The sequence below is a fragment of the Loxodonta africana genome, chromosome X (genome assembly GCF_030014295.1).
Source record: "Loxodonta africana isolate mLoxAfr1 chromosome X, mLoxAfr1.hap2, whole genome shotgun sequence".
Lineage (NCBI taxonomy): Eukaryota > Metazoa > Chordata > Mammalia > Proboscidea > Elephantidae > Loxodonta > Loxodonta africana.
In genome coordinates this window covers 121,486,630-121,557,955 of record NC_087369.1, presented here as the reverse complement: position 1 = coordinate 121,557,955, position 71,326 = coordinate 121,486,630, and the positions used below count along the sequence as shown (strand labels likewise).

Sequence of the window (71,326 nt, the reverse complement as noted above, 5' to 3'; positions counted from 1 at the left end):
TTCAAGGAATTTGGTTGATTGGAAAAAAATAAGCTTAATGTACAAAAATTCAGACCCTGATCAAAGAGTCCTTCATAAACAGTTCTAATTAAAGTAGAAATTTGGTTGGATGGGCATCTAAAGAGGCCTAATAGTTTGAATTCATTTGTATGTAGGAAAAGGAGCACTTCTACAGAATACAGAGTGTTAAATGACATTACTGGTGTTTTCCCCCACTTTGGTTTAGTACACTGAATCTCCAGATGTGGAAAAGGAAGTGAAGAGACTGCTGTGTTCAGATGCTGAAGCTGTCAGTGCCCGTATCCTTTTATACCAAACATTTTCTGTTTACTCTGTTCCAGCCTGCATGCACTTGATGACAAGCCCTTGCTTCTGGTATTTGTGTACCATTTTGATGTATAGAACTTAAGATTTTTGGAAGTATTACTTGCTAGCTTTTTTTTTTTAACTCATAATGCTGAAAGTTTAGTTGTGTAATTCAATATAAGGCACTTCTCCAAACCGGGAATCCAGATATAAATGGCCTTAAGTTGGACTAAATTGCCTCTTCCCTTTCAACGGTGGTTTCTCTTTTCCTTCTCCTTTTTCTTTAACCACCCCTCCTTTCAGGATGGGAAGTCATTGCTGATGGTGAAACCGGGGAAATAGAAAGCCAAGGCACCGTTCCAAGCTTTGAGTTTTCCTCAGGAATGACTGGCCACAAGCGGGGTCCTTTCTTATCAGGTATGTTACTAAAGGCAAAGCAGGAGCTGCAGAGAGGGCATGTATTGACTAAGTGTAAGATCGTTCTCCATGGACTCACAGGCCAATCACAGAAAAAGGATGTCTTTGTTTTTCTTCCCTCAGTGTTTGGGGCGGTTTTCAACTGGCGTTCTAATCTGCCATCCATCCCTGGTATTCTGACCTCCGGTGGGCCCTTGGATTCTCTAAATGTCTTGATCATTAAATACATGCAAAGAATGTTGCAGTGTTTCATATTCTCTGCCCTTGTTTTGTGAAGGGAATAATCTTCTTTAAGAAAAAATGATTTATAAAAGGCACTGGCTGCCCGGTGAATTTGAGGGTAAGGAATATAATTATAGTTGTAGTGGGAAACATTTCAAAAGCTTCAGATAGTTTCACCTTCCTCTTGTTTAAAACCAGCAGAATATGAAGTTCTTCGAGAGCTGTTCCCTGATTATAGCAGTGATGATGATGATGACGACGATGATGAGAAGCAGGAGGAGGAAGAGGAGGAACCTGAAGAGTATGATGAGGAGGAAGAGGAGAAAGACGACAGTGAGGATGAGGACGAGGAAGAAGAAGAGGGAGAGGAGGAGAACAAGCAGGGAGAGGAGGAGAACAAGCAGGGAGAGGAGGAGAACAAGCAGGGAGAGGAGGAGAACAAGCAGAGAGAGGAGGAGAACAAGCAGGGAGAGGAGGAGAACAAGGAGGAAGAGGATTCTGAAGAGGATCTGAAAAGGGAGCTACAGGCCAAGTTCACTGAACTAGGCCATTATGAGGCAAAGGAAGCAAAAAGTTTAATAGGTAAGTCAGAGGGAAAAAAGGGGATGGGGCAGGGTGGGTGGCAGTGCTAAAGGTTAACTCTAAACACACATTAGATGCAGGGTTAAGTTTGAGAAGTTATTCCTCAGATGTGTGGTGGAGTTTTAGTTGATTTGGGTCCAGGTCTGCTATTTTAGGCAATATTTAGGTACATAAAGTTTCTATCTCCGTTAGTCATGGAACTTCAGAAGCAGATTTGTGACATGGAGAAGACGCTCAAACAGACTCGGGGCAGAATAAAAAGACAAGTGAGTCTTATCAATAAAGTGGAACACTCAGCACTCAGGGTAAGTTCTTGTTGGCTGATTCAAAGAAATTCTGATATCTTACTTCCCAGATCCCATCTTTTGTTTCCACTCATGTCATCTCTGTGCATTATCTTTTTCATTCATGAACCTGAACAACCTCTTAGAGACTCAGTAAAAGATAGCCTTGTTTCCTTTTACCTGAGTGATTTTAATCTTACGTAAGCATTTTTAGGAAGGTACCAGGTGACTTGAGATAATAATAGCCAATATTTATTGAGCATTTACTATGTGATGGACAAATAAAATTTTTTAAATTTTTATTGTGCTTTAAGTGAAAGTTTACAAACCAAATGAGTCCCTCATACAAAAACTTATATACACCTTGCTATATACTCCTGGTTGCTCTCCCTCTAATGAGACAGCACACTCCTTCCCTCCACTCTCTATTTTCATGTCCATTCGGCCAGCTTCTGACCCCCTCTGAGCTCTCATCTCCCCTCTAGACAAGAGATGCCAACATAGCCTCGTGTGTCTACTTGATCCAAGAAGCTCATTCCTCACCAGTATCACTTTCTGTCCCGTAGTCCAGTCCAATCCCTGTCTGAAGAGTTGGCTTTGGGAATGGTTCCTGTCTTGGGCTAACAGAAGGTCTGGGGACCATGACCTCTGGGGTCCTTCTAGTCTCAGACCGTTAAGTCTGGTCTTTTTATGAGAATTTGGGGTCTGCATCCCACTGCTCTCCTGCTCCCTCAGGGGTTCTCTGCTGTGTTCCCTGCCAGGGCAGTCACCGGTTGTAGCCGGGCACCATCTGGTTCTTCTGGTCTCAGGCTGAGGTAGTCTCTGGCTTATGTGGCCCTTTCTGTCTCTTAGAATAGCTAAGTATTTTACATATATTATCTTATTCTCACATCCCTGAAACATAGGAACTCTTAATACTTCCATTTTATAGATAAAAGAAATTGAAACTCAAAGAGGTTAAGTAACTTGCCAAGTACCATAGTAACTGGTAGAGCATAGATTGAACCTTGTTGTGTTTGTACCAAAATGTATTCAGTTGCAGTGGAAGAGAAGAAACTAAATTGATTTTAAAATTTTATAGTGCATGCTTGAATGAGAGTAACTGGCTTTATTTTTATTAATACATGTTTATAAAAGCTTCAACTAACGGAAAACGTGTGTTCAGGCCATGTTTACTTCCCTTTTCATAGTGAGGGAAAATCTGAAGCATCTGGGGAAATCCTTGCCAGATTTCATTTTCTGTAGATCTGTAGTCATTGAAGGGAACCAGTTTGACACAACTAATTTAAGGTATTGTTCTTTAGAATTACAAAATGAGATAAGAGATGTAGACATATTTTGAAAGATATATGGTATTATTATGATCATTGTTGTATGCAGTACTAGTTAGGAATGGTAATATTCTGTTCTAGAGAGGGAAATGGAGGAGCCAGCACCAAACTCTAAGCCAACTCCTAATAGGTCACCACAGCCAAAGGATTTGTGCTAAACTAGGAAAAAGTCACACGAAGACATTCTAACCATTTATTTTAGGGCAAGAAAAAAATGTATTGCAGGATGTATAAAATCAAATAGGATGGAGCTGTAGTTAGGGAGTATAGCTTTTATACTCCAGATATATATATATATTTTTAACAGCATTCTTTTGTTATGACTGACCATTTTCCTACTTAGCAAATTATTTGCCAAACTCTTTGTCTCTCTTGGTTCTCTTTTTTTATTTTTAAACTCAGTATTCATCATTTATATCATTTGTTTTCCAGACTCATTTACAGTTTGTGCTGGAGCAGCTTAAATTACAGGAAAAGGAAAAAATTGAGCAGGTGAGAAGTGTGTTTTCAAACCAACCAAAAACATTTGATACAAAGAACCCTCCCACCCTCCCCCCAATTTTGTTTCTAGCTGTTCCTCTTACTGAATTGGGCAGGAATAGAAGTGGCCCAATCTAAACAAGGGTAGCAGGATGGAACAAGGCCGCTGTGAAAACTTACTCATTCAACAAATACTGAGTACCTATCCCAACAGCCTTATCTCCTAATTCTTAGAATATGGCTATAGTGAGCTGTATCTCTTGCCCCTACAGTGAGCTGAATTCTCTGTACACTTTTCCCAGAAGCACAAATTCCTCACAGCAGGCATATCCAATTTTAAAGTATCCTTTTGTAAGTTTGGCATCATTGCCACAGTAGTGCGCGTGCATTTTTGACAGTGGCACCATTCTTTGGAGCATTGTAAGACTAAGACCTCGTAAATGCCAAGCAACAGTTATTTTTGTTTGACATAAGTAAATTCTACATCAAGTAATGAAACTCAGGATTGCATATGAATTTTTCATGTTTTTCTGCCTTTCCCTACAGCTTATTTCCCTACAGAAACAATTAAAATATGTTCTGGAGAAGTGAGAAGGACCTTCAGCCTGGCACACGAACCTTGGATTCACCATCCAGACTGAACACCAAATCAAACTGTTTGTGTCTGTCCATTTATTTGCCTTATGTTGAATTAGTTGTATTTGCTTCTCTGAGCCTTTCAGCCAGTTATAGTGTATTCAAAGTTTGTAGTCACGTAGAAAGGGACAGGGTATAAAAACGTAGTAGACTTAAAGTCCCAACTCAATTATGGGACCTTGTTTCTCTTTATCAATTTGAGAATAACTTCTCTTGTTTCTGCTCTGTCGTGCCAGCAAAAGATTCAGTCATGCTTGGCGAAGGCAGAGAGTCTAAACTTGGAGGCTATATAGCTAGTTTGCGTGTTTTCACTTTTCCCTCTCCTGTCTGTTTTAAGTATTTTCTCCAACATAGAGAAAAAGAAGTCATTTCTACCAAGAGCTAAGACCTGCCACAGTGAATTTAAGTGCCTACCTCGCAGCAGTTAGTACTAGGTTGTGTTAACGTCTCTATTCATGTAATAGGGGCTGCTTTCCTGCTCAGGGATGATTTCTTGCTGCTGCTGTCTTTGTTCTGTTGTTGTGTTTTTGTGATTGTGGCTGATTGTTATTAGCCAGCTAAGGGGGGAGTAGTGAGGCAGAGCAGAGATGAAGAAAATTCTGAGCTGGCGTCCTTATTCGGAGCCTTCACATCCTAATCTCCACCAGAAACGGTCAGGGAAAACCAGATGGCCTGTGATGGCTGTGAACAACCGTGGTTGGTTTTTTAAAAGCTGTGTTATGAAGATGTTTTGATCTGTATTCTTTAAAGAATAAATCAGTTCTTTGTTTTAAATGGATTTCTGGCATTTCAGTAAACCATCCCTATGAAGAGAGCACTCACATCTAAAGGGAAACTCATGAGACAAACAACAGACTCCACAATTAGGAAATGACAGTAAGCTGCTGTCAGTACTGGGACATCCTTCTAGAGAGTTCTTATGGAAACTCCTCGTGAACTAAGCAAACAATCTCATTAACCACATATAGTATTGGATTTGGAGAACGAGGGTATAGGGAAGAGATAAAAATGGCATCTCCGATATTTAAACAGAATGATCCTGTAGTGGAATGAACACAAGGTTGAAATCTCGGCTCTGCCACACTTGTTGGGCAAGTTCCTACACCCTTTAGAACTTCTAGTTCCTCCTCTTAAATCAAGGGTAATAATGCCTACCACCAAGAGGGATCTGAAGGTTTTCTGAAAGTAATCCAGCTACATCCAGTTCTGGTCACAATTGAAGAAGTTGGTGCTGCTCTAGGAGTTACACTCTAGTTATCTCTGCTGCTTTTAGTCCTATTTCATGTCAAAGTTCAAAGCCAAGGGCAGAGAAGAGGAGGTCAGTGTGTGGGCAGGACCTATTGAGGCAGTATGAAGACAGAAGACATGCTGGGGGGAAATGGAGGGAAAGAAGACTAAGGGAGATAGGCATGATAAGGGCAAACAAAATGAATCCGAGATTAGGAGAGAAGTCAGAAGACAGCTTGAAAACTAAGAATATTTTTTCAGAAAACAAGAATGGAAAAGAGAATAAAGGAGAAATAAAGGAAAGGAATTGAGTGCCAGAGACAACATGAGGGTAGAAGCTGAGTTTGAAAAGAAGATAGGCCTTTCCAGATGAATGAAGAGAGGGAAATAGAGCAGAAACGGATATAAAGTACCCTGGGTACGTGGCTGGAGATACTAAGGCCAGTGAGAGTGGCACATGTGCAACAGGTGCCACCTGGGCATAAGCGAGGTAGAAGAGCCCTAGGCCAAGCCCTGCTCATTAGTGCAGCCCAAGAACAGCCAGGGCTCTGTTGAGAGACAGGGTGGTGGGGGAGACAATAGCATGGGGCAAGGGAAAACTAGCTTGTCTGCAGTGCCTTTCCATTCTCTTTGCTACCACTTCTCTCGGCAACCCAGGGTAACTGCCTCATCACTGCCTTCTAGCAACCAGAGGCTTTTTGCTGCTGTGTCTCCCCACCCCACATTCAACACACACACACTGACATCTCACAAAGTTTTCCTTTTCTGTATAGCTCGGTGATTCTCAGACTTTGCCACATTAGAGACCTGCAGTGTCCAGGATGGTATCCACTAGCTGTGTGTGGCTATTAAGCCCTTGACATATGGCCAGCCCCAGTTGAGATGAACTGTAAGTGAAACCACAAAAAGACATGTGGGATTTCAGTAGGGAAACTGTTCTGCGCCAGCGCCCAGCTGACCTTGAAATGCATCCACAGAAGCCATGTAGGCAAGGCTCAACCACAGCTGACTCAGGTCATGGCAAAATGCAATGTGGGCCTCCCAGAACATGGGCAGACAGGCAGTCTTTCTGAAGAGCTGCTACAATACCGTTTCTCATTCGCCTCCCTATCTTGAGGGAGGCTGCCATAAGGCAGGTTCTCATCCACCTCATTCTGGTGAAAAATAGGACTTTTGCCTGTCCCCACCCCTGTAGGATACAGCTGCAGGCCAGAAAACTGCTTAGCTGCAGGATGGAATTGGCTACTCAGCAACAGGGTGCCCCACTACTCACGTTGAGTGTCATCTGGACCCTTTTGTTTCAGTGTCGTCCTGTGAGAGGACGCAGTTGCTGGTTTTGCTTTTAGTATCAGTAATATGCTATGAATCTATCTGGGCTTCTTGCTGCTTTGCAAGCTGCTTTACAAGCTGAATCTGTCAGCCTACTTAACAATTTTGAAGACTTGAGGATGGAGAAGGACCGGGGAATGTTTTGATCTGTTATACATAAGGTCTCCATGAGTCGGAGCCGACTCAATGGCAGCAAACGACAGTACAAAAAATACATAGAACGTCTCAGTAATTGTTTTATAAATAAAATTTCATCTATTTTTACTTTTTTTTTATGTGGCTGCTAGAAAACTTAAAATTCACATGTGTGCCTCCAATATTTGTATCAGAGAGAAAAGAAAAACTGGTGATGAGGAAGAGCAACTGATAGGGTTTTATCTTGCCAGAAAATGGCATTTAAAAAATTATCACCATCAATTCACAAGGACATTTAAACACCAAAATATATGTATTTAGTCCTAATCTCAGAATGGAGCCCTGGTGATGCAGTGGTTAAGAGGTCACCTGCTAACCAAAAGGCTGGCAGTTCAAATCTACTAGCTACTCCTTGGAAACCCTATGGGGCAGTTCTACCCTGTCCTATAGGGTTGCTATGAGTTGGAATCGACTTGATGGCAACAGGTTGGTTCTTTTTTTCTTTAATCTCAGAATAAAGGGTAGACCTTTAAATTGAATAAATGTAACTCTATGGAAAAACTCACTCCATTGCCCTGATTTTTCTCATCTTGCTTCAGACTGGTGAAAAATCCCTCAGACTGATGAGGATGGTATTTAGGAACTATTGCTATATAGAGCTCATCCCATGAGGGGATAACTAGTTGTCTTTTGTAGGGCCTTGAGAGGCAAAATCCAGGTAACAGTGGCAGATGGGGCAAGTCGGGGTGATTTTTTTTGTCCCTTAGGTATTGGCCTCATCTGGTGGCCTATGTTTTGCACTGCTTCTGTGGCTTCTTGGCCCACCCTCTCTTCCCACTCCCAAATAAGGGAAGGATGTGGAATATCAAAGAGTATAACCAGAGGAATTGAAGTAAACAAATACAAATTTATTCTTCTCAAAGCAGAATTAAACGGAAAGGAGGAAAGCACCACAGTGAGTGGCAATCAAAGCTATCCAATTTGTTCCCAGCTCTTCCCCTTTACCCCAAACTTCTCTAGACTTGCGTGCCGCCCTTGCCACCTCCCCCAAGTCCCTTCCCTAACTCACATCCTCATGACCAGTTCTTGTCGCCATCAAGTAGCACAGCAGGCTTCAGACCAGCCTCAATACTGCCCTGGAGACAGAAAGGTCTCCTGTGGGAGCTGCTGTGGGAAGAAGTGGAAGCTCGGAGTTGGGCCCTGACCTTGAGCCTTTCCCTCTCTCACAGCCATTGGTGTTAAAAGAATAAATAGTAGCTGAAATATCTTTTGTTCCCAGGGCTGAATTCTGGCAGGGAGGCCCAGAGATAAAGCTGCAGAGCTGAGGTGCTAAATGTCCACAGCCCTAGAGCAGGGGCCCCAGTTCCTCTCCCACGGCTGTTCCTCTTCAGGCAGCTACTTTTTTGGTTATCTGTTATCTATACCGGAAACCCTGGTGGCGTAGTGGTTAAGTGCTATGGCTGCTAACCAAAGGGTTGGCAGTTCAAATCCAACAGGCACTCCTTGGAAACTCTATGGGGCAGTTTTACTCTGTCCTATTTATAGGGTCACTATGAGTCGGAATTGACTCGACGGCACTGGGTTTGGTTTGGTCATCTGTACCAAGAGAAATCTGATGGGACTCAGGGCCTAAAATCGTACCAGAGGCCATGGCTCTGCCATTGAGAATTTGAGTTCAAGGGCTGTTCTAGACTATAGCTGTATATGGAGCCCAAGTCCCAAACATACACCCCAGCCAAAACAGGAATTCCTAAAAACGAATCTGGATTGAAAACATCTCCCAGGATTGGCCTCTGCCTGGATCCAGGGTTTCTCATTACCATGGCCTGCCAGCCCAGCTCTCGGAGTGCCAGAGACTCAAAGAGGTTTATTTGGAGGGAACTATTTCCAAACTTTGAGTCTTAAAGGAAATGGGCACTTGGAAGCTGAGAGCCTTGATTCCAGCCTTCTCATTCTTGATGGAAAGGCACATGTGCTCGTGGGTAGGGCATTTCCTAGGGAGCCATACCACAGCCTGAAGTCCTCCAGCCAGTCAGCTTTCCCTAACAATTTCCCAGTCAACATGATTATACACTGCTCTAGCTGGGAGCAGACCCACCTTCATAACAGCTTTTTGGTCTCTATCGGATTCAGTCAAGAATAAATCATCTATCAGTCCTAACTGTTCACTGATACTATTTGCCAACAACCTCAGCAAACACTCACATTCTTTATCACAGATGCTAACCCCACAAGTCAGAAGGTTACCTTAGGCTACCCTACCCAGCATCCCCCTTCACCACACTTCCAGTACAGGGCAATAAACTACATAGCATCACACACAGTAGCTCTAGGAGATATGATACACAACAGATGCCTAACAACATACAACACATTGCAGTAAATCCAACTCTAACTTGGATTCACACTGTCCAAGGATCCATTTACCTCACTGTGGGCAAACTGCCCACACATGCTGCAGTGACTGTCACTGGACCCTAGAGCAATATACTCACCTCAGGTATTAAGGTAAACACAGGGCCACAAAATTTCAGTGACCCCGCATCAGTGAAAATTCAACTCTTGAGTCTATCACCTGCTGCTTTGGTTCACCTCTAGCACAAGTCCTACGTAACAAGATCTACATCTTTTCTACCATGCCTGGCCCACTGCAGTTACCGCAGGCCCTCAGCAGCCCAAGATCTTTGGGGTGGAGTAGGGGTTATGGAAAAGAGTTTCCAGGGCTTCCCTGGTAAAAGATTGTTACATAACACCTGCCCTTCTGAGGATTAGGCAGGCACATGTTTCAAAGTCCCTGAGCCCTCTGTCCTACAGCAAATGTCTCCTATCCCACTCGTGCTCACAATTTAGGCCTCTACAAATACATCCTACCCTGTCTGATGCCAAGGCTCTGTGTTCGATGCCTGCCTATCACCTGCTGGCCATATATCCAGTTGCTCAGTCCTCCCACCCAGAGACCTTATGAACCCTAAGACAGATGTTGTGATATGAAGTCTGACTCCATGGAACTGCTTCTTAGTGCCAGCCTAGGAAGAGACAATCCCAGGCTTCTGGACCCAAGTTGCTGCCCTACCTCCCCCCCAGCAGACAAATCTAGGTTCCCAGCAGTTCTACCCACTGGCCTACTACTTGATTATAACACAACACCTTACCCATTTCATACTCCCCTGACCTTGGTGGCAACCACTGCTTTCTTTAAGGCCCTGAGCCAGATCTTAGAAATTGGAAAGGGCTAAAGGATGTACTCTGTGTTTTAGCCTGGCAAAGGCTAATATGGGTCTATTTGTTCCTTCTCTTCTGCATGGGATGGGCAGAGCTTTGATGTGGTCTATCTTGGATCTGAATCATTGTTTAGAGGAGCCAAGGAAAAGACATCCAAGGTCCCAGTCTCAAGGGAATGAGATTTAGAAATAGTGAAGAGAACAAATTGACTCTTCCTGCTAGGTTCCTATGTAGCCACAGGCTTCTGCTGCTTTGGTCTTTTAAGAGCAGCCCACCCCAAACATCATGGAGAGAGACATCCTAAGGGAACAGCCCTGGATAGAGTTCCCCAAGATGCATCCACCTGTCCAACCAGAGGCTGGGGCTAGCAAAGAGCAAGGCAGAACATTAATACTTCAAGAGGTATTAGAATTTAATGTGCAAGTAATGCCAGGAGAATACTGATGTAGACATGTAGAAGAGATATGCATGTACATAAACCTAGGCAAAATAAGTCAATTGCAAGGCTCTAGGTTATAAAGCTCCTCTTTATATAAAGCTGCCTAAGTGGGCTCTGACTCTGCTCAAAGTTCCCACCCTCCTCCCCCATCTACTCTGAACAGTTTCTGGATAAAGGAAAATGGTATATATTGCCAAAGAAGAGTTAGTTTGGTTTGCAGACAGGTTTACCTTCCAGAGTTAGAAAAAACAATTTTATTCAAAGGATGGGCTCATTGTTGTTTATCTTAGGAAAGTGGCCAGCTTCTTGATTTGTGGCCAGTGGCTCCTTGGAAGGGGCCACTACTCAGGATGGCCAATTGCATTTACCATATGATTAGCTAGGGGTAATCAGCCACTTCACCTGATTCAACCTAAGAAAAAGATGGGTCACAGCCTGTGAGTAATTGGGTAGTCATATTCCTCCAGGCTAGAGAGTAGATTCCCCTTCCTCACCCAAGGAGAGCAAGGTCCTCTTCTTGAGCAAGCTACCAGTACTCCCCCAGATCTTTGATGGCAGACTCAGAAGAACAAAGGGTAACTTCAGCTGGGTTCCCAGAACAACTCTAGCTGCTCTCTCAGGGAAAAAAAAAAAAAAAAAACTAAGCCCATAAGCTTTCTTTAATGTTTCCAAATGGAAAGTGGAAGTGGAATGAACTGTTTCCCCCTTTGAGGAAGGTCTTCCAGTCACTGAGGCAGAAGGAACTGAAGATATCAGAGGAGGAAACAAGATCTAGGTAGCATCAGGATGGCTAGAGATATGACCTAGAGCTTAAGTAGTATGACACACACTGCCCCAGGCTTTTTCAGGGCATATGATTAGCTGGGGGCAATGTCTCAGGGATATTCTTTTGCCCACCGCCCCCGCCATGAATTGTGCCAGAGTAGGGCTAACCCCTGTGGATTCATTATGCTGAAATCCTGGGGCCATTAGGCTTCTCAATCTCCATAATTCCATGGGGAAGGGAAAGGGGCCCATGGGCACTGCTTAACTTTGCAAGACAACTTCTTTGTTTCCCCATGTGAATGGCCTCCAAGTGCCATTTGCCTGGGCTGCAACAGATGTGTACTTAAGGGACATGTCTCAAATTTGAGGATTAAAGGGCATATTTCTAGAGTCAGAGGAATCATGCCCCCCTCCCCCAGCTCCCCACACACCCACCTCACATATCGCCAGATCCCTGCCGCTGCCCAGAGCCCATATAACTCTGGTTGAGGAACGTGAGGCTATTGGGAACTGGAAAGGTTGCGTGAAGACTGAGGGAAGGCTTTGACCAGAACCAGGAGAGGGTTAAGGACTATAGGAGGGGGATCTGGTTCTATCAAGAGGCCAGTAGGGTGTTTGCAGTCACATCAGAGCTTCGCACACTGGGAAAGGCATGGCGGAGCTTCTCCATGATGTCCTCCAAGCACAGGCTGACATCTTGGCTTTTTGACCCCACATCATCTGAGTTGAAAAAGAGAAGAGATTAGGGAAGAGAACTAGAGGCCCTCTTATTAGGCCAACAGGCCCAGGTAGGATGCTGCCAGAAGAAGGGCAAATTCACGGCGTCTGTGTCTTCCAAGCATAATGCCCGGTGCTGAGGAGGTGTTCAGTAAACATTTGTAGAATAAACAAATGAATCAACCAGTAAACCAATCAAACCCTGACCCTACTCTGGAAACCACAAGGAGAAACCAGTCTGAGCCCTAGCATAACCTTAGGCAAGAAATCTGGGGCAGGACAAAGCCATGGAGGAAGAGGCTAGGAGGAGCTGGGGAAGCTTACCTGCAGCCTCAGTGTCTGGAGTAGTCTGTTCCTTCTCCTGGAGGTGACTGCCTTCTGACTGCTGTGGCGAAGAAGCTAGAGACGAGCCTGCAGAGCCATTGCCATCTGATTCAGTGGGTGGCTAGCAAGAGTTAAAGGATTTCTTAAGTGGCTTTGCCTTTCTGACCATACTTTGACAGACTCTTAATGTTAGAAGGGATCTTAAAGTTCCCATGCTCATCCCTCTGACTTTAAGAAGCTTTTGGTAATGCCCAAAACAGTATTTTCCCCTTTTAGGAAACATCTTATAATATTCTATTCCTGATTATCTTCTTCCCTCGACAACGTGTGTCAGAGGCTCTCAGTTCTTAAAAGCATGGCATTGCACCTAAGGGTCTCTTGGTGTCATTTCAACTATAATTAAGCTATTTAGAATCCAATTCTCTCTGGAAATGCAGAGTTGTACACCTGCTCCTCAGCTTATGACATAACTGCATATTTTGGAAACTTCCAGGAATTAATGTAGAGACTATCCCTTGGAGGATCTGGAGAACGGAAGTAGTGGTATTACCTGTTACATAATCACAACAACAAGAAACCAGTTGCTGTGAAGTCAAGTCCAACTCATGGAGACCCGATGTAGGTCAGAGTAGAACTGTGCTCCAAAGGGTTTTCAATGGCTGATTTTTTTAGAAGTAGATTGCTAGGATTTTCTTCCAAGATGCCCCCGGGTGAACTCAAACCACCGACCTCTTGGTTAGCAGCTGAGTATGTTAACCATTTGCACCACTCAGGGACTCCAAAAATGAGATTAATGGGTAACATTAAGAATTTACTGTATTTCAGGCATCATGCTAAATACTTTTAAATGCATTATCTCTTTTTTTCCTTGCCATAATTCTATGAGGCCAGTACTATTATTATACCTGTTTTATAGATGAGGGGACAACTGGGGCTTAATGAAGTTAAGTAACTTGCCCAACATTCCACAATCTCTAAGCATCAGAGCCAGATTCAAACTCAGGGCTGCCTGACTCCGGGCTGCACTATATTATATACACTACCTTCAAAGAGCAAAGAGGCAAGAAGTAACAAGAGATCCCTTTATAGCAAAAATTGCTGTCTTGCCTAGCAGGTTCAAACCTGCTTCTTTCTCGCAAACACCATACTAGCAAAATCAATCCATTTTGGATAATTATTTGAAGTTTGTTCTTTCAATACAGGATTCAAATGGGCTGTAGAGAAGTGAGTCTTCAGAAGTTCTGCCTCTGGCCCCACAGTGGCTTGAGAGTAACACACAAGGATAAAGTGGAAGATCAAGTAGAGAACTGGCCAAGCTACAAGACCATACCATCCCCTTCCTTCTCCCCACCCTCCCCAATTGCCAGCCCAGTCCTCTTCTGGGAGTCACCTAATAGTCACTGCCAAGAAACTCTTTCTTTCCTCCTCTTTGCCACACTCCCCACCCCTCCCCCTGTGCTCGAGGGCTGCCCTGGTTCTTTCCCTGTCTTCAGTCACACCTGCAGGAGCAGCTCCCTTAAGCGCTGCAGCTGGGACTCCAGTTGCTTGTTGTGGTCTTCAAGGATCTGCATGCGTGTCTCCAGGCGGCTCTTGTGTTGTCGAAGGATCCTGGCCTCAGCCAGAAGCTCCTCATTGCGGTGGTCAGCAGAGCCCTCGGTCAGGGTGGGTGCCTCAGCAGCCTCCTCATGCTGCCACTTCAGGCGCCTCAGCTCTCCCTGGAGAATCCTGCCAAGGATAGAGAGGCCAAGATATATGGCCTTAACAGGGCACTGACTGTCCAGGTCCCAGATGTCTCCTCATACCTAGACCAGTTACCCAGACAAGGTGAAGGGCTTGGTCTGACTACCCTGAAACCAGGACTAGTGTGGACAATCTCTTGGCTCCCCTACCCCCGCCTCTACCCCTAGTGGTGTTCTTGTTTCAGTGGCCATGTTCACTTCCCCTCCAGGACATATATAATTTATTCTGCCATCCTTAGACCTCAGAGCAGAGAGAGCTGACATTTCACATAACAAATGTCTCGTGCTTTCATGTGCTGCTTTGGGGATTAAGTCTGACCTTAAAATCAGGCAGAAACATGGTCTGCAAATAAATGAGGCATTTTTTTTTTCTACGTGACCCCCCTCTTTGGCCCACTTTGAATATCCATGCTGGGTCGTGAAGGAAACCTATTCCAAAGATATGGCCAACTTTGGCGATCACTGCATTGGTTAGCAACAGAACACAATTACTCTGCCCAACAGTCTCCAGGGCCTGCCCACTGCTGCTTTAATATGGTGCTTCTCAAACTGTCTGTAGTGGAAAAAAAAGGACTTTTCCCCACAGTTCACTGTAGACCAATATGTAGTCCCAATGCGCATGATTAGTACACAGCTCACATCACATGTGACAGCAACACCCAAACTTGTCTATACCCTATTGCATGAGTCCACTAATTATGCATGCCACACTAATGCCAAATTGCTATAAAACTTTCTAAAAGCTCCCTCTCTGTTTCTGTATTTATCTTGTCCTGGATCACTAACAGTTCACAGACTGGCCCTAATCTGCACTCCCAACTCAAGCAGCCCCATTCTAAAGACTTGCTACTCCAAGTGTGGTCTGTGGGCCAGTGGCATGGGCATCACCTGGGAGCTGGTTGTAAATGCAGGAACTCAGGCCCCACCCCAGACTTACTAATCAGAATCTGCATTTCAATGAACTCCCCAAGTAATTTGTATGCACACTAATGTTTGAGAAGCACAGCTCTAAGGAATGCTAGGGGTTCGACTGCATATCCCTAAAGTGGCCTGGACTCTCCTTAGGCCCCTGCTGCAAGCCCTACCTTATAGAGATGAATGCCATCCTGTGAGCTTCTTCGCCTTTCCTCTGCCAGGCCTCACACGCTCTATGTGGCATCATCCTTCTCTTCCTGTAGTACTTTCACTAGGTGATAAGTGTCTTTTTTATTCCCAACACCAGAAGTTCTTTGAGGGCAGGGACATGTCATACTTTTTTCTGTAGTCGACTTCGACTCATGGCAACCCCGTGTGTGTTAGAGGAGAACTGTATTCCATAGGGTTTTCACAGGCTGATTTTTCAGAAGCAGATTGCCCAGCCTTTTTTCTGAGATGCTTCTGTGTGGACTCCCACCTTTTGGTTGGTAGCCGAGTGCGTTAACCACTTGTGCTACCCAGGGACTTCAATTATTTTAATAGTTAGCATTTACTGAACCCTTACTATAAGCCAGGCAGTAGGCTAATAACACATTATATGCCTGATCTTATCTGATCTTCACAAGTGAGCCCAGGAGTTAGGTCCTATTATCATCATCCCCATTTCACAGCTGAGGAATTAGAGAGTCACAGAATGTAAGTCACATAGCTAGTATGTGGAAGCACCTGGATTTAAATTCAAGCAGTCTTGACTCTAGAACCCACACACATCTGTGCCATCACCAAACCCACCGGTTCTCATCTTCTAAGTGGGCCAGAATCTTCTCTAGCTCCCCCTTGCTTTCTGTGGCCATGCTGCATGGGGCCTGCTGTCCAAAGGCTAGCTCCCGGTCTGTGATGGGGCTGGAGTGCCGCAGCAGGTACTGGTCCTCGTCTCTACATGGGTGTGGGGAGAGGAAAGGAGGTGGGAGAGAAACAGCTTAGGTTATGGGTTCTCAGCTCCCAGCTCAGGAAAGCCCCAGAAGATGCATAGCAGAGGACTCATTTCTATGTCACATAGAGATGGAGAGGCCAAATATTCAGGCTTGAGAGGAAAAAAATCATCAAAGGTGGCACAGGCCATGGTGGGGGTGCTGGGAGAGAGTATTTTAGGGATGCTGGGCCTTCTGGGTTCTACTTACACCTCTCTGAGAAACAACGAGCAAGTAACTTCCCTTTCTGTGCTATTCCCCACTCCCCTCCCCTCTCCCCTCTGAGAGGGATCACTGCCTGCCTGAGTCCCAGTCAGGGCCAGATTGACCCATGTGGCCAGTATCTCCTGGGCCCTGGGCCCTCTGAGCAGGACAGGACTCTCCCTATAGGCGAAGGCTCCTTCTCTGCCTATACCGCCATGGAGTCTCTCTGGCCACTTTGGTCAAGTTCCAAATGCCTCTCCTGGGTTGGTGTTACACCAGATTGGGTTTTGAAATCTTGGGCATGAGATAGTGGCTCATTTTTGCAACTTCAGATGAAGGTATATTCTTCTTCGCTCATGGTTGGGTGTAGAAGAATGGGATCTTACAACGGGAAGGGACCTGGGCAGATGGCAGGAAGACAGCGCAGCATTCATACTCCAGCTAAGTTGGTAGAGGGAAGACTGCTTCTCTTGCAAACACTGTGCCCAGAAAGAAGTCTTCCTTCCTTAGGGAGTCATCACACTCCCCCTCACCTGAGGCTATACCCTTCCCAAACAGTGACAGAAGGATCCCAAGGAGAACTATTCCTGGGAAATGAGCAGCTGTGGAAACTCACATGCTGTCATCTGGGGATAGGCTGTCATTAAAGAAGGAGCAATTTTGACTTTCCATCTCAGCAAGCCTGGGAAGAAAGAGCAGGAACAGGAGGGAAAAGAGGATGTGAGGCCTGCCTTCATCTCCAGGACTCTAATACCACAACAGGATCATCAACCATCCCTAAGTGCTGAGCCTCACCGGCTGCTGCATGCCCCACTGTGCACATCCCGCTATCCCTGACTCCATTCTCCTCATCCCCAGTGAAAATCCCTCCCTGCTTGGACTCCTTACAATCACCCTCCTTCCCACTCCCCACAAACGTGGTGGTACCTGCTGGCAAAATGCTCAATGCGGGAGTGTGTGTCAGCGTGTGGTAACATCGGGGAAGAAACCGGCCTAGAAGAAAGCAGCAAAGACTCAGAGGCGCAAAGACTGAGTGCCTGGGCAGCCTGTTTCCTTGCCCTCCGAGTTAAGGAGATGGGCAAGAGCTGTTGGAAATGGGATACAGAGACTGGACTCCAGGCTCTTAGGCCAGATTCCTGGTCAGGCCCAAGCTGAACTGCCCTGATCATTAGTCACATCTGCCCTGGGACACTCCTCTAGCCCACTCAGGACTTGGCCTCTTCGAGCACATACCCAGGCTCAGTGAGGCTGCCCGCAGCCCCTGCTCAGCCACCAGTACTCACGTCTCATTGTAGTCAGCCTCCAGCACTGATTGCACTGGCAGATAACCTCGCTGAGGGTGTTTGCTGAAATAATGCTTTGAGCGGAATTTGTTCTTTAAGGTTGTGGCAAAGTCCCTCATGTTCTCACTGGATGTGGTCTGGAAGGAAACAGGGCAGAGGGATTCACCCTAATGGCTTCCAGGGATGGTGGGAAGCTGTGGCTGCTCCGTTAGAGCAGGGAACGTGACTGGTAATCCACTCTTGTTCACGGCTACCACACCCTGCTCCCAGAAATGGGCCTAGAAGGATACATGCCAAACTGTGAATACTGGTTGCTTCTGGGAAGTTGGCCTGGAGGGGCAGGGTGAGGAGAGAGGGGACTTGAGCTTTATACTTTAAATGCTTCGATATAACTTGACTCTGTTGTAATGAGCACATATTTGTTAATTCTTTATATATATATACACATATATAAAACCCGTTGCCGTCGAGTTGATTCTGACATATATATTTATATATAAAAGATCCTTGCTCCCACTGAATCACACGTTTCTATGCGAACAGAATTTGGAGAAAAGATGTTAGTTTGGAAAGATGGATTTGGGAAAAACAGGTTGAAATATGCTGATGTAAGGTGAGAGAGCTGGGGTTATGCCTGGGGAGAATCTGGGGGGGGGCAAAAGGGCTCAGGTGACTATGAAGGGCAGTTTCCAATGAAAAGCAAGTGGAACTGGCAAATACCTTCCCCCCGCCCAAGGAACTGAGCAATTAATTTGAGTACAAATTGTGGTACTGACTAGAAAGGGTAGAAAAAATGACAAAGGAGCAGGTATGAATTAGCAGGTACAGAGAGGGTGACCCAGTACAGGAGAGATACAGGAAGCTGCCCAGGAAAAACTGTGAGCAATGGAAGGTTAGTCACTTGGTACTGCCTCACTCTTATCTTTTTCCTGAGACTTTCTTCTGCAGTAAAATAGTGAGTGCTTTTTCAATGGCTGAGGTGTCCTAGGCTGCTAAAGCCAGATATGGCCCCAGTGATGAAGAAGCTTTGCTAAAAGACTAGAGAGGCTTGAATCCCCCAAACTGGTGAAGCACCAGAACTCTTTGGAGAATGCTCCCCAAAGAATAGCAGAATACAGTTAACCAATGCTTGGCCAAGTAGGTCAAGGGCCTAGTGCCTGAGAGCTGTCTACCCTTCCCGCTCAGTCCAGAAGTTCCATACCGGGGTGTAATACTCCATGATGGGGTAGTGTAGCTTGTTGCCTTTGCTGGCCCTGCCTGTCAAGAAGCAGGTCTGGCAGATGTCCACGTTAAATTGTTTCAGACTCCGGTACCTTGGGGAAATGAGAGGTGGTAGGAAAGAGAATCCAATGTGTCATAGCAATTCCCCTTACTCCCCCAGCATCCAAATATATGCACACATTGGAAGGGGGTAAGGCACTGAGCCGTAACCCACACAACCTCTCGTACACAGCAGTATCTGAGTCCTCAAATAGATGAACACCTTTATTCTAGGAACTATAAATCTCCATGAAATCACAAGTTCAGATCCCCGGGAAGTGTGGGAAATAGCATGGTCTCACCACTTTTTTTAAAAAAAGGGGAGGGGAGCAAGGGTAAAGATCTCATTAGATCAAACAGATTTCTAAACAAGGATGGACCCCAAAGGGTCCAGACTCACAGGTATCACCATTTACCCTGGAAAAGTTACGCTTCCAATATGAAGGCAACTTATTCTACCAGCCCTGGGCAAGTTGCTAAAAACTACTTCCAAGGGTTCTTTACAACAGTAACAACTCTATTATTATAGAATATAGACTAGTTCTTCAGCTCCAGGCCCAAAGCCTGACTGAGCTGCCCAGAGGTAATAGCCTAGAATGATGAAATGCCTAGACTTACGGGAGGAGCCCGAGGATGCAATATTAGCTGTGTGAACTCCAGCAAGTCACATTCTACCTCTGGGCCTTATTTGCTCATCTTCTAAAAAGCAGTGGGGGTTATATGGACTGTGTGTGTTCCTGCTTTATAAAGCTAAAAAGGTCATCATTTTATGATGAAAGCCAAATTCAGGATGGTGGTTACCTTTATGCAGGAAAGAAGGGAAGGTAATCAGGGAAGCTTCACATGTATTTTACTAATGCTTTACCCCTTAAGCTGCGTGGTGGGTAACGCTGTGGTGTGCTGGAGCCAGCTCATACCAGCTCAAAAGAGCCAGTTGTTAAAGTTGCAGGAGTTTTGCCAGTTGTTAAATACAGTCATCATTTTTAAAAAAATTAAATGATATATACTTACAGTTAAATAAATTATATTAAAAACAAAGGAAATAAATACTCAAAATTCCCCACCTTCCAATTATGTGAGTATGATCTACGCTCTTGAGGTGATTTATGTCAATTGTGTCTGCACGGTAGACACGCTATGAATGGTGTGCTACTATGCATCTCTTTTCAACTCTGTGTTCAGGGACCCCATGCTGGTAGCCTGAAATCAGCCATGGTGGGAGTGTTTACATCACAGAAATTAGCAACTGCTACAAATCAAAAAAAAACCAAATCAAACTCACTGACATCAAGTCGATTCCGACTCATAGCGACCTGATAAGACAGAGTAGAACCACCCCATAGGGTCTCCAAGGCTGTAATCGTTACGGAAGCAGATTGCCACATCTTTCTCCCAAGGAGCGGCTGGTGGGTTCGAACGGACAACCTTTCGGCTAGAAGCCAAGTGCTTAACCACTGGACCACCAGGGTTCCTTAGCTAAAAATCAAGTTTCCTTTTTTCTTTCTGGGGGGCAGGTTGTTACACATTTGCCGGCACTCCATGGGTGTTTTTATATTATTCTCTTTACATTTTTGCAGGTCTGCAAGACTTCATAATACAACTAAAACAAAATCAAATATTTCATAATGGCTAGTTTTTTAAGTTAAACTTTCTACAAATATAAAGGATTACAACAATTCCAAACCCACTGCTGTCCAGTCGATTCCAACTCATAGTACCCCTAAAAGATAAAGCAGAATAGTCCCATAGGATTTCTAAGGCTACAAATGTTTATGGAAGCAGACTGCCACATCTTTCTTCCGTGGAGCCGCTGGCTTGAACCACCGACCTTTCAGTTAGCAGCCGTGTGCTTAACCACTGTGCCACCAGGGACCCTGTATAACTGATTACCTGCCATTATATAATAATTAAGCAATGCATTGCTTTGTAATATACAATTTGTGTGTAACATGGAATGTTTACTATTATTATTCTAGCAGGTAGTGCTTTTCCTACCTGAAGCCTTTGATGGGGCACTGCCTACAGATAGAACACTTGGTCTGATGTTTCACTTGTTCAGCAATGGTGACCCGATGTAGGACAGCCAGCCACACCATAGACTGGGGCTCCAGGTTGACCCACTCCAGGAACTGGGAAGCTTCAATAACTGGCTTCCCAGTGCTCTAGGGAAACAAGAAGCCCAATGGGAATGACCGAGGCCCTAAGTGTCTTATCCCTAGAATAGCAGTCCTCAGAGGTGCAGGGAAACCAGCAGGGCCTGAGTTGGCCTATTCGCCAGAGTTTTCCACCTTCTGCCCTGTCGTCGTTGAGCTGGCACCCTCCCCAAAAGAACTCTGACCCTAAGAGCCCAGAGACCCTCTGCCCTGTTGTGCCATCCCAATAAACTCTTACATCTGAGTACTTCAGATCAAAAGCCTAGCTCTGAGTCCTCTCTCCTTCCCTTCTATTCTCTCTCTCCCACTCTCCCTCCCTCCCTCCCTCCCTCCCTCCCTCCCCCCCTCACTTCTTCCATACTCACAAAACGGAAGCAACTACGGACACTGGGTTCCACATTGCTGCCCCCAAAGGCTGCTACTTCGCCCAGCTGACGGGGGACCTGAATGGCCTCATGAAGCAGGACACCGAGGTGGCGTTGATCGCACTGGCTGCCTGAGTTGGCCACTTGGCTGAAGAGGTCTGCTGGCCCCCACCATTAAGTAATGGCCAACCCAGATGCAGTAATGGCCAGAGAATGGTGTGGGGACAAAGGGCAGAAAAGGAAGACAGGGAAAGAGCACATAGACTTAACCCTTTCGTGCCCAGTGGTACATATAGCAACCGTGAACTTTTCAACCTCTGGGGTTTATTGGGAAGCTGCCGAATCGCTGACAATGTATGCTGCCACAAGGCAGAGGGATTTATGACTGTTTGAAACTGAAGAAATGGGTGTGTGCCGAAAATTACTGTTTTTATAGGGTGTCTGAATTTTTGGTAAGAAAAATAGAAATTTTGAAAATTTGTATTTGTTACACATATGTACCTACAGACCCAAGTGATGACTCTGGGGTATAATTAGTGGTACTTCATATGTACCACTAAACACTTAGGGTAGGCTTGTGGGAGAGGGCAAAAAAAAAAATCCATACTACCTACCAAAAATTCAGACACACTCAATGATTCAACATGCTTCCATTAATGAAAGCACATGGCAGCAACAAAAAATTCAAAGCAGAAAATAACTGGGCCACCAAAGGGTTAACTAATGGCTTTTGGAACTGGAATACCTAGAAGTCCATCCCTGACCTTCTAGAAGCCCTGGAGTTCTCAAATGAGCATTTTTGAATTCAGAGAGAAAAGTGAGACAGACACAGAGAAAGCATCAGGAAGAGAGGGAGGAGAGAGAGAGAGAAGAATACAGAGAGAGCTGTGTGTGAGAGCAGTGCCAGACACAGGTATGACACTGCTGGGAAAACGAATTCCTTAAGAAGCAAGCTGAGGCCGTGTGGGATTCAGGGGTGCCTGAACATGAGTCCCAGTCAGACTGCCCTATCCACTCCTGTTCATGTAGCTCATTTAGTCTGATATTGCAGTCATCTCTCAATTATCCACACAAAGAGAAGGAAATACTAGAATGGATAATCTAGAAAGAGAAGATGATTCAAAGCATTTGATAATCTAAAATTATCTCTAAGTGATTCTGGAATATACTATGATACTTATATTTGATTATGGGTTGTATCTACTATTCTGGGTGCCCCCCGCATCCCACTCTAGCTTAGAAAATCTGTCTCCAGAGGTTATTGTCTGTTTGCTTCATACCTCACTGAGGGCTAAGAAAATATGGACAAGTGGAAGGCGGAGAGCCTGGGCTTTAGTTCTAGCTCCATTACTAACTAGCTTGTAAAACCTTGGTTAAGTCATGAACTTCTCTGTGTTGCAGTTTCCTTACTTGTAAATTAGGGACAAATCATCACTGTCCATCCCATCTCAAAGGAATGTTGGGAAACATAACTGAGGTCCTAGCTACGAATATGCTTTGAAAAGTCCCCATTCCTGTAAAGTTTTCCCAGGCCACTGTCATCTCTCTTCTTTGATCTCATGTAGTACACATCCTTTGTCATTCAGATTATTCTAATTAGCACTTTTTTAATGCTCTCTGTGTTCTTCTGCCTCCTTTTCTGAACTATAAACCACATGAGGCAGGGACCATATCTAATTTAACCCAGTATTCGCCACATTTAGCACAGTGGTCAACACACATGCACTCAACAACAAATAATGGTGTAGGAGACAAGTACAGAGTGCACAAAGGATGGAGGATGAGGAGGAAAGCAAAGGTACTGTAAACCATAGAGGTTAGAAACTACATAATTACATACATACTGTCCACCTCCCAGATAACGTGGATTACTGCACCCTGCCCGTGTAACCACATAAGTCTCCAGCAGAAAGTGTGACATGGCTTCAGTTTCAGTCTGGGATAGGGCTACACTTGATAGGCCAAGGGTGAATGAACTAGAAAGTCATGGCCCTAGGTACTCCAGGAAGCCAACTAAGATCCTGACCAAGTCTTAAATCAGGGGCAAAAAAAAAAAAAAAAAAACCCTTGGGATGACACTGGGAATAACAGGTCTTAGGCCCACCTTAGTCTTTGGCTGCTATGGGTTCTTTTCAATAGCCTTGACCAGGAAGCATCACAAGGTAGTCCAAGTAGCCCTCTACTGAGTCATAGAAACTACTGTCTGCTTACCTTACACCCTCGCTCCTCCCCACAACACCTCTCCCTCCACCCAACACCACTCCAGACTTTGGGGTTGTACTCACACTGAAGTTTTTCCTTCACTTCTGTGCCACACAGGCATGCAATCCCAGTCTTAAAGGACAATGCCCGCATCTTTCCACTGCGACCACTAGGTTTAAAAGAAGAGACTGAGAATACATGTAAAAAGTTAACATCTTGGCCGTCTTTTTCCCAGCAAGGCTCTGTGCCGACCATGTCCCAAGCTGAGCTGGGTCCTGGTCTACCATGGGAGCAACTTCTTCCCACCATGCCCATTCTAGGGTGTGCCACTGAATTTCATACTGGAGACTCCCAGGACAGAAAGACCTCACCTATCAAAAACATTGAGGAGCCAGTTGAGGCTCATGTCCACACAGAGTGGCACATTGACCAAGATGCCTCTTTCCTCCTCCAATCGTTCATATAAGGCAGTGAGGCAGTGAATGACCTCCACTACATCCATCACATGCTCACTGGCCTGTAGATCATGCTCATTGAAGATATCCAGGGCTGTGGTTAAAGTTACAAGGTCCACTGGAAAAGAAAAGAAAGAGGGAAAAATATAGCCAAAAAGAGAACCTCAGGGGTTAGACAAGGAGACAAGGCCATCATTGTCATCAAATTTGACTCATTCAGACCAAATTCATCCTTTACCAAGACCCTCAACTCAAGGAGAGGGAAGGCAGAAAAGACCCCATAAATTAACCTAAGATGTTTCTATACCTGTATGTTCTTTATTTGACATCATTTTCAAGAAGATGGTGGGATGTGAGTTAACTCATCTCCTACGTGTATTAACTTCCAAGTGACTAAATTCTCTCTCTCTTTTTTTTAATTGTCCTTTAGGTGAAGGTTTACAGCCCAAGTTAATTTCTCATTCAAAAATTTATACATATATTGTTTTGAGGCATTGGTTGCAATCCCCACAATGTGACAGCACACTCCGCCTTTCCACCCTGGGTTCCCTGTGTCCATTCGACCAGTTCTATCCCTTCCTTCCTTCTCATCCTGCTTTTGGACAGGAACTCCCCATTTGGTCTTGTATATCTGAATGAACTAAGACGCACCTTACTTGCATGTATTATTCTTTGTTTTATAGTCCTGTCTAATCTTTGTCTGAAGAGTGGGCTTCGGGAATGGTTTCAGTTCTGGGTTAAGAGAGTGTCCGGGGACCATAGTTTCGCGGGTTCCTCCAGTCTCTGTCAGATCAGTAAGTCTGGTCTTTTTACATGAATTTGAGTTCTGTTCCACTTTTTTCTCCTGCTCTGTCCAGGACTCTCTGTTGTGTTCCCTGTCAGGGCGGTCATTGGTGGTAGCCAGGCACCATCTAGTTCTTCTGGTCTCAGGCTGGTGGAGGCTGCGGTTCATGTGGTCCTTTAGTTCTTTGGGCTAGTATTTTCCTTGTGCCTTTGGTTTTCTTCATTCTCTTTTGCTCCAAGTGCGATGGGACCAATAGATGTATCTTAGATGGCCGCTTGCAAGCTTTTAAGACCCCAGACGCTACTCATCGAAGTGGAATGTAGAACATTTTCTTTATATTATAAACTATGTTATGCCAACTGACGTAGATATCCCCTAAGACTATGGTCGCCAGGCCCCAGCCCCAGCTACTCTGTCCCTCAAAGTGTTTGGATGTGTCTAGAAAACTTCTTTGCTTTTGCTTTGGTCCAGTTGTGCTGACTTCCCCTATATTGTGTTATTGTCCTTCCCTTCACTGAAATTGATCCTTATCTACTACCTAGTTAGGGATTACCCCTCATCCTCCCTCCCCACTCTTGTAACTATCAAAGAATACTTTTGTGTGTGTGTATTTGATTGAATCTCATTTTAAGTTTCTCTGTCTTTATACGTTTCAACCAAAACTAGGTTTGTCCTTGAACTTTGTTCTGAGAAGGTAGACACTGGCTACCAAGTCTCAAGTATGACTGAGTAAATGTGAAGCTTTTTATATTAGCTTCAATGCTGAAATCATCCTAGCCAGGCATGGCTGGGCAAGGAAGCTTTAATGGACAGTTTCCCTGAGAAAGGCCAGAAGCCACATTATGTTTGCAGCCACTTCATCCCCTAACCACTGGCATTTACTCAACAATTCTGCTGATACATCCAATAACCCCCAAATGGCAAAAGAACACAAGCCCCTAGTGACTCCAAATCATGGGCTGGGATACTTTCTGCCACAGAGCAGTTACTTGATTATCCACATTAGGCAGAGAAAAAGCGACAGGAGGAGGAAGGCCTTGGGGTTACTTTGGGAACCTGGGGTTGGGGGAGAGTAGAGGGGCCCTGAAAAGAGCAGGTGTCCACAGCCAACATTTGTCAGCTTTTAGAGAGTTCCCACCATGATGGGATGAAAGTGGAAAACAGCAGGCAGATGAATAATAGGAGGAGTAGGGTGAAGGTCATAAGAGAAGCACAGTGGGATACATACAGCGCAGTGCCTTCTGGACTCTGCGTAGCTTCATGGCAGTGCGATAAGCAGAGAACTTAATGTTGTTCAGATCAGCTGCAAAGAACGGAAAGAGACCCACTCTAATCAGGGAAATTCAAGTTAAAACCACAACAAACATTCCTTAGGGGGCACTGAGCTACCACCAAGGGTGATGGAATAATTTGGCAATGGATAGTGGTGATGGTTACACAACATGATTAATGTCACTAAATTGCACATGTGAAGAATGTTGAAATGACAAATGTTTTGTTACACATATATACTTGCCATAATTTCAAAAATATTGATTAAAAAAAAAACACAGCACATACACAAATACCATTTTATACCCACTAGGGAGTGGGGGAGGGAGCCCTGGTGGTTCCGTGGTTAAGAGCTCGGCTGCTAACCAAAAGGTCAGCAGTTCAAATCCACCAGTTGCTTCTTGGAAACCCTATGGGGCCATTCTACTCTGTCCTGTAGGGTCACTATGAGTCAGAATCGACTCAATAGCAACAGCTTTGGTTTTGGTTTAGATTGGCAAAAAAACAAAAGTTGTCAGTAATAATGTGGATCAATGAGAACTGCTGGTGGAATTGTAAATTAACACAATCAGTTTGGAAAAGAATTTGATATTACTAGTAAAACTTCACATTCACATATCCTACAATCCAGCTAGCTATCTTTCCTAGAGCAGTGATTTTCAAACATTTTTAACCAAGACTCATAGTAAGAAACTCATTATCATTTTATATCATGACCCAGTACATATACAAACACATACCTGTACATGTGCACATAAACAACTGAAACAAACATTTCAGGAAACAATACCTAACTAGATTTGATAAACTTAAGAACATTACAAAATTAATATTGAGTATGACTCCTGCTACGTATCTGTTGCACTTCCATATTTCCTAGTCTTTTTCAATTTTTTAAAATGCCATCACAACATACTGAAATGATTTTATGACCTGTAGCCTGAAGAACATGCCCTGGAGAAATTCTTGTACAAGTGCACCAGAAGACAAGTGTAAGAACTTCTTACTAGCCTTGTTCTTATTAGCTCCAAACTAGAAATAAGCCAAATGTCCACCAACAGTAGAATGGCTACATAAAATATGGCATATCCAATGGAACACTCTAGAGCAGTGGAAATGAATGAACTATTAGTCACATTCATCAACATGGATAACATTTGCAACATAATGGTGAGACCCTATTAGTAGCCAAAAAAAGGCACAATCATTGCAGCCCTGGCAGTGTCTTTCAAAGAGGGTGAGACTTCACATCTATAAGCCTAATTTCCTAACATGATGATAAAATGGTCCAGGGGAAAATGTAGAGCCCCAGTTAAGTGAGATGCAGAAGGCAAAAGGAGTAAGGCTGTTGGAGGAAAGGACAAGGCACTTAGTTCCACCTTCACTGCTTGTTAAATGGAATTCCCTTGTACTCTTACAGGACAAAGGCATCTATATATATTCCCACCCTGTACAGGAACCTCCACATTCTTACCTAGGGTTTGGTATAACTCAGTCATCTTGGGATGGTCCCAGCATGTGGTCTGGGCCTGATGGCTACAAACAAAAGCATCAATAGCACCAGGGTACACACCACCTTCCTCCCCACCAACACACACATCACTTTGTGATAGATTGGATGCAAGAAGTTGCAGGATCTGAGGGTGAACCCTAAAGATCTCAAAGCCCAAGGGATTCACCTTTACCCAGGTAGAATTTTGAGCTCTTGAGATGAGTAGAAGGAAAAACTGGACTGGACGGAGGAATCCCAACAGACAAGGAGTGACAGGGACAGGCAGAAAAAAGACAGGTGAGGGAAGGGGTGGGGAGGTGACTGACCCGCTTCTGATTCAGATGGTCACTCACTTGATGTAGTAGGGAACTTTGTTGGGTGAAATTGCTCTTTCCCAGGGAACCTGGACGGAGGCTGGTAAGATAGAAGAGAAGGAGAAAGAAAGCTGGCCACTAAAGCTCTTTAGGCCTCTGGCCATTACCATACTCTCTCCTCCCAAAGAGATGGCCAAGTCCAAAGAGGATGTCTGATTCTCACTGCCCCTGAGAGTGGAGCAAAACTTTTAATGAACAAATTTCTCTCTCTTATGTTATAGAGCAAGGGATGAAGAGATTGTCACTGATACCCTAACATAGCAGAGACTTGTCAAGGGCAGGTACAGGAATACCTGACCTTGGCCATCCTCCTAATTCTCTCCCTAAGCAGGTTGCTGTCTCTACCCATTCAATTGCAGGCAGCTAGAGGGTGGCTGTGGATGTGAAATGGACCCCACTTTCCTCATGGGACTCAAAGCCCTTCCCTCAGAAAGATAAGCTTCTCAGTCCTGTGGGACAATAATAACTGGTACTGCCCATTGCTCTCTCTGCTAAGGAGCTCTGGAAAAGCATGCCTCTCTCTGCCCCAAGTCTTTATCTTCTGAATGTTCCAAGAGAGGCCCAAGTTACCTGGCCAATCTCCTGGTTTGCAGTTTCCCTGGTTACAAGAGTCCTCTGCAGGTATAGCTGCATGCCAGTGATTATAATAGTGATAATAAATGTCTCAGTTAATATTTCTTGAGCTTCTACTACGTGCTAGATACTATGCTAAACGCTTTGTGCGCATAGCTCATTTTCATCTGGATATTCTCATTGGAGTCCCTGGGTAATGCAAATGGTTAATGCGCTCAGTTGTTAACCCAAAGGTTGGCAGTTTGAATTCACCCAGTGGCATCTCAGAAGAAAGGCCTGGCAATCTACTTCTGAAAACTCAGCCATTGAAAACCCTATAGATACTCTGACACACATGGGGTCACCACGAGTCAGAATTGACTCAACAGCAACTTGTTACTGGTTGTGTTCTCATGATCTCCACTGCTACCACCCTGGTCTGAGCCACCATAATCCTTTACCTGGATTATTTCAGTAGGCCTTCTAACAGGTCTCCCTGCTTCCACTCTTACTCCCCCAAAATCTATTCTCAACACACTGACTCTGTTAAAATGTAAGTCAGGTCATGCTACCCCTTGGCTCAAACCCCTCCAAAGGTTCTCTATTCCATTCAGAATAAAATCTGAAGTTCTTACCATAGCCTCCAAGGCCCTCCATGCTCTGAACCTCCTGCTACCATTCTGACCTCATCACTTCTTTTCCTCCTTGCTCACTTCCATACCAGCCTCCTGGCTGTTCCTTAGGCATGCCCCTGCCTTAAGGTCTTAGAAGCTGCTGTTCCCGCTGCCTTTTATGCTCTTCCCTCAGGTATCTACATGATGCATTCCTTCACCTCCTTTAGGCTTCTGCTCAATTGTCACCCTCTCAGCGAGGCCTTTCTTAACTATCCTATTCAAAATTACAATGCCTCCCACCTTAAGTCCAGCACTCCCTATTCATGACTTCCCCGCTTTAATTTTTTCCATAGCACTCGTCACCAATTGATGTTATAGATATATTTTTACTTATTTGTTTATTGTTTGGCTTCCCTCACTAGAATGTAAGCACTACAAGTCTAAGGATTTTTGTCTGCTTTGCTCACTGTGCCTAGAACAGTACCTGGCCCATAGTCAACCCTCAATAAATATTGTTTAACAAATAAAGTCATTTAATTTATAACCCTATGAGCTAGAAAATGCCCTTGTCCTCTTTTTTTCAGACGGGAAAATTGAGGCCCAGAAAGGTTAAGCTACTTTTCCATGCTCGCACAGCTAGTAAGTTGAGGAGCTATGACTCAGACATAGATCTATCTGATTTGTGAGCCTGTTAACCACTATACTACACTGCTTTATCCTTTCTGCTTCTTGGATGCCAAGGTATACTGAGATCCCACCAGGCCCCCAAGGGACAACAGCAGACTCTCTTGGAAGGTGGTTGAGGTTCTGTAAGTAAAATCCAGTTTGGCTCACGTACAGGAGAGGAAATGCTGTGATCCTGGCCCAAAGTCCCGGTGGGCATCCTGGAGCTGCTTAAGCCTCTCGCTAACTGACACCTGTGGAAAGAACAGATAAGAAGTAAGTGGATTCATTCCAGGAATTTAGCGTGGGATTTCTAGGCACCTCCAGGTGTCTTCATGAACTTCCTCATAGACAGGCTTTTCTCCAGTTACAGCTCTTGCTGCCATCATCCAACCCCTCTCCCCCCCATAGTACTCCAAGGGTCAGAGAAAAATATCCTTAATTCTGGCCATCGTCACTCTTCATTTGCCCCTGTCTACCCTGAATGCCCAAATCTAGACAGACCCCTCTCACTGATTCATTTCAATCACTCCCTAAAGCTTAGAGGTTAAGAGTCCTGTTCCCCTGCCCCAAATTCTCTACTCCCCTTTTCCCATGTAGGTCCCATTTCAATACCCCCAGCATTTACTTTGTGCCTAGAGAAGCTTCCCCTCCCCCAAGTCTAGAGGCTCTTCCTCATGGCTCACTCCAGGGTGCTCTTCTACCTGTAGCTGTTTCCACCGGACGTTGATCTGCTCCAGAGCCCGAGAATTCTCCATTGACAAGTGCACATCAGAAATAGCAAGTTGGTGGGCAAGATCATTCACCAGCTTCACTCCATCTTTCATGGGGGAGAATTCTTCTCTGAATAGCTGTACAAGCAGAACCCGAGTCACACAGGAGACAGAGAATGGGAAGGAAGAACCATTAGTCATTCCCTTAAACTCCTCCCTCCTTACCCAGAGGTTTTGTTTCAACAACACAACCTAGGCACTTGCCTATTAGGGCAACTGGACTAAGGTGTGGGTGGCCACTGTCCTTACCGTCTCCCGCCCCTCCTCTCAGAAAACACCAGGGAAAGAGAAGACAAAAGAAGAAGAGAGGAGACTCCACAGCCAAACCAGTCCCCAAATTCAGCAGCACAAACTAAGGGAGGCTCAGTTGTAGAACAGGCTGACAATGGAGTCTCAGCAGCAGGAACATTGTCAGGGTCTGGGAAGAGCATTAGGTCTCACAGTTAACTGTAGCCAGGTAAGGAGGACCTGGGTACCTTAATAGCCTGGATGTGTTCCGGGAGTGAATCAATGAAGAGATCCCCAATGGGCTCCCATGTAGCTCGGACTCCCTCAGCCTGGATCAGAGTAGTGCTTAATTCTTCCATTGCCCCTTGGATCTCCAACAGCTGCTCCAGTGTAAGCTCGATGTGTCGGTGCTGGTCCACACAGCGCGCTGTCAGCTTCTCCCATAGTTCACTGGCCACTGTCGCCTGCTTCCACACAAAGCGGCTAAGATTCTGAATCCGTTGTCTGGGGGAGGTATCTACAAGAGAAGGCAGGAAGCCAGGTCAGGCCAACCAGGCAATAGTAAGTCGGGAGCCAGGAAAAGACAAAGACTGCCCTTTATGTGTGTACGTGCGCGCGCACATGCACACGCATGCGCGCATACATTTGTCCGGTGTATCTAACCGTACACATACAAATACACGTTTTTCTGTGATTGAGGTTTTTTTTGCATATTCAGTTTAATTTCAGATTGGTTTTTAATTAAACTTTTTATTTTGAGATAATTGTAGATTCACATGCAGTTGTAAGAAATAATACAGAGAGATCCCATGAACCTTTTATCCACTTTCCCGAAATGGTAGCGTCTTACAAAACTATCGTACAATATGATGACCAGGATATTGACATTGGCACAACCCACCAATCTCATTCAGTTTCCCAGTTTCACTTGTATTCATTTGTGTGTGTATTTAAAAAACAAAAAAACCTGTTGCTATTGGGTTGATTCCGATTTAAAAAAAAAAAAGTTGTCGTTGAGTAGAACTGCCCCACACGGTTTCCAAGAAGTGCCGGGTGGATTTGAACTGGCTACCTTTTTGGTCAGCAGCTGTAGCTCTTAACCATTACGCCACCACGGTGTATTTTGTTCTACACCATTTTATTGCATATGTAAGTTTGTGTATCTACCATCACAGTCCCGATACCACATTATTTTATATACTTTTTTCTACTTACTATATCTTGAGGGAAAACCCTGGTGACCTAGTGGTTAAAAGCTACAGCTGCTAACCAAAAGGTCGACAGTTTGAGCCCATGAGGCGCTCCTTGGAAGCCCTATGGAGCAGCTCTACTCTGTCCTATAAGTCGCTATGAGTCGGAATCGACTGGACGGCAGTGGGTAGGCCTATCATGAGGATTTGCCTGTATTCTTAAAAAAAAAAAAAGCAAGGTAAATAGTCAAATATTTTAAGGGGTATCCAAAGTCATATTCACATGACCCTAGGATATGATTTTGCATTAGTGTCCGCTGCCCATGTCAATCCAAAGGAGGGAGACATTTTATGAAGGCTCAGCCAAGAAGAGGTTAGTACAACTTGCCCAACTTTTTTTCCAACTAGTCTTCTAGTTTGTAGGTTTCCTCCACCTCCCTTAGATCTCCCCTCAGAAGCAGATTGAAAGCCCCAGGCTAACTTGAATTGCCCCTGCTTTCTCTTGAGCTTATCCTGTCTGAGGCTTATTGCACAGCACGTTGAACACGAGCTCTCTTGCTGAGGGGCTAGAAGTAAGCTGAGGGTAAACAGCATTGACAAAGGGCTCCTTAATGAAAAGTCCTTCCAGGCCCTGTTCATAGTCTCTCTCTAAAGGTTGAGGACCCTTTTCTGGAGGAGAACGCTTGTGGGCCAATACTCAGACCTAGTCACTAGGAATCCTACCCTGCTGCCTTCTTAGAATCTAAACCTAGAGTGGCCCACTCCACTAAGGGAAGGAGCCAGAAGTCACCAGGGTCAGTATCAAAGAGCCACAGTCACCTTTCCTTGCATATGTGATTATCTAACTTTTTAGATTTTAAAAAGGTCTTATACCCAATCCTTAGGGGACATTGAGCTTCTGTTAAGGGTGATGGAAAATTCAGGAACAGCTAATGGTGATGGTTGAACAACATGATGAAGACATTTAATATCACTAAATTGTATATGTGAAGATTATTGAAATGGCAAATGTTTTGTTAACTCTGTATTAACCAAAAATTAAAAAAAAAATACTCCAGCAAAATTTTTTTTTTTTATTTTATAAATGGTCTCTTATTTGCTGATCGATGAGAGCATTGATACTTGTCTCTTTACATTGGAATAAAGCAGCATGTCTTTTGAAGGACAATACTATACTACTCTTTTTATTCACTGAGTCAGTTCAATTCGTTTGAGCCTTTTTTCTTTTTCATGTAGGATTAAAAGGCCACACACGATGCTCCAGAGAGCCACATACAGCTTTGGGCCACATGCTGGTCACCCCAGTCCAGACTCTGTTCCCTTTGCTTTTTCTTGCAGTATTTTTTTTTTTTTTATGAATCTTGCACCTCCCAACTTTGGACTGCAAGGAGAAAATTACCCTTCTAGGTAACTGCTGAGAAAATGAGTTTGGTGAAGGCAGGAAGGTGTTTAGTGGTACATAGATCAAGAAGGGGGAAGAGAGGAAGATACCCACCTTTACTCTCAGAACGAGGCTCCTCTAATTCTTCAAATGGGTGCTGGGACAGGAAGGCCTGAGCTGACTCTAGTACAGAGTAGATATAGGGACCCCGAGCCTTGACTTCTTCCATAAAGGCCTGTGAAGGTTAGCAACATGGTCAACAGGGAAAGGAAGTCTTTCAATCACTCTAAATTTCCTCCTGCAATTGACAACCTTTCTTCTCTTCAGTGCGACTTGATCCTTTGGCACTATCCTGTGTTTTTGCACTATCCAGAAAAAAAGAGGTTTAGTCCTTCCTATAACCCATTGCCGTCGAGTCAATTCCAACTCATAGCGGCACTACAGGACAGAGTAGAACTGCCCTATAGGGTTTCCAAGGCTGTAAATCTTTACAGAAGCAGACTGACACATCTTTCTACCGGGGAGTGGCTGGGGGGTTCAAACTACCAACCTTTCAGTTAGCAGCCGAGCGCTTAACCACAACCAAGGCTCCTCGTCCTTCCTATAGGCAGGGGAATAAATTCCTGACACTGGAAGGATTTAGTTTGAAATGGGTCTGTCTATGCCACTGGGCGAGTCCCTGGGTGACACAAATGGTTAAGTGCTTGACTAGTAACCAAAAGGTTGGTGGTTTGAACCCACCCAGAGGCACCTCAGAGCAAAGGCCTGATGGTCTGCTCCTGAAAGGTCACAGCCATGAAAACCCTATGGAGCACAGTTTTACTCTGCACCACGTGTGGTCACCATGTGTTGGAATTGACTCGACAGCAACTATTTTTTTTTGGTTGTTGTTGTTATTGTTGTTGCTGCTGCTGTTGCTGTTGTTGTTCTATGCCACAGGGTAGAGAGAAGTGTGGGGATCTTGGGCTGGGAATTTTGGTTCTCTAGAGGACTCAGAACGTCCCCTGTAAGGAGCTTAGAGAAATCAAAACCAGGATGGGCAGGATTCGTGTTAATTTTTTAATTAAACTTTTGTTGAAATATACATAGAAAAAGTACACAAATCATTAAGTGTACATCTTGACGGATTTTCATAAAGTGATTCCATCTGTGTAACCAGTACTGATATCAAGAAACAGCACTCTACCAGCATCCCAGGAGGCCCCCTCATGCCTCCTTCTAGGCACTGTCATATCCTTAAACAACGACAACAAAAACCAGTTGCCGTCGAGTTGATTCTGACTCATGGCAATCCCATGTGTGTAGAGTAGAACTGTGCTCCGTAGGGTTTTCAATGGCTGTGACCTTTCAGAAGCAGATCACCAGGCCTTTCTTCCAAAGAACCTGTGGGTGAGTTTGAACTAACAACCTTCCAGTTAGTAGTTGAGTGCTTAATCAATTGCACCACCCAGGGACTCCTATCCCATCCTTTACCACCTTCCCCCCAAAAAAGAAAACCTGTTGCTGCGAAGTAGACTGCAACTCATGGTGACCCCCATGTGTGTCAGAGAAGAACTGTGTTCCATAGGGTTTTCAAAAGATCCTTTTTGGAACTAGATTGCTAGGCCTTTCTTCCAAAGTGCCTCTGGGTGGACTTGAAATTCCAACCTTTTGCTTAGCAGCTGAGCATGCTAACCGTTTTGTACCACCTAGGGACCGCTTACCCCCAAAGGTAACCACTATTCTGACTTATGACACTACTGATTACTGTTGCCTGTTTATGAACTTTATATAAATAGAATCTTGCAGTATGTATTCTTTTTGTATATGGCTCTTTTTCATTCAACATACTATCTGTAGGATTCATTCATGCTGTGGCATGTAGTTATAGTGTGTTTATTTTCTTGCCATATTGTTTTCCATTCTGCATTCATTTAAAAATATTTGTTGTTATTTTCTGATTATAAAGGTAATGTATGTCACAGGAATCTTAGGAATTTCAGAAAAATATGAAGAAGAAAATGAAAAGCAACTCTAATTTCATCACCTAGGGTTAATCATTGTTAACACTTTGATGTATTTCCTTCCTGTGTTTTATATGTGTACATACACATACATGTATATATTTTTAATACAATTGAGATCCACTTACATATAGTTTTGTATCTTTTTTTTTTTTTTTTGCTTAACATTATATTATGGTCATTTTCCTTCAGGGTCCCCAGGAAAAATCAAGGCAAGATTTGAAAGGAGTCCAACATTTGATGGGAGGAAAGATTTGACTTATTCTGTAGAGAGATACCCACAAACCAATAGGACTGCACACCACCTCCTGTTACTTTAGGAGTTTAATCAGAGGCTGGGTACCTTTCAGGGTAGTAAGAAGGGGTCCCCCCCTGGCCAGCTGAGAGGTGAAACACCATGGCCTCTGTAATTCGAACCTACCGCATGTGTCTCCTTCTCCTGTTGCACCAGGGCCACATCCCCTTGGAGGGGCAGCTGAGCTGACAACTCTTCATCCTTTTGGCTGAGCCAGTCAATAATCTCTTGGAGAGGGAGCTGAAGCTTTCCACTGTGGTCTGAGAAGGCCTCTAGGCGAGCACTGCACACAATGGGTAAAAATGTCACTGTGTGGCCCTCAGTTAATTCAGTTGCATGCCCAGCATCAGGCTGGAAAGGGTAGAAAACTGAGCAGGAGCATTAGGGGATGACAGCTGTCTGGTTCCCCTCTTGCCCTGGCAGGATTTAAATTATGCCTAACTCATCCCGAGGCTGCTCAGAGCCTGCCCTCAGAAAAGGATGCTATTAAGTGGAAAGGGCAAGTTGAGTGACTGTGTGTCTGCCCACACATGTATGAAGAGACATATAAGCAGCCCAAGGGTCCCGATGGATGATAGCAACATAGGCTAGAGGGTTGAGATACGGAAGGAGAAAAATGTGTACCATATAACGATCTCTGTCTGCCTCCCCCACGAATGAACCATGAGCTGAGGCCCAAGATGTAGGAAGCTGGAGACTGGCCAAAGCTGTATGTAGCCATCAAACCCATTCCCCTTAGCTGATAGTAACTATATTCAGTGCCTCCCTACCACCTGGGCCAAGCCATTTACCTAAATTATTGCTTCAGCGAATTCTCACAGCAACTTTATGAAGTGGGCACTACTATTGCCCAGAGAGGTTAAGTAATTTGCCCAAGGTCACACAGTTATGTCACTAGTAGAGCTATGATTTGAACACAGGTTTGTCTGACTCCAGAGCCTACATTCTTTCAATTTCTCTACACTGCCCCATCCCCACTAGAGCCCAGGAGTTTGGGCTTTGATGATAGGAGGCTGGAAGATGTAGGGGGCACAGAGGGGTAGGGAAAAGAGCAGCAACTAATATAGAAACTTCCTTCAGACTCTTACTGAGTTGCCCTTAGCTTAGGGGTGATAATCAACAGATGCGAGTGGAAGGCATAAAAAAACAGGAAGGAAAGCAGTTGAGACCTACCGAGATGGAGGGCAGTTATGAGAAAAAGAGGAGGAGGGACTAATCATGTCCTTCGTTTATACATCAGGACTTTTAAGTTTACAAAGCATTTTCATATCTTATTTGAATCTTCACCACAACACCATGAGGTACTTAAGACAGATACTATTCCTCCACTCATCTTTTTTTCTTAAAAAAGAAAAAAAGCAGAAGCTAAAATTCAAAGAACTCAAATGAATTATCCAAGGTAACACAGCTACTTAAAATTGGGGCTGAAACCCAAATCTCCTGACTTCCAACCCAGGGAGCTTTCCCCAGTGCCAGAAAAGGAAAGGAGAGAGAAACAGATGGAGAAGTTGGGGAAAGGTTGATGCGCAGGCTGAGAGGAGAAAGCAAGTGCAGCAGCAAAAGGAGCCCAACATTGTCCAAGCCAGTTCCCTAAGGCCCCTATTTCTAGGGGTCAAGCCTTACCGGAGGTTGTGAGACTTCTTTTTTATTTCATTCCAACACAGATTCATGGCTGCTGATTCCAGGGGTCCAGAGGCACCAATAGACCCGTTAAACAGCTTTGGGCTTAGGCAGGGAACCCCAGCACCATCCTGAGGAGGCACAGGGGCAGTGGTAGCAGCTCTAACCTGGACAGAAACACAGACATCCAAGCACACAGACAGCTATGATCCCTAGAGTGTGCCACACCCTGGTCTGTGTCAAGCCAAGGGTAGAACAATGGTGAACAAGGGGAGAGAGATGGGCTTGTGTGAGAGCTCAGAAATCCTACTCTCTATGTGTGTGTTCAGAGGGGAGGGGGTGCCAGGTCCTCTCTTGGTAAAGATCAGTCACATGTAACTGCTAACTACTTTTATTACTACTACTCTTATAATTGTAAGTTCTGTCAGTGACTACTGCCCAGATGGGATCCTGGCAGTACTTGCTTAGGTAAGCAACTGTTCAGGATTACCCAATCACTGCCAATTGATAAGCCATTTCCCTCAAGGTGAGCTGTAGGCTCATACCTTAGGGTCCTACAGTTTACCCAACCTTCTAGAAAAGAAAGCTGAGGGGCTGCCCCATAAAGATTCAGGGAGGAAGTAGACTAGCCAGAGAGAGCTATCAGTAGTAGATGTCCTACTTCCCAACTGGACCTAGGCCTTGATGTCCCTTCCTCCCTTCCCTACCATTTCCCACCACCAGTCAGGAACCCTGGAAATAGTCCTAAAGAGCACGGATCATCCTCCATGGACTGAGAAAGGGCTGGCTAAAGCAGCATTTTTTGACCCTGATCTCCAAAGTACTCTGCCTAGAATCGGCAGCTAAGAGGACAAGCTATGCTGTTGTTAGGTGCCGTCAAGTCAATTCCAAGTCATGGCGACCCCATGTTACAGAGTAGAACTGCCCCATAGGGTTTTCTTGGCTATGATCTTTATGGGAGCAGATTGCCAGGTCTTTCTCCCGTGGAGCCTCTGGGTGGATTGAAACCACCAACCTTTCACTTAGCCATTGAGCACTTAACTGTTTGTGCCACCAGGGCTCCTTGGAACAGCCATGGAGCCTGCCAAAGCCTAGTCTTGGACCCTCAAGCTCATATAGCTCATCACTTGCTCTCCCTGGCATTGGTAGGGCCCTATGGGGCATTGTGGGATTTGGGGGAATGGGTAGTAGGGGATGGAAGGAAGAGGAGTGTGAAAGAGGGAACCACATGCCTGCCTGCCCACCTATCTACCTGTTTGCCTTCTCATGGAAAGAAAATCGCTCTGCTCGGGGTTGACACTCCTCTAGTCTCCCCTTTACCCCAAAACATACTTCTTCCCCATACAAGACTCCTTTCCAGGCAATTCAGGAAGCCAATCATCCCAAGAAAACCACAGCCCTCAGCCACAAATAGAAAGGGAAGTGAGGGTGTGAGACCGGCCAAGCTCAGGGCCTGTGCATGTCTGCCTACTGGGGCAGCCTAGCCAGCTTCCCTTCACCATCTGGGGCAAAGCTTTGAACTCAAGTGCTCTCTTGGGTGGGTGGGGAGACCCATGAGCTGACCCTACCTGTGCTGTCTGGGAGCTCCATTGCAGGATCGGGCAGCTCCATGATTATCCCGCAATCCTGCCCGGCCCAATGCCCGGTGAGCTGCAGGCAGAGTCCTGCCAGGCTCTGAGCAAGCCAGCACAGTAAGTGCAGGCAGAGCTGAGCCAGGCCAGGAGGTGGGAGCTGTCATCCTGTTTGTTTACTGACCCCCCAGGAATCTGGAGGGGGCGGCTATGTCAGGGTTTGGCCCGTGAATCAGAGCTTTGTTCCTGGGGAATTCCAGCTCTCTCCCAACTGGGCCCGCCACACCGGGGCCAGGATGGCCCTCCCAGGCTGGCAAGGATGGTGGGAGTGGGACTGGGCATTCCATGGTGCTGAGGAGAGGCATGTAGAGGTAGCTTCTGTTGGTTTCTTTTTCCTTTCCATGGAAGACACAAAGGACTCACTCTGTCTCCAAGTCCACCCCTCTCCTGAGGTGGAGGAAAGGGTCAGACCATTTGGGTGACAATCTTTGATAGGCAATTTTCCCAAGGTCCGGCCAGAGGATGGGCTTGAGAAATACACCTAGGTTGAAGTGTCAGTTAAGCCCTCAGCTCCTAGCTGAAAAGTTGGCAGTTCAAACCTACCCAGAGGCACCTCGGAAGAGAGGCCTGGATATCTATTTCCGAAAGGTCATAGCCATTGAAAACCCTATGGAACAGTAGTTCTACTTCGCATACGTGGGGTCACCATGAGTCAGAATCAACTTGACACAACCAGTAACAACAAGGGTCCCCAGAGGCAGTGAGGAATGCGTGTGGCACACCTGGGAGCAGAGCCGTGGGATGGCAGGATTGGGAAACTGGGGCAGCAGAAGCTGTCTAATTTTGATTATCCTCAGATGAGTGCAGGGGCCAGAAGATTCATCAGGGTCCACTGCGTGAAAATGAGGGTCTGTCTTGCTCTGCCTTTGGGAGGCAAAGAGGAGAGGAGAGGAGGGAGAGCCATATCCTCCCAACCTTTTGCTGCCCTCTGAGGCCAGAGGGAGATGGGTGGTCTATGGGCTTCTCCTTGGACCTCTGCAGAGGAGAGAGATGGGAAAATGGAACCTGTACCTCAATGCAAGAATCTAGTGCCAGGGAGGCTCCCATGCCCTGCCTGTGCTGCCTTGGGCAGGGCAGAGGGAGCATTCCCATAGCCACTGGCCTGAGGGGCAGGGCCTCTCCTAGAAGTGGCCTCTCTTCTCCTTCTCTAACAGACTTGCCTGGGCAAAGGTTAACATTCCAGAGCTGGGCCCCCACCCCTCAGCACTGAGGGAAAACACTTCATCTTTACCAAAAAGGGTTCTGTTCTCATCCTCATTTATCTCCCACAGAGCCTTCTGAGTTTTCCACAGTTCCACATTGTTTCCATGCTGGGGCCCACCTACAGGAATAGTTGGAACAGCTGCCTGACCCTTTTTGGGGGTCCGAGGTGGAGCCAACTGTGGTGGATGGGGGATGGCAGGGATGGCAGGCCAAGAGAGGGGAGTGGCTCTATCTCAGGGCTATAGCTTCACTTAAAATTTTTTTTTTTGTTTTAGGCTGGGATTATTGGGCTCAAGCCAGTCTTGTGGAGTCCTTTGGACTGGGAATGCACCAGAGTTAGAAACAGCCCCCTTGTGACCTAGCCACAACCAAGCTGTCCTGGCTCTGGTTAGCCTTTCATTCCTTCCAGCCTTCTTCTTAGTTTTCTGACTCCCACCTAGCTTTCATACTATTCTCCACCACTGTGCTTCCTCTTTTCTTTCCCCCTTAAACTCACAAGTCCCAACTGGCAGAGCCAATGTTGTTATTGTTAGAAGCTGTCAAGCAATTTCTACTCATAGTGACTCCATATGACAGAGTAGAACAGCTCCATAGGGTTTTCTAGACTGTTGTCTTTTCTTAAAATTGTACTTTAGATGAAGATTTATAGAACAAACTAGCTTCTCATTAAATAATTAGTGCACATCTTGTTTTGTGACATTGGTTACCAACCTCATGACATGTCAACACTCTCCCTTCTCAATCTTGTATTCCCTGTTACCAGCTTTCCTGTCCCCTCCTGACTTCTAGTCCTTGTCCCTGGGCTGGTGTGCCCCTTTAGTCTCATTTTGTTTTATGGGTCTAGGCTGTAATCTTGATGGGAGCATATTGCCAGATCTTTCTACTGAGGAGCCATTGGGTGGATTCAAACCACCAACCTTTAGGTTAGCAGCCAAGTGCTTAAACGATTGGACCGCCAGGGTTGCAAATAATGAATAGTAATCATTTTTTTTTTCCTTTCCCAATTAGTTGCCTTTTACTTCTGGCTTTTACAGCCAAGATGTTTGCCTCTCACTCCCTACTCCCCGCAGGGCCATCTGCCCATCTCTTGAACCTTTGAGACAAAGTCAGGGCAGCGGGGAAGGAAGGAAAAGTGAATAGTGGCAGAGAGGAAGGGAGGGACCTTACCATTCTCAATCACAAGATGAAGCCCTTAGGAACCCTTGCCTAGGTGGTAAAGCTTAGCAGGGGGCAGGGAGTAGGGCAAGCCTTTTGGAGGGCCCAGACTTCTCAATCCCTTGACGCTACTAAAGCCCCAATGTGGAGAAGGGGTGGGTACACGGGCGGACTCGAGAGTTGACCCTGGCTTAGAGAATATGTAAGAGGCAATAATTTTTCCCCGGTTAGATGTGGGAAAACAGCTCAGGGGACCTTACCTCTGACCCCCAAGGCTCTCAAGACTTTGACTTTCCCTCATTATTTTCCTGAACACCGGTTCACCAGCACCCGCATCCTCCATCCCCACTGCCTTCCTCCCTCCCTTCCTTTTCCCTGTATATTTAGTTGCCGCCTGCAGCCCCAGCAGTGACTCAGCACTGTAGTCGCATCTGTGAGGCACTAGGGAACACATTGCTTTCTCACACTCCCATGGCTTCTGGATCCCAAAGTATTGTAGGGCAACTCAAAATATGCTATGCTTCTCCCTTCTCCAGTCAACTTTCCTGTGAACTGTCTTCATTGTCAGGAAAGGGGGTTGTCCTCTTGAGATTACTGCTTCTCACATATCCTCTAACACCTTCCCCTTCCCACCCACCCTAGCAACATGCACAGGCATGAACACACACCATCACCACCACCACCACCATCACCACTCCACATCCTAAGAGAGAAGAGTGAGGAGAAAGGTAGGTATGAAGCTCAGGGAATGCTTACTGAGGTTGAGCCAGGAGCTGTGACTGAGACTAGGGACATGAGAGGAAGAGCTGATGGAAGGAAAGCTATACCTGCAGAATGTGAGGTATGACACAGAGAAGGCAAGCGAAGGTCCTTCTCTGTCCTATGTCTTGCCCTAAATGATCACCTTCTTATGGCACCTCCCCAGATCTGTACACCTTGGGAAGTTAACATGGAACCAGCCCCCCTCAGCCATAGTGGGTCCTTTGGATTGCCAAGCCCAACAGCCTTCCTTTCAACATGTCCCCCGCCATAGAAGGCCTCAAGAGTGATAAGACATGGGCCAGAAGGAAGCCTCATGCTATCCAAATGGATCCATGTATACAAAGAGTATCACTGAGCCTCAGGAAACATGGATACCTATAAGAACCCACACAGATACTTTCTCCACAGGTATGTCTTTTGTTATAGGTCTCTTACCTGAGGCTGGGGGCAAGAACTTCTGAGGCTGCTTCTGTGATGGAATTGGTCAACTGCCCGCCACTCATGACATCGTGGGAGGGTGTAAGGGCATCCCTGCATGACCATAGGTTGTATCAGAACCAAGGCTCATGGGGGGTGAGCATGGGCAGTGTACCCACTGTTGAGCATAAGCACCTGGAAGAGTAACAAGGAGAGATTTAGAGTCAAGACCTAGAAAAGGCCTTTGAGCCCAGCACTTAGCCAGAGGAGCCTTGACTAGTTATGTAAATAGGCCGTCAAAGCTTACTGACCTACCGAATAGTTTTGCCCAGGCCACCACGTACCATTGTTGTTTCTTGTTGTTAGGTGCCGTTGAGTCAATTTTTGACTCATAGCGACCCAGTTTGTCAGAGTAGAACCGCCCCAGGTTTTCTAGGCTATAATCTTTTCGGGAGCAGACCTGCAGCTCTTTTCTCCCATGGAGCCATTGGGTTAACATTGGGTTAGCAGCTGAGCACTTAACAATCCAATTGTTAAGCCACCGTGGCTCCTTATACACCACAAAGGGCTTTATTTAATTACTTATTAAGGGAGTGTCTATTGTTTACCTACTGTGCTTTGTGCTAGAAACAAATGATGATAAATAAAACATCCCTGCTGTCTGAAAGCTCACAACCTGGCAAGAAGGGGGGAAGAGAAGTAGTCACGTAAGCTGATGGCTATAATAAAATGCTTACGTGGCAAATGTTACAACTGAGGTTTGGCCAGAAGGCCAGGGAAACACAGAGTGGTGAACAATTAACTTTGTTTCAGATTGTGCAAATGTTTCAGAGAGATTGGGTTTGAGCTGAGTCTTGAAGGATGAGTAGATGTTTGCACATGCAGAGAAGAGGAGAAGGGCATTTCAGGAAAAAAGACTCCCCCTGTGCAAAGGCAAATGTCACAGAAAGGCATAGCATATTCAGAGAACAGTGAGTTCAGTATGGCTAGAGTTTAGGAGACACAGAGATGAAAAAGACATGGTGTCTGCTTCTGAGAGAGAACAGGCATGGAAAAAAATAAAGTGTATCTTGCATTAATAGCAGAAGTATTTACGGGATGGATCAAAGGGACAAATGAGGGAAAGGTTAGTTCTACCTGGGAATGCCAGGAAAGGTTTCCCTAGTGGAAATAAGTTTGAGGTGAGTCATGAAAGAGAAATTGGATTGTTAATTAGGCAGAGATGATTAAAAAAAAAAGGAACATTCCAAATAGTATGAAAATAAGATGTATGGTGTGTTCAGTACAACCAGACTATAAGGTGGGTGCCTTGTGAGGAGCAGCAGGAGATGAGGCTGAAAAATGAGACTGTGGCCAGATTTTTCATGCCTTGAATGCAAAGCAGAACATTCTAGGCTTTATCTTGCAGACACTGGGGAGGCATTGAAGATTTTAAGCAGAGGAGTGACTTGATTAGCTTTGCATTTTAGAAGGAGCCCTCTGGCTTCCATGTGGAGTGATTCTCTCAAGGGAATAATCCATTAAGAAGTTGTTATAATATCCAGGCAGTTGCAGTGAGGATGGAGTAAAGAGCGTGGATTTGAGATACAGGGAAGGGCTAAAATGTATTGGGCTTGGTGATCAATTGCATGTGAAGGATGAAGGAGGTGAAGAAGTCAAAGCTTTCTAATTGGGGAACCTCACTGGATAATGTTGCCAACAGAATGGTAGGGAAGAAGGGAAAAGGAGCAAATCTGGTGTGGTGGGGGGTGAGGGTAGTGTTGCATAATAAGTTATTCTTGAAATAGGTTCAGCTTTAGATTTTAGGAGCTAAGTTTAGAAAACGAAAGATAGTGAAACCAATCGACAGTTTCATAAATGTACTCAAGTGTGATGAGAATGGGTATCAAAGGTGATGTTTGCAAATGATAAAGGTGGTATCTTTTAGTGCTAGGCAAAGTCATGCAAACCTGATCCAATGGGCAGTAACTGAGCATCTTTGATTCCTGATGCTAATGATTAAATAGCCACCATTTTTAGACTCTATTCCAGTGGTTCTCAACATTTTAGGCATAAGGGCCCCTCCTTAAGATTAAAAAAAAAATTCTCACCTCACTCATAGTCATGATAGTAGCTGTACTTTTAGTACCTACAGATTGAGAAAAATATTTATACATTTAAAGATCTGTGGACTCCTTGCATTAAGGACCCTTCCTTCCTCCTCAGTGGTCCCATGGTCCAAAGACTGGTGACTGTTACAGATCAGCTGAAGGACACTTCGTTGTAGACAAAGCCCCTAAGGATGACATAGCTTCTTATTCTCAAAGAGATTCCCAAGAATGGTTAAAAAGATGATTCATCGCTGATCAGAGACCAGCGTGAAAGACTTAGTCACGCACATAAAAAATGAAGTATTGGTATGGACATCAAGTATTGATAACGGCTACAAAAGGCTTGTTTCTGGGAGTTTATATTAGTGATAGAGGGACAGCTCAGAAAAGGAGGGTGAGAATGGTTGCACGGCTCGAAGAATGTAATCAATGTCACTCAGCTGTACCTGTAGAAAGGGTTGATTTGGTATATGTTTTGATGTGTATATTTTCAACAACAACAACAAAATTAAAAAAAAAATTTAAAGGCTTGCTTGCAGACCTGTTTTTACATTCATTTTTACTTTTGCTGATTACACAAGTAATACAAGTCCTTCATAGAAAAATTGGAAAATACAGTCATAAAGATAAAAAGAAAGATCAACTATAATGCCACCACCCAGAAGTAACCATTACTACCAGGTGTAAAGCCTTACAGTAGTTCTTCTATGAAAAATACATACATTTACTTTTTAAATAAAACCATCATATGATATACATCATTTTGTAGTCTGCTGTTTTCACTTGCCATTATAGCATGGTCATTTTAGAATGTCATTAAATTTTCCTCTAAAACACCATTTCTAGCGGGTGCATAAGTGCTAGAGTATAGTGGTTGAGGGCGTGCACTCCAGAGTCAGACAGACCTAGAGTCAAATCCACACTATTCATCCCAGTAGCAGTGTGGCCTGGGACAAGTTAACCTCTCTGAGCCTCAGTGTCCTCATCTGCTAAATGGGGATAACAATGATACCACCCTCATTGCATTGTGCTAACGATTAAAGTTAATGATGCATTTAAATAACTTAGCACAGTGTCTGGCAATAGAGCACGGCACAATAAATGTTAACTGTAACCATTGTTGTATATCATTCCATTGACTGGATATATGATTATTTATTTTACCAATTAGACCTTTGTTTACAGCTCTTCTGTTTTATAAGTCACAATGCAACGAACATCCTTAGGCATATTTATGATTCTTGCCTTAGAATTATTTCCTAGAAAGGAGGTTCCCAGACCAAGGGGTATGAACCAATTTCAGGCTTGTGACACATTTCTAAATTGCTCTAGAAAAAAGCTACACCAATTTATACCCCCCACATCAGTGTATGAGAGTGCCAGTTTCCCAGCACACTTGCCAACATTAAATATTATTATTTTAAATGATCTTTGCCAATTTTATAAGGGAAAATGGCATCCTGAGAATTATTTTGCATTTCCTTAATTACTAGAGATGCTTAATCTTTTTTTCCCACATTTTTATGAACTATCTCTTTCTTCCTCTTTTGAGATTCACTTCTTTACAGATTAACCTCTTTCTTCTTATTCCTCCACTGACCTGATGCCTGATGGATGCTTCACAAAGCAAAAATAAAATAAAATAAACCCAAGAGTCAAAAAAATTCAGACCTTCTAACCCCAATGCAGACAGAAAAGGAATAAGCTTATTCTGTTCCTGCTATTTTCAGATTTTGCTGCTGACTGTGACCTCAAGTCACTTCACCTCTCTAGGACTTAATTTGCTAATCTGGAAAGTATTAAAACTCAACTAGATTGTGTTTAAGGGTTGCCAAGCACCAAAATGCTATCATTCTCTGTATAGCATGCTTTTGAAGCTACTGTTTTACCTAATCTTCAGTGCAACCTTGTAAGGCTATCCCAGCAAGAATTATGATCCTACACCAAAAAAGATCAGATTTACTGGTCTGACAGAGACTGGAGGAAACCCCAGGACTGTGGCCTCCGGACACCCTGCTAACTCAGAACTGGAGCCACTCTCCAAGTCCACCTTTCAGCCAAAGGTTGGACAAGTCTATAAAACAAACAATAATACACGTGAGGAATGTGCTTCATAGTTCAATCAAGTAAATGAGGCCAAATGGGCAACACCTGCCCAAACGCAAAAGCAAGAAAGCAGGAAGGGGCAGGAAAACTGGATGAATGGACACGAGGAACCTGAGGTGGAAAAGGGGAGAGTGCTGACACATTGCAGAGATTGCAACCAATGTCACAAAGCACTTCGTGTATACATTTTTGAATGAGTAATTTGTGCTGTAAACTTTCACCTAAAGCACAAAAAAAAAAAAAAAAGAAAAGAAATATGATCTCATTTTACAGGTGAAGATGCTGAGAAACAATTGAACACAGGCCTCCTGATTCCTGGGTCAGGGCTCTTTATTCCACATGTAGATTCTTCTGTCTCTCTATTTATCAGCATCCTGTCTCAAAATACCACCTGGGCATAAGGATTCTCCTCCTAGTCTGCCTTTTAATTTTACAGAGGCTGTAAGGAATTGAAGATGAATCAGACTTGATCCCTAACCAGTCAAGTGTAAGAAATAAGTCAGATAAACAAACAAACAAAAAAGTATAATTTAAGGGAGAAAGTGATTGATACCCAGTGTGAGATGCACACATCATGCTAGGAGACATCACAGAGGAGGAAGTGTTCACTTCCGGTAGGAGGAAGTTAACATGTATTCATGGAAGAGATGCTTTCGAGCTGAGTTTGAGAAAGAAGATTCAGACATGTGAAGTAGCATGGAGGATGCCTGTGCTCTCCCCCAGGAATTCTACTAGACACCAAAGCTGTGTCTTTTCACCACTAGGAATATTCTTTTCCTGGTCCTCAAAGTTATACCCAGGCCCTCCAGGAGGAGTTAGCAGGAAGACATCTTTCCTCTTGGGCAGAGATAAAAGCTTTAAAAGTACTTGGGAAATACCAGGATTCCAGCATCAAAGCTAGATTGTTGGCTCAGGAGGGACAAGGTCCAAGCCTGATATTTATTTATATCCCACATATTTGTAACACAGTGCTGGGCACAGGGCAGACGCTCAGTGAATTATTCCTGATTTGACTTGTAGGTAAAGAAAGAAAGGCCTTGGATATACAGATCCACTTGCATTTGTGTGAAATGATGTATGCACAACGGTAGCATTTGAAGCAAAGCTTGAAGTGGCAAAAAAAAATGCAAACAATCTACATGTCCATTAGTAGGGGGTTGGTTAAATAAATAATGGGGGGGTCAATACAATGGAATTCTATACAGCCATAAAAAAAATACAGAACTCTTTAGGTACTAATATGGAACAATCTTATAAGATATATTTTAAGAAAATAACAATAAAAAAACCCAAGATGTTTAGTCTACATTTATGTTTTTGAAAAGGAAAATATGGGCTTATATACACAATAAAATATCTTTGGAAGTATACAAAACTTGTTAACATTGGCTGCCTTTGCAGAAGGGAACTAATTGCCTAATAGAGAAGAGTGGGAGAATTCCCTCTAGTCCTTCGGGATTTTTTCCCCTTTTTATAAAATGAGAACATAATTTACTCACAAAAATCCCCCCCAAAAATATATGTAAGGTATACTGAGTTATTATAAAGTAAACCCTCATATAATCACCATCCAGGTTGAGAAAGAGAATGATTACTCACACCTCCAAAAGCCCCAGGTTACCAGATAAGGGATATACTTTTTGCTGAATATAATTTTGTACCTTTTGAATTTTGAACCATGTGAATATAACCAAAAAAACCCCAAACCCAGTGCCGTCAAGTCGATTCTGACTCATAGCGACCCTATAGGACAGAGTAGAACTGCCCCATAGAGTTTCCAAGGAGCGCCTGGTGGATTCGAACTGCTGACCTCTTGGTTAGCAGCCGTAGCACTTAACCACTATGCAACCAAGGTTTCCCATGTGAATATATCACCTAATAAAAAAAAAAATCAAACAGTTATTTCTTCCCTCCACCCCCATTCTCCACCAAAATGCCATGGAGGTCTTTAAGGGTGATGGTTGAACATGATGAACTAAACTGTGCATGTGAAGATCATTGTGGCAGCTTTTCCACAGACAAATAATAAGAGTTAAGACTTACTGTATTCCAGGTTTTATATATGTTAGGTGAGTACTTTGTACATTAACTCAGGCAGTTGTGTCCCATAATACATGTTCTTCACCATTATACTACTCTGCCTCTGTAAATTCTAGAACCCAGGCTGTGAGGCATTGTACTCATCGATCCCTAGCAAGTGGAGGTTTTTTACTTGGGCTACTAGGCAAAGATAGAAGCAGTTAGGAAACGACAAGATACAAACCCTGTGGAGCACTTAGACGATCATTCTAGGGCATCCGAGAGGCAAAATTCCAGTCAACTCTTAGTTTGAGCTCAGAACTTCCCCAGTGCCTTGTTGTTGTTGTTAGTTGCCTCCAAATCGATTCCAACTCATGGTAGACCCATGTTTGCAGAATAGAACTGCACCACAGGGTTTTCAAGGCTGTGACCTTTCAGAAGCAGATAGCCAGGTCTGTCTTCCAAGGCACCTCTGGATGGGTTTGAATCGTCAACCTTTTGGCTAGCAGTCAAGCACTTAACTGTTTACATCATTCAGGAACTCCCCCCCAGAGCTTAGAGATCAATAATTTTTTTTCCATTTTAAATACTTTTTAAAAATTTTTATCCTGGTTTAGGTAAAAGTTTACAGAACAAATTAGTTTCCCGTTTATAGTTTATACATAAAGTGTTCCATGACATCGGTTGCATTCCCCAAAATGTGTCAGCACTCTCCCCATTTCTGCCCTGGGCTCGTTTCCTATCGTTCAATAAATGTTTTTTAAATGAATGAATACGCTCTTCCTACCTGAAAACCAGAGAAGTCTAGGAACCTATCCTACAGAAATACTTGCAGAATTGGACAAGAATTTTCACCGCGGCATTGTCTGCAAGAGCAAAAATCTGCAATCTATTCAAACGTCCATCAATAGGGGACAGTTAAGTGGACTACGTCAGAGAGGCAGCATGGCATGATCATTTAAGACACAGGCTTTGAGCCAGGACGCTTGGGTTTGCATCCTGGCTCTGGCACTTATCAGCACAGATATGGATAAGCTCTCTAACCTTGCTGTGCATCAGTTCGTACATCTGTAAAACAGGGATAACAAAAAGACCAACTTAGCAGCATTATGACAAGGAGTTAAGTCATAGTTTCTGGCATTTAGTGACTACTCAGACGTTATCCATTATTGTGGACACTCACACAATGGATTACTATGTAAGCAGATTAACAGAATGAGTTGGATCTCTGTGCACTGATTTGAACAGATGTCAAAGATACGTATCTTAGGTAAAAGAAAACAAATGTCCGATTAGTATGTCTAATAGAATCCCAATTTTGTAAAAACATTTTAAAAAATCTACGTGTGTTTATGCACAGAAGGACAGCCTGGAAGGGTGCCCACCAAACTGTTTGTCACCATTACTTCTGGGGAATTGTATGAAAGGGGATCCTCCTTTTACTTTTGTTCTGGATTTTTTTTTTTTTTTTTTGGTCTGTGTGTGTGGTGTATGTTCCTGTGTGTGGTAATATATATGTAACAAGACATTTGCCATTTCAACAATCTTCACATAAACGATTAAGTGACATTAATTGTGTTCTTCAGGTTGTTCAACCATCACCCGTATCCATTCCCAAATTATACTGTCGGCTTAACAGAAGCTCAGTGTCCCCTGAGCATTGAGTCTTCCTATATTGGATTTTTTTTTTTCCGCTACAAGCATTTGTGATTCTTAAGGGGCAAAGTCAAGAAATAGGGAAGCTTTCTGATTAGTCCAAATGACTAAGGAACTACAAGTACTACAGCCTCCGCCAGACTGAGTCCAGCACAACTAGATGGTGCCTGGCTACCACCACCAACTGCTCTGACAGGGGTCACAATAGAGGGTCCTGGACAGAGCTTGAGACAAATGTAGAACAAAATTCTAACTCATAAAAAACGACTGGACATACTGGCCTGACAGAGACTGGAGAAATCCTCAGAGTATGGCCCCTGGACACCCTTTCAGCTCAGTAATGAAGTCACTCCTGAGGTTCACCCTTCAGCCAAAGATTAGACAGGCCCATAAAACAAAACGAGACTAAAGAGGCATACCAGCCCAGGGGCAAGGACAAGAAGGCAGGAGGGGACAGGAAAGCTGGTAATGGGGAACCCAAGGTCAAGTAGGGGAGAGTGTTGACATGTCGTGGGGTTGGCAACCAATGTCACAAAACAATATGTATATTAATTGTTTAATGAGAAACTAATTTGCTCTATAAAACTTCAACTAAAATACAATAAAAAAAGAAAGAAATAGGAAAGCTTTCTAAGATCTTGAGAGGTTCAGGAAAGAACAGAGCAATGGGAAAAAGACGTCCTTTCTTGGGCTACAGATTCCTCTCCTGAGTCCAAAGTGACATACGGCCTGACTGCCCACGCTCTCACAGCTCTGATTTCTGCCTGGCAGCATGGGAGTCAGAGAGGAGGCACACATGTCCTTGGTACCGAACCTTGTTATGAGTGCTTAAAGCAATCCCTGCCATGTCGCCAAAAACCAAGGTTCTGCTTCAGATGTACCCCACTTAATGAATAGCGACCCAGATTGTCAGAGCTGGAAGGGACCTGAGAGATCACCTAGATCAGCCCCCTCATTGACAAATGATAACAATGAAATGTGTTCCTGACAAGGTAGCACCCAAGCAGTTTTGAGAAATAAAATTTGGTTTCCACTGAAAAAACCAGAACCAATGAATGTAATAAATCTGAAACGTTCATACACTGATGGTGGGAGAAGATGCTGGTAAATCACTGTGGAGAGTCAGTGGATACTATCTCTCACAGGTGGAAGTGCTCACAGCCTGTCATGGAACAATTCCACCTGAGATATATACTCAATAGAAATAGTCACATCAGAAGATCTACACAAGAACAACCACAGTAGCTCTAATTGCGATAGCCAAAAAAAAAAAAAAAATTGGCCTAACTGTCCATGAACAGCAATGGATAAATAAATCGTGGTATACTCATTAAATGAAATGCTATACAATAGCAAAAACAGTGAACTAGAGACATATTACTCAAGGATGAATTTCACAAATATACCACCGAATAGAAAAAAGCAAGTTGCAGAAGAATATATACAATATACCATTGATATAACCTTTAAAAAAATACAATAGTATATGTTGTTTATAGACGCATATGTGGAAAAAGTATAAATAAATACATGGGAATAATAAACATCAAAACCAGAATAGTGGTTACTTCAGAAAGAGGGAGGGAGCTTTAATCATGAAAGGGGGTTTTGACTCTACTGGTGATGTTTATTTTTTTAAGCTAGGCAGTGGGTACCCTGATATTCACTGTATTATTTTTTATACAATTTTGGATGTACAAAACACTTCATAACGTTCTTTAAAAGAAAGAAACAAATCCCATGCTGAAAAAAAATGGGTAATTTTCAGCTATAACAAAAGACTAAAAGAACTATATTAAATCCAAATGCTGCACTCAAAATTCAAGGATTATCCCTTAAACCTACTTCATTTTCCTGGGCCTAGTTTCAGGGGAAGGAGCCTGCTAGAGCAGCAGCAGTCAGGTGCAAAGAGCTGGGAACCAGGTGATAAGTGTTCTGCTCTCTCAGACGCCCATCAGCTAGGAGAATAATTTGATTAACCACTCAGTTTTTTTTTTTCTTCCATATTTAAAAATGTGGTATCGGACTACATTAACTTACAAGTTTCTCTCATGTGACCATTTCTTCCAGCTCTTTCTTCCTTGTTTATTTACTTATTTATTTATTGAGCTGCACTTCCCAGAACTGTGTCTGCAAGATGCTAAAGTGTTTTCCATGTAGAAAAGTGTTCCCTGGTCAAATCAGTTTGGGATAAACTGAGTTGAGCAAAATTAAATATTTATTTCCAGCAGTGCTTCTCAGAGACTTTCATATACTTACATTGTGACCAACTCTCCAAGAGGCGAATTCAGTTATGAAGCATTTCCAAAAAATTACTGGACTGCAGAATTATCCCACCCTCGCTCCCACTCCTTATTTTTGAAAACAGAATCTATTAGCACTCTCCTCAGAACAGTGTTCCGTGGAACATCAGGTTGGTAAAGTCTGTCCTAGGAGGATTGATTTCACTTGCTGTTTTAGTTGTTGATGTGTTTGGAATCCTTTGTAAGAGGGCATGCCCACTTCATAGTATAATTTCCAAAGAGTGGGTTTTCTTTAAGTGAGTGTCCCTGATAAGTTTAGAAGGCTATCTTCTCAGGCTTCATTAGTGAGAGCCCATCCTATCTGACAGTGTGGCCGATTCAACATCAGAAACTTCTGAGCATCTCTGGTTAGCAGTGCTGTATCCCGGATGTGCTTTCTGCATCTGGCTCTGGGCTTTGGCTAAGTCAGCTGCTTCAAGCCATGCTCCTCTCCCTTAGGTGATTGCAGGGCTGAAGGGTGCTCTGCCCCAGAGCTCAGAGCTGCTTAGCTAGGGCTGAATGCCTGGGGGTGTAAGTCTCATAGGAAAAGGAGCTCTTCTCCTGTTCCTTCACTCCCCACAATAGTTTGCAGGAAGGAGGACTACAGGGCAGAGGCCTGGCCACCCGGGCCACCCAGGGACCCTGGCCACCCAGGGACAGGACACCACATTTCCAGCATTGCCTTTTCAGGGAGATAGCCTTAGGAGGCCTTGAGATTCTCTGGAACCATCTCCCCACCCAAATCCTAGAGGGAAAATCTCCCGAGGATTGTGGCTCCCTCAGGGCCTTTTAAAGATGATGTATCTTTAATCTAGAACCAAGGATTCCTCTGGAAAAGTCAGGAGCTAAGGTGAACTACACATAGAGCTTTTTAAAGGCTTTTGTTCTTTTGAAAAATAAAAAGCAAACATAAGAGAAAAGTGTGTTCTTTTCCAGGCAGCATGCACCATGCTGTCAATGAAAGCAGGCGGCTGCTGCTGATGACGTCCCTCCTTCTCTACCCCACCCCAGCCCCCGCCCCAGCCCAGCCACCTGCTTAGAGCCAACACTCCTAAAGCCTGGCTCTACCTGCCTACCAAGGGAAAGAAAAACCTCACTGCCCATTCAGGCTCAGGCCCCCTTACCAGGCTGGGGTGCTTGGGCCTGATGCTGGGGAGCGTAAGGAGAATAGAAGGAAATGAGATGTATGACTCCAAAACAGGTAAGCCCTATTTAAATCACTCCAAGCACTCCTCTCAAGAGTGGAGAGATGCTCGCTGATTACAGGGGGTAGAAAGGAAACCAGGGGGAAAGTCAACAGGAAAAAGGAACTGAGCCAGGAGGTAAATGCCAAAGATTAGGATGAGCCCTTCATCCCAGCTCTTATGTCAGAGCCTGGTTTACTTGAGGGAGAGCTCTTGTGTCCTATCTGCTGACCAGAATACCCATTTGTTCAGGGGACCTGCTCCAAGGTCCCACATTTCTTCTCTCCTCCCTTTTCAGCCAATGTTTTCCACTTACCTCCCCTTCTCTCCCTCCAGAAAATCCCTTGGACAAAAACCATACCATTGAGAACAAAAATAAATATATACATACCCCCCTCCCTTCAAAGAAGCAAACCGTGGACCTTCCTCTTCCTCATTTTTAGAGCACAGTTTCCCAAACTGGTTTAAGTTTCTATTCCCGGGCATCTTTTTTTCTTTAGGAATGCAAGTGTTGGCTACTTCATTGTGGGCATTTTTTAGTGCAAGTTTTCCCCTAAAGGCACATGCAGGCAGGCAGATAGGCACACACATATATACTCGCACAGTACCACAGTACCTCTGGAGCTTCCCCTCCCTCAGTCACCTCCCTTCAGCCAGCCTAACAAGGGTGAGACTTGGAAATCATTTCTCTGTGGCCTACCTTCTGATTCCGTCAGGTCTGAGAAGCAAGCGGCAGCTGGAAGCTGGCAGGCCAGGGCTGGGCTGCCTCTGTGAATCAGCAAAGAAGTCCCTGAGACAGGGATGCCGACAGCTGCTGTATGCACACTCTCCCTCTGTCTCTCCCACCTCCCTGCCCTTCTTCTCCTTCTCCTCCTCCTCCTCCTCCCTTCACGGAGCTGCTCTGTGTTGCTATGCAATCATATCACCAAGACTAACAGCATCATTCCGGACCTCAGCCAAAGATACCCTTGACTGGGCAAATACAGAAAGAGCAAGGACAGTTTTGTAAAACTACCAGAGCCTCGGCAGCTCTGGGAGATTTCATTAGAAGCAGAGGAGAAAAGCGGAAGAGCCTGAGAGGCAGAGGGGGAGAGGCTTCCACTGGGGAGGAGGAGACAAAAGAGCCCCGGAGATCAATGTAAGCTGCTGAGCGAGAAGCCTGGGCCCCAACTTACACAGACCTAGCCCAGAGCCAAAGCCAACTTCAGAGCCAGCAGCTGGCAGGGGTCCCTCCGTAGCCAGTCCAGGATTTAGTTTCTGTGTTGGGGGTTGAAACACTCTGCTCTAGAATTGTCATTGGTGCCCAAGGTACAGTCTTGGGTCCAGGGCGGTCTGCCAGGTAAACCTCAAGTTTCGTCTTCACCCCACGTTAGATCTACATGTAGAAAAAGCCTCAAACACGTGAGGTAAGCAAAATGCACCTTGAATGACTTAAGACGGCTCCTCTGTGCCTGTCCACAATGGCTACCCCAGTCATCCTCCCTCTTTTTGTCCATACCAGCCTTTACTCTTCGAACTGTCACCCTGTTGAAAAGAAGAAGATATGAGGTCCAATCATCCCAAGAGATATGGGAGGGGCCACTAAGGGGATGGGAGCATCATAGCCCTTTACAGAGTGCCCAGCACATAGGTTACTTAATAAATATTTGTTGAATGAATGAATCGAACCAATGGATGGATGGGTGAATAGCCCCCATGCCCCCTATACAAACACACTAGTTCTCAAAACCCTAGAAGCTCCAGGCCAGAGCAAAGGATACGAGAAGCGTCCTTCCTTCCTTCCTCCCTCCATTTCGTGAGAGTGGAGTGTGTGTGAGGGAGAAACAGATTGGTTTGGGGTTAGTTGCTTTCCTTCACTGACTGGTCTCTAAAAACTCTATAAGCTCTAATAGCACTGGAATTTAGAACTGAAAATACTGGCCTAAAGTTATTACAGTTATTATTATGGAAAACTATTATTATGAAAAACCACAGCTAGGAAATAACCAGTGTGTATGGTCCCTGGGTAGCGCAGTTTGTATTCAACTACTAACCTAAAGTTTGGTGGTTCAAAACTACCCAATGGTACCACACAAGAAAGGCCTGGTGATCTTCTGTAAAGATTACAGCCAAGGAAACCCTATGGAGGAGGTCTACTCTGTAACACATGGGGTCACTATGAATCAGACTCGACTCCATGGCAGTGAGTTTGGTTGTCTTTTTTTTTATGCTACGTATATGTGTGTGTGTTTGAAATAAAAATTTAAAAACTTAAGCTAGTGATTTCAGTAAAACTTTAGAGATGTCTGATCTCCTGTTCAAAACAAGCAAACAAAATCAGAGCCAAATGGCTTCCCCTCCCAGCCAAGCTAGGCTTTCAGAGCTTCATGAGTGGCCCCTCCTGCCTGGCCAAAGCAGTACCAGCCAGGCCTACAAGCAGACCCAGAAAGGGCCTTTGATTTCTGAAGGGACTTTTGGAAGTACATCCAGCTTCTCAATACACACACCCTCAACAGAGCATTTCTTAGCCACCCAGCTTAGCTCAGACCTCGGCCCCAGTCCTAGCCCTGGCAGCTTGCACGATGTACCAACACCATCCAGACCCAGGACCCTGGGAGTCCTTTACAACTGACTTGGAATGATTTGGGGGGAGGGGGACTTGGCTAGGAGAAATACCAGAGGGAACATTCTGAGAAATTGTTTGAGCTGGCACAGACACAGAACTACTGCAACAGACACGCACCAAACACAGGGGAACTGACTCACCGCTCACCCCAGCACCAGCTCACCAGCATGCCTCGAAACATCACACCCTAGGCCTAGGAGGAGGAGGAAGGAGAGTGAACAGAATGGTGTGTTCCCCACTTTGACTGCAGTTGGATTTGTCCACATCAAAAGGAGCACTTTGAATAATCTACTTTTCTTTTTCTGGAAACCCTGGTTAAGAGCTACAGCTGCTAACCAAAAGGTCAGCAGTTCGAATCCACTACGTGCTCCTTGGAAACCCGATGGGGTAGTTCTACTCTGTCCTATAGGGTCACTATGAGTCAGAATCGACTCGATGGCAACAGGTTTCGTTTTCGGATTTTTTTTTCTTTTTCTAGTTTAAGAGAAAGCATTCAGGCTGTAGATCCAGAAATACAGTACCAGCCTCCATCAAAATAAACCCACAGAGTTTGTTCTGAGGGGTACAACAAAAGGTCTCCTGTACCCAAACATCTCTCTCCCATAGGCCCTATCATAGTGGAATAAAACCTCTCCCCCTTCTTCCTTTGGTTAAGGCATGAAGGACCTCTGTGAAAATGACAATATTACCTATGAGAGAGAAAACATTAAGCCATTATCAGCTAGTAATGCCTTAGATTTAATTAGGATATTAGATTATAATAATAATGGCTAACATTATTGAGCATTTTACTACAGGCTAGGGTCGCCAGGAGTTGGAATCAACTTGATGGCAATGGGTTCTATTTTCTTTTGTTTCAGGCAATATTTAAAAGGAGCCCTGGTAGTGCAACGGTTAAGCACTCAGCTGTTAACTGAAAGGTTGGCGGTTCGAACCCACCCGGTGGCTCCACAGGAGGAAGACCTGGTGATCTGCTCCTGTAAAGATTACCTGTTAAACCCGTTGCCGTTGAGCCGATCCCGACAGTCCAGAAGACCCTGTGGGGCAGTTCTGCTCTGTCATGTGGGGTTGCTATGAGTCGAAATCAACTCTATGGCACCTAACAACAGGTACTATTTAAAGTGCTTTGCCCTCATTACTAGCTCATTTTATCCTCATGGCAACTTCAAAATAGCTTCTATTACTACCCATTTTATAGATAAGGACACTAACATAGTGAGGTTAAGTGACTTGCCCAAGGTCACACAGTTAGTAAGCTATGGAGCTAAAACTTAAACCTAGATCTCTCTGGGCAACACCCATGTGATTAACCACCTTACTAAATTGCCTCCATTCACCTACCAGTGGTCTGATCAGATGTTAGGCCTAGATAGGTCATTGAGACAAGTGTGACTAGGGAAGAAGAAATCTCTGGATAGTTTTTCTATCCTTTGTTCCTTTTCTCAAGCCAATATCCTCTACTCAAATTGTTTCCCTTTCCTTTAGAAAGTCAGAAATACAAGGGACCTTAGAGGTCAGACTTTTGTTTCCAAGAAGGAGTCCCAAGTGAGTTGTTGTTAGTTGCCATTGAATCAGCTCTGACTCATGGTGGACTGATGTATAAACCCAGTGCCATCGAGTCGATTCCGACTCATAGTGACCCTGTAGGCAGAAGGAAATGTTGCCTGATCCTGTGCCATCTCCGTGATCATTCGTATGCTCGAGTCCCTTGTTGTAGCTATTGCGTCAATCCATTTCATTGATGGTTTCCCTCATTTTTACCAAACATGATACTCTTTTCTGGCTAGTGGTCTTTCCTAATCTCGTGTTCAAAGTAAGCAAGCGGAAGTCTCGCCATCCTCACTTCAAAGGACCATTCTGGTTTTATTTCTTCTAAGACTGATTTGTTCATTCTTCTGGCAGTCCATGGTACCCTCAATATTTTTGTGCCAACACAACAGTTCGAATGTATCAGATTGGGCGATAAATTGGAGGAACATGTTAGGCACGTAGGAGGCCCGATGCTGAGTAGGCTGAATTTTGTCATCGGAGTTGGTCAGGAATAATGCAAAGCTATGAGAGCCTAAGCGTTGAAGAAGTAGCATTGTTTCAGTCAATTCTCTGAGCACCCTCTGTTGCTTTTGACGAACATCTCAAAACATGGTAGTCATCTTACACACGGTTACCTCCCATTTTCTTCTGCTGTTCTTCAAGCTTCTGGTAAACCAGACCCAGCAGTCAGGATGTTGTATAATGAAATACTGTGTTCTATTTATGTTTTCAAATATATTCCATTGAGACCAAAACCCTTCAAACTACTGTCAAAGTGGTACAGTGGAAAGAACCCTGGATTAGGAGTCAGAAGACAAAGGTTCTAGTCCCAATTTTGTCACCAAATTGTTAACCTTTTTGAGCCTCGGTTTTTTCTTCACCTGAAGGGGGATAATATCTGCCCTGTTCACTTCACATGATTAGGTTGAGAATCAAACAGGATAATGGATGGGAATGTATATTGAAATTATAAAGTTCTTTTTTTATATAAAATGTAAGGGAGCCCTGGTGGCTCAGTGGTTAAGTGTTTGGCTGAGAACTAAAAGGTCGGCAGTTCAGATCCACCAAGCACTCCTTGGAAACTCTATGGGGCAGTTCTACTCTGTCCTACAGGGTCACTATGAGTAGGAACTGACTCAACAACAATGGGTGTACAAAGGTAAGAGATTATTATTTTCATTTGTTCAAGGCCCTGGTGGTTTCCCTATCTGCAGATGACATAAATACCCAGAGTAGACTATAACAGCTAAGAAAGCAGTGCCAGGAATGTAATTAGCTCCCCATTTCCAAGATAGATCAAACACCATAGCTCTTTAACCATACATACCAACAAGGCAGTCCAGACTCCCATTCACCGTGGTTCATATCCTCAACCCTCCCAACCTCCTTCCAACCCAGACGGCTACAAATATGCACATACCCTAGCAACCTTCACATATAAGCTTTCAGGATAAGATATACAACTTAAGGAGACCTACTGGTTTTCTAGGCTAAAGAGAACTGCTACTGATTTATACTTCCCTTTTTTTTTAGGGTGAGGTTGCTGAGGCAAGGTCGGCATTTCTTGTTTGTAGCTTGCATTTAGAGGAGAAGGGAATGGACATTTTTTTGAGATCATGCTCTGTGCCGAATACAAAGTAAGGCACTTTACATCTGTTACCTCCTGTAATGCTCACAACAAGCTAGGTAAGGATAATTATTCCCAACTCTGTAGACAAGGAGACTGAAGTTCAGAGTTGTTACAAGTCCAAGTTCATAAGGTAAATAAGAAATGGAAGCTGGGATTCAAGCCCACATTCATATGGCCCCAAGCTGGTGTTCCTTCTACTGATCTCCCACTTCCAGGCAGGGCCTCAATATTAAAAAGAGGACGTATCCTAGAGCTTTGTGGACTTTTTTTTTTCGGTTGTTGTTGTTGTTAACTGCCATCGAATCAGCCTCTGACTATGGAAACCCCACACACAATAGAAAGAAACGCTACCCAGTCCCATGCCATCCCCATGATCACCTACAGCTCAAATCATTGGGATCCATAGGGTTTTCGTTGGTTGATTTTCAGAAGTCAATCCTCAGGCCTTTCTTCTTAGTCTTAGTCGTACCACTTGATAATTTTTGGTGCACTAAAAATCACATACTGGCATTAACTTCTGGCAAGTACCCTGGCCACCAACTGGTAAATACCCTTTTCAGAAGATGCATTTATTTATTTTGTTGTTGTTGAGAATATACACAGCAATACATACACCAATTCAATAGTTTCTACATGTACAATTCAGTGACATTGATTACATTCTTTGAGTTGTGCAACTATTCTCACCCCTCTTTTCTGAGTTGTTCTTCTCCCATTAACATAAATTTAGTGACCCCTAAAGCTCCTATCTAAGCTTTCAAGTTGCTGTTGACAATTTGATCCCATATAGATAGTTTTAAAAGAGCATAATGCTCAAGGCAGGCATATTTTAATAGTTAAACTAAACTACTGTTTGGTTTTAAGAAAACTTCAGGAGATATTTTTGGTTTAGGTTTTAAAGATTATTTCAGGGCAGTAGTTTCAGGGGTTCATCCAATCCTCATTGCTCCAGTCTGGAGTCCATGGAAATTTGAAATTCTGTTCTACGTTTTCCCCCTTTTGGTCAGGATTCTTCTATAGAATCTTTGATCAAAATATTCAGTAATGGTAGCTGGGAACCATTCCGTTCTTCTGGTCTCACGACAAAGGAGGCAGTTGTTTATATAGCAATTACGAACACATTCCCTATCCTCTTGTTTATGGAGGCAATTACCAACACATTGCATATTCTCCTCCTGTTCCTGACTTTCTTTCAGGGATGCATTTAAACCCTGAAATGGTTTTGGAATCTAAAGCCTGGCCCTAAAAGACAAGAGCTGTCTATCTTTTGCATCTAGCTGTGAGCTCTATATATCTCAAAAAGGAAAGACAAGATATTTGCCTGGCAGAGGCAAAGCAACAATTTCAAGGTGAGAATTGGTCAGCGATAAAAGGATGCCTCATAAAGTGTTGCCTGGGCAATAAGCAATTAAACACAGAACTACCCCACTTGCCCACAGAGGGCCCCTCCTAAGGTTCGGCTCTTAAATTCAATCTTGTAGAGGTGGACAAGGAGCCCTGGTGGTGCAATGGTTAAGTGCTCAGCTGCTAACTGAAAGGTTGGCAGTTCAAACCTGCCCAGCGGATCCTCAGAGAAAGACTAGGTGATCTGCTCCCATAAAGATTACAGCCTAAGAAACTCTATGGGGCAGTTCTACTCTGTCACGTGGGATCACTATGAGTCAGAACTGACTTGATAGCACCTAACAACAACAACAACAGGAGTGGATAGAGTCAGAGGTATCTACTTAACATGATTTGAAGAGAAATGAAATGCTATCACTAATCAAAATTACTTCTCCCACTGGCCCTGCTACACTGCCTGCAATTCCTCATTAATCACTTCCTTCAGCTTAAGGCATCTGTCAAAATAGAAGTGCTATCTTTAGTCATTATGGATTATACTCATTAGTTTATCACTTTAATTCTAATCACCAAACAGGTATGGGGCACAGGGCAAATGATTTTGAAGGGAAAGGTAAAGAGGGAAAGATTCAGTGTGATGTATGATGGGCAGCCTGGGGTCCAGGAGGACCAGATTAAGACATTTAGAAACCCCAAGTGCCAAGAAAATAATGATACAAACCCCACCGTCCTGTACATAATTCAAGATAAAAATAATACTAACGTGCAAAATAAGCATAAGATAGGTCAATACGATCTGATTTTCTCCATAATTGCTACTTCAATCCTTTTTTATTGAGATACAGTTCACATACAATTTACCATTTAAAAGTATACAGTTCAATGGCTTTTAGTATATTCACAGAGTTCTGTAACCATCACCATAATTAATTTTACAACATTTTTGTCACTCCTTAAAAAAACCCATAGCCATTATCAGTCACTCTCCACTTCTCCCACCCTTAGCAGCCCTGGGCAACCACTTACACACTTTCTGTCTCTATGCAGCTGCCTATTTTAAATATTTCATATAAGTGGAATCATACACTATGTGTCCTTTTGTGTCTGACTTATTTCACTTTGCATAATGTTTTCAAGGTTCTTCCATGTTATACCATACATCAGGACTTCATTTCTCTTTGTTGTTGTTAGGTGCCGTTGAGTCAGTTCCGACTCATAGTGACCCTATGCACAACAGAACGAAACACTGCCCGGTCCTGTGCCATCCTTACAATTGTTGTTATGCTTGAGCTCATTGTTGCAGCCACTGTGTCAATCCACCTCGTTAAGGGTCTTCCTCTTTTCCGCTGACCCTGTACTCTGCCAAGCACGACGTCCTTCTCCAGGGACTGATCCCTCCTGACAACATGTCCAAAGTATGTAAGACGTGGTCTCACCATCCTTGCCTCTAAGGAGCATTCTGGCCATACTTCTTCTAAGACAGATTTGTTCGTTCTCTTGGCAGTCCACGGTATATTCAATATTCTTCACCAACACCACAATTCAAAGGCGTCAATTCTTCTTCGGTCTTCCTTATTCACCCTCTAGCTTTCACATGCATATGATGCGATTGAAAATACCATGGCTTGGGTCAGGTGCACCTTAGTCTTCAAGGTGACCTCTTTGCTCTTCAACACTTTAAAGAGGCCCTTTGCAGCAGATTTACCCAATGCAATGCGTCTTATGATTTCCTGACTGCTGCTTCCATGGCTGTTGATTGTGGATCCAAGTAAAATGAAATCCTTGACAACTTCAACCTTTTCTCCATTTATCATGGTATTGCTCATTGGTTCAGTTGTGGGGAGTTTTGTTTTCTTTATGTTGAGGTGCAATCCATACTGAAGGCTGTGGTCTTTGATCTTCATTAGTAAGTGCTTCAAGTCCTCTTCACTTTCAGCAAGCAAGGTTGTATCATCTGCATAACGCAGGTTGTTAATGAGTCTTCCTCCAATCCTGATGCCCTGTTCTTCTTCATATAGTCCAGCTTCTCAGATTATTTGCTCAGCATGCAGATTGAATGGGTATGGTGAAAGAATACAACCCTGACGCACACCTTTCCTAATTTTAAACCAATCAGCATCCCCTTGTTCTATCCGAACAACTGCCTCTTGATCTATGTAAAGGTTCCTCATGAGCACAATTAAGTGTTCTGGAATTCCCATTCTTCGTGACGTTATCCATAATTTGTTATGACCCACATAGTTGGATGCCTTTGCATAGACAATAAAACGGAGGTAAGCATTCTTCTGGCATTCTCTGCTTTCAGCCAGGATCCATCTGACATCAGCAATGATATCCCTGGTTCCACATCCTCTTCTGGAACCAGCCTGAATTTCTGGCAGTTCTCTGTCGATATACTGCTGCAGCCGTTTTTCAATGATCTTCAGCAGAATTTTGCTTGTGTGTAATATTAATGATATTGTTCTATAATTTCCACATTCGTTTGGATCACCTTTCTTGGGAAGAGGCACAAATATGGATCTCTTCCAGTCAGTTGGCCAGGAAACTGTCTTCCATATTTCTTGGCATAGATGAGTGAGCACCTCCAGCACTGCATCTGTTTGCTGAAACATCTCAATTGATATTCCATCAATTCCTGGAGCCTTGTTTTTCGCCAGTGCCTTCAGAGCAGCTTGGACTTCTTCCTTCAGTACCATCCATTCCCGATCGTGTGCTACCTCTTGAAATGGTTGAACATCAACTAATTCTTTCTGGTATAAAGACTCTGTGTATTCCTTCCATCTTCTTTTGATGCTTCCTGTATCATTTAATATTTTCCCCATGGAATCTTTCACTATTGCAACTCGAGGCTTGAATTTTTTCTTCAGTTCTTTCAGCTTGAGAAACGCCGAGTGTGTTCTTCCCTTTTGGTTTTCCATCTCCAGCTCTTTGCACATGTCATTATAATACTTTACTTTGTCTGCTCAAGATGCCCTTTGAAATCTTCCGTTCAGTTTTTTTACTTCATCAATTCTTCCTTCTGCTTTAGCTGCTCGACGTTCATGAGCAAGTTTCAGAGTCTCCTCTGACATCCACCTTGGTCTTTTCTTTCTTTTCAATGACCTCTTGCTTTCATCATGTATGATGTCCTTGATGTCATTCCACAACTCATCTGGTCTTCGGTCACTAGTATTCAATGCTTCAAATCTATTCTTCAGATGGTCTCTAAATTCAGGTGGGATATACTCAAGGTCATTTCTCTTTATGAATATGTAATATTCCTTTGTGTGGCTACACCACATTTTATTCATCAGTTGATAGGCATTTGAGTTGTTTCTACTTTTTGACTATTATGAATAATGCTGCTGTCAACAATCGTGTGTAAGTTTTTGTGTGAATATGTGTTTTCTACCTAGGAGTGGAATTGCTAGGTCATATGGTAATTCTATGTTCAACATTTTGAGGAACTACCAGACTGTTTTCCACAGCAGCTCTGCCATTTTACATTCCCGCCAGCAGAGTATGAAGGTTCCAATTTCCCCACATCCTCACCAACATTTGTTATTGTCTTTTTTTTATTCTAGCCATCCCAGACTGTGTGAAGTGATATCCCATTGTGTCAATCTTTTTTTTTTTGAAATGGCAAATACCCAGCTCTTAAAAAAAATAAAGAAAAATTTTAAACCTCCTCCTATGCTGGTTTTCTAAGCATGTCGTTAATCTGCCTATTTCTAGCCAATCCGGGACTTGGACCAGCTTGGAGGGTCTACTCTGTGTAAAAGGACCTGTGCTCAACTATTAAACTAAAGGTTGGCAGTTTCAAGCCACCCAGGAGCACCACAGAGGAAAGGTCTGGCAATCCGCTTCTGTAAAGATTACAGCCAAGAAAACCCTATGGAGAAGTTCCACTCTGTAACGCATGCGGTCACCATGAGTCAGAATTGACTTGACAGCAATGGGTTACTCTGTGTAAAACATTTGCAAACCAAACCAAGATATAAGGAAAATTAAGTCACAGTTCCTGACTTCAGGGAGCTCACTGGCTAGTAGGGACACCAGACAGCTGCTCAAATAACTAACATGCAAAGTAGAATGAGAGAAATGCTATATAATAGGGCAATGGGAGTACAAAGGGGCACTACGGCAAATCAGATGCAATTTTCTCCCTCCCCCCTGCCCCACCCAGCTCCAGCTATAAGCGCCTTCTGAGTAGTGGCTATAAGCGCAGGGAACAAGGATCTTAGAAAAATAGTGTACTGGGCCTGAGAGGTATGTGTGTCATTTTCTCATTTCAATTACTATTCATACTTGCTACCCACTGGCTGACTCTTTCAGGCCTGGCCTCTTTACTTTTAGCCTTATGTTGAGTTGTAGGACTGCACTGAAGAATGGCTGTTAAGTGCTTTGCAATTGTAAAGTGCATTATCAATGTTTATTTATTTACAAATTGGATAACTTATTCTAGATTTTATAGATTATTTTTATAAATAATAATCTCTCATTGCAACCTTCTCATCAACAATAAGGAAATTCTGCTCCACCAGTTCCTCACCGCCCCCTCTCCAATCTACTATTTTATCTGAATCGCGCCCATTATACCTCTGTTCGTCAGTATACCCCAACCTCTAGAGACCATGCTTATCATCAGTTAAGCCTTCAGAGAGCCTTTGCAGTCTTAGAATCACTTTGATTCAGTGTTCTGCTTTGGAAATAGAAAACGAGTCAGGGATATTGTTCTCATTTCCTAAATGGAGACTGAAGTGTGTAGACAGTAAGTGCCCGTACAGTTAAAAAAGAAATCTTTATCAGACTGAAGTTCTGTGTGTCCTCCCTGTCTTGCCCCCACCCCTCCCATAAGAATACTGCAGCAATTCAGGTTGTGGATTTGGGGTACCTACTCTTCAGACCCCAAGCCTTTCCCCTAAAAGTAGCTAAGAGTAAGCAGGCTGCCTGAGCACAGCTAACTCATATTCAACAAACCAGAGAAGGTATTTCACATTTGAACTGCTCTCTACTTTCCTGAAGTGGGGCTCAATTGTGCTTGAAAATGTCAAGCACAACCTAATTGCCCTCAAACATCTGTCTAAACCCTACACAGAGAAATGATACAGGGTATTGTAAAAACACATGACTTTGCCTGAGGGAGGTCTTGGGGGAAGCCCTGTGAAACTTAGAGACCTGTCATCATTTGTTTGTTCAAATATTTATTGAGCACTTACTAACCGTAATAACTCAGAGAAGTAATAGCAGAGTGGTTACCAGGGTAGGTTCTGAAGGGTGACTGTCTGGACTCAAGTTCCAGCCTTAATGTCCACTAATTGATGTTCATTTCCTTCTTGGTAAAATGAGAAGAATAAAATTACCCACGCCATTAGGTAGGTATGCAGATGAAATGAGATACGTATGTGAAGTGCCTAGTGCATTGCCTGGCACAGGGTGAGCATTCACTAAATGTTAGTTATTAGTGTTATTGACCCTAAATCAGAGCAAACCTGTAAGAGATCAATGAATAGGGGTAAACTTTCACAACATTCATTCTGTTTCATGGGTCCATTGGTAGGACTGGTCTGGGGAAGAAGCATGTGCTAAGAGGAGTGAGGGGAAAAGCGTCATGATTTGAGGAGGTAAAGTAGAACTGACACTTGGATGCCAGGAAACTACTTGCTGCACTATTGAAGTTTCAGAAGACTATAAACACCAGACAAGAAATTATTGCACGCCAAAGCACTTTGCTCTGGGGTAAATGATTTCTGCTTAACACTACTCAGCCCCTAAACAAACAATAAAAAACCAAACCCATTGCCATGGAATAGGTTCTGACTCATGGAAACCCCATGTGTGTCAGAGTAGAACTCTGCTCCATAGAGTTTTCAGTGGCTGTCATCTTTACAGAAGCAGATCACCAGGGCTTTCTTTTCAGGTGTTGCTGGCTGGGTTCAAACCCCCAACTTTTTGGTTAGTATTTGAGCACTAACCATTTGTGCCATGCAGGGACTTTCCCAGCACTACCAGCCCTGCTTTCCATCAAACAACGAAGACCATGATGCAGACTTAAGGCAGTGATTTCTTAGGTGCAAAGCCCAGATTTCTCTTCCCAGCAACACCTTTCCTTGTATTAGCGCTGTGAGTTCAGGCACCCCAATTCACACCGAGAAAAGGCAAAATACAGCCATGCATTGCTTAACGTCCACAGTACATTCTGTGAAATAGGATATTGTGTGATTTGGACATTGTGCGAACAGTATGTTGTATACAGGCAGTCCCTGGGTTTCTGATGTGTGACTTACATACAATCCATAGTTACGAACCAACCCCCGTAAAGCCTATTTAATATAATTCGAGGTACATACAATGGTTCATAAACAACAAATGGGCACTACTTGCGACGAGCATCAAAACATTATTTTTTCTCTTTTTTTTATTGTACTTCAGATGAAGATTTACAGAACAAACTAGTTTCTAATCAAACGGTTAGTACACATATTGTTCTATGACATTGGCAAACAACTGCATAACATGTCAACACTCTCCCTTCTCAACCTTGGGCTCCCTATTACCAGCTTTCCTGTCCCCTCCTGCCTTCTAGTCCTTGCCCCTGGGCTGGTGTGCCCCTTTAGTCCCATTAAAACATTATTATTATTATTACTGTATTATTATGTTAAAGATGTAACCTCTGCTACATCCTGTTCTCCCATCAGTTTTTCTGACCTCTATTATAACCTTGTAGAAGGTCAGCGAAAAAGAGCAAGAGCCTCAAAGGAATGGATTGACACGGTGGCTGCAACAATGGGCCCAAATACAGCAACTATTGTAAAGATGGCATAGGACCAGGCAGTGTTTTGTTCTTTTGTACATAAGGTTGCTATGAGTCGGAATCCACTGGAAGGCACCTAACAACATTGTAACCTTATGATACCATGAACGTATATGCAGTTGAACATTGCCTGAACGGACACTATGTGGTACATGACTGTAGTCGCAGAGAGAAAATTCAATTGGTGAGCTTACTGGGGAGAGGACTGGATGTAGGACTACTTTTAGGGAGTAGAGAGGACTCCTTCTGGAGCAAGGCTCAAAAGAAATACGGGGAAGATGGGGAGTCATGGTGAGAATTCTGTTTTGAATATACTAATTGCTGTCAGGAGACCCTGGTAGCAAGTAGTGGTTAAGTGCTACGGCTGCTAACCAAATGGTCGGCAGTTCAAATCCACCAGCTGCTCCTTGGAAACCCTATGGGGCAGTTCTACTCTGTCCTGTAGGGTTGCTATGAGTCAGAATCGACTCAACGGCACTGGGTTTGGTTTGGTTTTAGTTCAGTTACCCTTCCCAGCTTTCATGCTTATCAAGTGTCTACTCTGTGCACAATAGTGCTAAGCATTGCAAGGGATACAAAAGAAGCAGCAAATGAACTTCCTGCTTCCAAAATGTGATTACATTGAAGCAGGAAAAAATATCCTGTATTTTCTGCCGGCAACTTAATTCCAGACTGAAGAATACAACGGGAACAGCTGCACTAACTGCTTTTATTTTACATACAGCACTTAGAGTTAGGGCCTCTTGAACTCAATTCAGAAACTGACACAAAACCATGCGTGGGCACTTCTCTTTGTTATAGGGTTGCAGCCAGGACTCTATAAAATTCTATGCTTATATTCTCTGCTGCACTAGCCCTTCATTGGACTGGCATTCCATAGTTTTTAAATAACAACCAACCTAGTAAAACATCTCTGGTCCTCCCAGAGAAGGGCTGAAGACTCCCCAAGAGTGTAAGCACAAGGGGTTAACAGCATCAGACATTTCTGTGCCACCTCTGCTGTTTTCTCTCAAGTCCCTTTGCCATTTGGAGGTCCTGTTTTCTTTTTCCATTCTTGATAGGCTGAACCTGAGAAACAGTGGGCTGGTGAGCAACCATTTGTGAAAAAACAAATTGTGAGGGAAAAAAGGGCAATACCAGACGGAGCAGAATGAACCTTCACCACCAACGAGCTACCAACCCACGCATCAGTACACTCTCCAGATTCCTGTGTCAGAGTTTCTTGCACTTCTACTAAGGGTAAAAAGGCTCACAGTGAGGGGGAGGTACCAAGCAGAGGCAAATAATTTTCCATGGTGATTATTCTCTTCTGCAAGACATTTACAGAAAGTTCTCCTTCGCTACTCTGGGGTGGGTTAGAGATAGTTCTGCCTGAAAGCCTTTTGCAGCCATGTGATTCTCTGGATGCATGTCCTGACTCCCACAGAGACAGCCTTAGCACCCACACTGTCTAGTCTTTTCTTCTGCTCGAACCTACCAGGATCCAAACTACCCAGAAAATCTATGCTTATTGAAAGCCTGCTGTTCCTGCTGTTACTACTACTATTATCCCTGCTTGCTCCTCTTGGGGAAGCTCAGCCTAAGGGCACCAAACCAAAACCAAACCTGTTGCTGTACAGTCGATTCTGACTCATAGCGACCCTATAGGACAGAGTAGAACTGCCCCATAGGGTTTCCAAGGAGTGGCTGATGGATTCAAACTGCTGATCTTTTGGTTAGCAGTCCAGCTCTTAACCACTGAGTCACCAGGGTTCCTCCTAATGGCACAGGGACTGAGAAATTAATTCTCACCTCAAGAGGAGAGCATCTGTGAGACCTCTGAGAAGGCAGATATTTAAACTGGTCCCCAGGAAGACAAGGGCATTCCAGGCTGAGGGAACAGCATGAGCAAGGGCATAGAGGTCTGCAAGTTCATGGCACATTCAAGCAGGCTGTGAAGGGCACGGAATCCCATGTGCAGGAGGTTGGGCTTACTTCTCCAGGCAATGGAATGTGTTAAACAGATGAAACACAATCCAATCCACATTTAGGAAGAGAACTCTGGAGGGAGTATGGAGGCTTGATTGACAGAGGGAGTGAAAAGAGATAAGGAAACCATTTAGAAGGCACTAGCAAAGGTCTGTGAGGCACAGGTGATTCAGTGGTAGAATTCTCGCCTTCAGTGCGGGAGATCTGGGTTTGATTCCCGGCCAACGCACCTCCCTCATGCGCAGCCACCACCTGTCTGTCAGTGGGGGCTTGTGTGTTGCTATCATGCTGAACAGGTTTCAGCAGAGCTTGCAGACTATGACAGACTAGGGAGAAAGGCGTGGCAATCTACTTCCGAAAATCAGCCAGTGAAAATCCTATGAATCGAAATGCTCTGATCTGCAACTGATCATAGATATGGCCCAGGACTGGGCAGCATTTCATTCTGTTGTGCATTGGGTAGCCATGAGTCTGGGTGACTAGATGGCAGCTAACAACACAGCAAAGGTCTAGGAAAGAAATGAGAGCTGTATCCAGGGTAGTGGTAGTGGGGACTGAAAGGTAGCCAATTTGAAAAACACAAAGAAGCAGAGGTGTGCCATTAAGAACTTGGGCTGTAAGCAGCCATCCAAGGCACAACAATTGGTCTCAATTTCACCTGGAGCAACAGAGGAAGGAGAGTCAAGAATAGGAGGAGGATATGGAATGTGTGGCTAATTGCCTCCAGGAACAACTCTCTGCCTCCTTTGCCATGAGACAAGAAGAACTGGATGCTGCCCAGCTACCATCACTGAACGTTTCGATCAAAGATTCTATAGGCGAATCCTGATAGAAAGGCGGAAAACGCAGAATTTCAAATTCTCATGGACTCCAGACTTCCTGGAGCCATGAAGTTTGGCTGAACCCCTGAAACTACTGCCCTGAGAAAATCTTTAAGCCTTAAACCAAAAATACTCCCTGAAGTCTTCTTAAAACCAAACAATAGTTTAGCTTAACTAGTCAAGAATGTTTGCCTTGAGCATTGTGTTCTTTTAAGAACTGTCTATATTGGATCAAATTTACAACAGCAACTTATAAGATTAGATACAAAACCTAGAGGGCAGTGAGTTTGTGTTAAATGGGGAGGAACAACTCAGAAAAGGAGGGTGAGAATGGTTGCACAACTCGAAGAATGTAATCAATGTCACTAAATTGTACATGTAGAAGCTGTTGGATTGGTGTACGTTTTGCTGTGTATATTCTCAACAACAAAATAAATAAAACTGAAGAAAAAAAGACAACTGCTCCGCAAAAGACACTGTTAAAGAGAATGAAAAGACAAGACACAGACTGGGAGAAAATATTTGTAAATCACATATATCTGATAAAGAACTTTTATCCAAAATGTACAAAACCCAGAAAACCCAAATGTACAAAGAACCCTCAAAATTCCTTAATAAGGACACACACAACCTAATAAAAAATGGACAGAAAGCTTGAACAGACACTTCACCAAAGACTATATATGGGTGGCAAATAAGCACATGAAAAGATGCTCAACATCGTTACTCATTAGAGAAATGCAAAATAAACCACAACGAGATGTTACCATATACCTATCAGAATGGCTAACATTAAAAATACCATACAAAGACTTGTACAAGAATGTTCATAACAGGTTTAATTATTTTCTTCAACGAATGAATAGATACGCAACCTGCTATATTTATGGTACAGGCCCAGATCTGCAGAGGACATGGCTGCTCAG

At 44.0% G+C, this 71,326-nt stretch overlaps 2 protein-coding genes across 3 annotated transcripts in view; one reads left to right on the top strand and one right to left on the bottom strand.

The window, feature by feature from the left end:
* The window catches only part of TAF7L (TATA-box binding protein associated factor 7 like), a 16,567-nt gene extending 9,760 nt beyond the window's left edge, over positions 1–6,807 (top strand). Inside the window, exons 7-13 of the mRNA XM_064278453.1 lie at positions 227–299; positions 610–723; positions 1,144–1,527; positions 1,720–2,011; positions 3,057–3,138; positions 3,575–3,634; positions 4,169–6,807. Of these exons, the coding sequence (XP_064134523.1) occupies positions 227–299; positions 610–723; positions 1,144–1,527; positions 1,720–2,011; positions 3,057–3,138; positions 3,575–3,634; positions 4,169–4,213 (1,050 nt within the window). The 3' untranslated portion in view covers positions 4,214–6,807. The remainder of the gene's footprint in view (positions 1–226; positions 300–609; positions 724–1,143; positions 1,528–1,719; positions 2,012–3,056; positions 3,139–3,574; positions 3,635–4,168) is intronic.
* A 5,004-nt stretch (positions 6,808–11,811) lies between these two features.
* On the bottom strand, positions 11,812–54,867 carry DRP2 (dystrophin related protein 2). 2 transcript variants are annotated; one of them, XM_010601384.3, is made up of 23 exons: positions 54,410–54,867; positions 42,391–42,567; positions 37,208–37,371; positions 35,711–35,867; positions 33,401–33,521; positions 30,964–31,232; positions 30,419–30,565; positions 29,890–29,968; positions 27,865–27,925; positions 27,494–27,555; positions 25,976–26,050; positions 23,880–24,081; positions 23,592–23,677; positions 21,307–21,464; positions 20,784–20,950; positions 18,730–18,841; positions 17,529–17,665; positions 17,173–17,238; positions 16,862–16,927; positions 15,863–16,006; positions 13,916–14,141; positions 12,417–12,537; positions 11,812–12,095 (listed from the first exon to the last, which is right to left on the bottom strand). In XM_010601384.3, exons 2-23 carry the CDS (start codon positions 42,496–42,498, stop codon positions 11,971–11,973), a joined length of 2,853 nt encoding a protein of 950 aa, XP_010599686.1. In that variant the 5' UTR covers positions 42,499–42,567; positions 54,410–54,867; the 3' UTR covers positions 11,812–11,970. The 2 variants fall into 2 exon arrangements, with proteins under 2 accessions (XP_010599686.1, XP_010599688.1); XM_010601386.3 differs by lacking the exon at positions 16,862–16,927.
* Between the last annotated feature and the right edge of the window lie 16,459 nt (positions 54,868–71,326).

What these genes read in the sequence shown, in the direction of transcription:
- DRP2 (XM_010601384.3), bottom strand. Translation starts at nt 42,498, where the DNA reads ATGGTCATGCAGGGATGCCCTTACACCCTCCCACGATGTCATGAGTGG. An exon ending in AACACATCCAGGCTATTAAG is followed by an intron (nt 30,566 to 30,963) that starts GTACCCAGGTCC and finishes CTGCTTGTACAG; the next exon opens with CTATTCAGAGAAGAATTCTC. An exon ending in AGTCCAGAAGGCACTGCGCT is followed by an intron (nt 24,082 to 25,975) that starts GTATGTATCCCA and finishes TTTCTTTTCCAG; the next exon opens with TGGACCTTGTAACTTTAACC.